The 72,089-nt window shown below is 36.1% G+C and overlaps 2 protein-coding genes and 2 pseudogenes across 3 annotated transcripts in view; 3 read left to right on the top strand and 1 right to left on the bottom strand.

Moving 5' to 3' along the window:
- Positions 1-16,114: 16,114 nt before the first annotated feature.
- LOC114620455 (exocrine gland-secreted peptide 1-like) lies at positions 16,115-19,630 on the top strand. Its single transcript, XM_028766518.1, has 2 exons — positions 16,115-16,183; positions 19,082-19,630. The coding sequence occupies exons 1-2, from the start codon at positions 16,115-16,117 to the stop codon at positions 19,556-19,558; spliced, it is 546 nt and encodes a 181-aa protein (XP_028622351.1). The 3' UTR covers positions 19,559-19,630.
- Positions 19,631-30,473: 10,843 nt separating this feature from the next.
- LOC114620454 lies at positions 30,474-41,150 on the top strand (annotated as a pseudogene).
- A 9,430-nt stretch (positions 41,151-50,580) lies between these two features.
- LOC114620586 lies at positions 50,581-53,068 on the top strand (annotated as a pseudogene).
- A 9,185-nt stretch (positions 53,069-62,253) lies between these two features.
- Positions 62,254-72,089, bottom strand: part of Crisp2 (cysteine rich secretory protein 2) — a 16,826-nt gene continuing 6,990 nt past the window's right edge. Inside the window, exons 5-10 of one of the 2 annotated variants that reach the window (XM_028766727.1) lie at positions 71,507-71,623; positions 70,374-70,461; positions 66,729-66,871; positions 66,204-66,301; positions 64,776-64,864; positions 62,254-62,859 (exon numbers count right to left, since the gene is read on the bottom strand). In XM_028766727.1, the coding sequence (XP_028622560.1) occupies positions 62,732-62,859; positions 64,776-64,864; positions 66,204-66,301; positions 66,729-66,871; positions 70,374-70,461; positions 71,507-71,623 (663 nt within the window). In that variant the 3' untranslated portion in view covers positions 62,254-62,731. The remainder of the gene's footprint in view (positions 62,860-64,775; positions 64,865-66,203; positions 66,302-66,728; positions 66,872-70,373; positions 70,462-71,506; positions 71,624-72,089) is intronic. The other variant, XM_028766726.1, reaches the window with a different exon arrangement.

The following is a 72,089-nucleotide window of genomic DNA, read 5'->3' as shown; positions in this document are numbered from 1 at the left end:
TAGTGAATGTTTTATATCCAGTATTTTGAATGTGTTTTTCTTCCTTACTTAAGAATTTATGTTTTAAAATATTTTTTAAAAGAAATAATCAGAAAACCATATGAAATTCAATGACACATGATGCTGCAGTCTCTTTTGTCAAGAAAGCTTGCACTGCTGTAGTAACAACTCCAGACTCGTCATTGATAAAGAGAAACTGTGTAGGCTTCTGCAAGAACTTCTTCCTCCCACCCCCAGAAAAGAAAGAGTCTCACAGGAAGCCATTGAAGCCATAGATTGTATGATAGCAGGAGTGAGCTGTAATAGCATAAGGACTTCAGATGACAGTGAGTAAATATAGGCTCATTGTTTACTCCAATTTTAGAGTTAGGAAAAGGATATTGATGATGAAGTGGGATCATGTTTCAGTGAGCAGGATTATATGGGAATGATTCTATCATGAGTTTTCATATGCACATAAAATACTCTAATAATAAAATATATTAGAATAGTATTAAGGAAAGACACACGTGGAAATGTGAGGAGAGGCACTCAAAGGTTGTCTTCTGATTTCTATATGCCTGCTATGGGACATAGTTTGGCTCCCAAACACAGGAACATGCATACATACATACATACATGCATGCATACATACAGAGAGAAAGAGAGAGAGAGAGAGAGAGAGAGAGAGAGAGAGAGAGAGAGAGAGAGAGAGAGAAACTCTGTGACCTGTGATAAATATAGCTCTGGACAAATATTTGAAACTATGAAAAATTAAAAACCAAATAAAATTGTTTGTCATTTAAATGTGCCACAATAGGAATACTGATGTCAAAAATTTAAAAGCCCTTTGAATTTTTATTCAAATTTAATAAGGAATTACAGGAACCAGGTACAACCTTACCTAAAGACTACAGAAAAGATGGCTGAAGCTTGTGGATTGTTATCAGAAAGAGATGAAATAAAAATGAAACCAAACTTGCCCTTTTGGCTTCCCAGAGAAAAATTTCCACTTCATGTGGAAGAAAGGACAAACTCAAAGGACCTGCTGGGCTCCTAGGAGAGGGCATGCCAACCCAAATATTTTCTGCTTATATCAAAGTAACAAGTTGTTCAATTTGTCATCTTCTAAGCCCTCAGCTTTCACTCTTTAGCATAGGCTTCATGATCCTGAATTCCTAGTCTTATATTGAACACACACTGGTTTTAAGATTTCTATCTGAACCACCAAGTTGTCTGGAATATTCCTTACATTCCAGGAAAATAAATTACACAAAAGTTAAGTTAACGGAAATACAGAGACTGCATTTTTTCATCCATCTTCATTTGAAAACACTGCACAAATAGTTATTTTAATATATAATTTGTTTTAAGTGTGTAAAAATAAATGAATAGTCATATTCAAAGGGATGTAAATCTGAGTTAATTGCAAGCAGGGCAAAAACACTCCACACTGAAAGTAATGTTTCCATCTTGTGGCTACATGTTAATTGAAATTTTAAAATCCTTTTCTTTAACTTATTAAAAAAACAACTAAACATTTTAAATGTGTATAATTATAACCTGTAATTTAAAACTTAGCACTATTATGCACACCATCATTTATAAATTTTGTACATAATCATATCAAATAATATTAATATACTCACAAATATTTTTCTAAAAATATATTGAATTCTAGTTTGTTTAATACTTTTTAATTAAGTGGGTTTTTTTAACATATTTATGATTCAGGCTACTGTTTGTGTTCTGTTTGTTTGTTTGTTTGTTTGTTTGTTTGTTTTAGATGGAGTCCTTTTATGTCGTTCAGGGTGATCTTGAGCTCCTATTTCAGCTTACTGAGTGATAGGACTAAAGGTGTATGCTATATTCCCTGGCTCAAAGTTCTCATTATTCTAGAGAATTGTTGATTATTTTAATTACACCTTCTTACTATATTTAATATTTTAATAGAAACCCTTACATTGTTTCTTCCATGTTTTTGTCACATTATTTTAGAGATTACATTGTTGTCACCTTTCTTAATTTCAGGTTCTTATATACCGACATCTACTGTGATGCTTACTTGTTTTGTATACTTTTTCCTGTGACATTGTAAATCCTAGGCAGAGAAGTGTGTTTTCCATGTACCTTCAAGTTTATGCAATTTTTAAAGATTCTTAGTTTACAAACATTCTAGTTGTGATCATTCTCTTGGCAACTGTATTACTTAGGCCTATGATTTCCATCAAAAGAATATAGAACAAACGTACATTCAATCTTAATTGCATGTAATCATATACCTCAACTAATCTGTTGGGCACGTCAGTAAACATTATGTGTATGCCTATCTATTATTTTTCTCAAGGAACAATTATCTAGACTGTTCCTCACTACCCACTTGGCTTTAATATGCCCAAACTTGATACATATCTGCTTTCTAGCAATGGACACCCAATGCAGATGATGGCTTGGCAGGATCTTCACATGATCCTAGAATGTGGCTATGCTCAAACATTACAGAAGAAATAAAAATGATCTATTTTCTGAGAAATCAAATTTCAACCATATTTATAACTATAGTTGAGTCAAGATCAAACTTCTACCTAATTTAGTTTGGTAATTACTTATTCCTAGGGGCTGTATTGTGTTATAGGGTTCTAAGTACTATCCTTACCTACTGATGCCGCATGTCTGTACCAAAACACTGAGTGAGATGACTAAAATCTTAATGAACACTCATGAGGGAGGGGTTAATATCTTGATGGTTCTCCCTGCTTGAGAACCATTAGTTCATGTAACAGTGTTGTGGCAATCATCGTATACAGTATGCATGAGTGAGATTGAAAAGAAGAAATGGAAGGTCAAATAATATCTAAAAATGTAAAATGTGCTAGATTTTTGCTGATTATGGTTCTCCATTGTCTGGCAGCCATTGTCATAGAATATTATAAGATATCTAACTATGAGACATTTAATATTTGAGTGAGTTCCAATAGAATAGATATGCATTTCATTAATTGTTTCTTATTTTCTTGTTGACAATTAAAAGGAAAATGATCTAATATAACTTGCAATTGCTCTTCAGGAAATGACACTTCTAAGGTGTTTCAACACACTTCTAAGGTGTTTCTGTAAAATCATAATTCTATCACCCTGTCACATGTTCAGTAGAGAACAAAGCTATAAATATTGAAGGGCAAAATAAGCTATGGTGCACAGGAAGAAAATGAAAGGGAATCTTTTTTTCCCATTTGACTTTCCAGACAGAGGAGTTGACCTATGTATAAAGAAGCTATGAATCCTCTAATCTTTGTAGGTACAAATCAAGAGAACCCAATGAGAATGCTGTATCCTGCCATACCATCAAGATCTGTACACATCAGTCAAGCCTTTTGGTTATGTATCCTGCCAATTAGAGACATGGTTGACACAATAAAACTACAGGAATCCCCATACTGCAACTCTTCACTTAATTTGTAATGAATTTGTCAGCCAGAGTTGCTTTGATTTATATACTCTTAATGAGTTGCTTACCTCTGTGGCCCATGCACTTGAACCAAGAACATTTCTCTGTTTACTTTCAGCCAAGGTTTCCTTACCAGTGATGCCAGTTCTCATAAATCTGCTACTGTCATCCACACTCACTGAAAGATGGGTAAGTGTTATGTGAATAAATATGTCAAATATACCTGATAACTTTTTACAGTAGTACACTAAATAAGAATACAGATATCTTTATAGTGTGATAGGTTACAGCATTCTCATTGGGGTCTTAGAACATAACATAATAGGGAAATATAGAATAAGGTTCCACTCTCCACCACTGGCAGTTATAATACCAATTAGTGACATGTGGAAAATAGACACTTTAAGAGGAAGACGTACAACAAATATATGGCATTTAACAGACAAGAAAGGTGCACATTAAAGGCTTAACATGCAATTCAATGAGTAGAATTTTAAATATTGAGTTCAGATATAAAGCCTGTCTTCCATTCCAATTATACCATTGGGAAATGTGAGGTAGAGGATGAAGAATATATCAATGAACAAAAGACCTTATCTCAAATATATCTGAATATGAGGAGCAACGGAAAAGCTTATCTGTTAACCTCTACAGCATGTGATGTCTGCCTTAGTCTGACATAATTCCACATTTCTCTGAAGCATGAATAGGGTTCCTAATCAAGTTTGATGGCCATACTGTTCATTCATAGTGAATTATTTTTATGATCTTTCAGTTTTTATTTATTGATTCTCACCTAATATCCACATATCACACTCACATTCCAGTCCCATGTATACCCTACTTGTCCCCACTTGTCCCTAATATGTCCCCCAAAATAGAAAAATTGGCCATTTTGATACAGAGAAAGAGAGAGAGAGAGAGAGAGAGAGAGAGAGAGAGAGAGAGAGAAAGAGAGAGAGATTATTCACTGGAGCATAGTTAAATTCATAGTGGACCTCCCACTACTGTTTTTTACTACCAATATCCAAGTCAGAAATTGTCAGGTAACATGAGTAGAGTCAGCTCTTCCTTGTCAATCCTCTGCTTGTACCTTAGAGTTCTTGGCTACTTATAGCTATGGCCAAATCTCCTACAGACATTAACAGGGCTTCAATCAGCAATCTTGACCATGAGCACCTATATGGCCTTTGATGGTAACACAAGACATCAACATCAACATCATCTCTAGCACTTGGCCAGATCAGAACCACTGACTCAAACCTGTCACTCAGCAATTGCAGACCATGAATCTCAACATGCAGGTCATTTCACATGCCATTAACATCAGCATATTTCTCAAGGCAACTAAGCCTGAGACATTACTGATGCATCAGGCAGCAGCACAGATGGCAAACATCCACATAAATATCAGGCTTCGTTGAGGTCTAGGGAAGAAGCATGGACCACTGATGACATAGACTCCTGTAGCATTTTGGATGACAATGGTCCTTTGAGGTGGTCCAATACAAGAAGGGAGCTTTCCTATTTGTGCAAATCTACAAGGACTCCCTAGCACAGTGCAGGTTCTGGAGCTGAATCTGTGTCTCCATAAGCTCAAGGTTCATCTATATCATCTTGCCCACTTATTGTGACAAACCCTCTGACCAAGGAGAGCATGTAGACCTCAGTCTTTCTATCAACTTTTTCCACAACTCCAGGTCCACCTCTTTCCCTAGCTCACTTCCTACTTTGTTTTCCTATCCTCCCTACATCTCCATTACTTGTTTGTTTACTTGTAGTGACCCTTGGAGTACTTACAACCTTCCCTCAAAAGGAACTCTTATGTTGCTTTATGTTATATATTATTTTCAATATTTATGAAAAATAACCAAAATATTCTCCCTCCTAATAAAAGCTCCACTGGAACTCAATTGAAAACACATTTCTTCAAAAAGAAGTTTTATACACAAAATAAAAAGGAATATAAGTAAAAAATTATGATTACCTTCTCTAGGAAAACTCATTTTTGAACTTTGAACTGTATTATCTGTCTATTTAGTTTGAATTTAATTGTATATGGGAAATTGAAGGTATATAGCAACCTTGTCTTAGATAAAATGTGTAGCATGTGAATTCTTTCTACCAGGTATTCCTAACTTTCTCAGATCTATTTATTCAAACACATAATAATGGTTCTTGTTTGTGAAATGTAAAACAGAAGATAGGCACAGCCATAGACAGAAAACTGCCATACATTAGTGTGGTGGTCTATAAGCGTAGAACTGAAAAATGAAATTAAATAAATCCTTGAATAGGCCTTATGTTCTTACTCTAAACTTGGTATAAAAATTTCCTCTACTTCAGATTCTGACACAGACTCGAAAAGATCCCACCACATCTGCTGATTACAAGACAAACCACAAGGCTCACTCAGACAAGACTGACTATCAAATTGAGTGTACCCTCTTACAGGCCTTGGAGTGGATGCTCTGTTCCTTGCATCAAGACCAAACATTGTTTGAAGACCTGGCTGATGCTAAGAAACACAAGTCAAAATTGCCTACATCTTGACCTCCCTAAACAAAAGTGGTTCTCAAAAGCAACAAGGGGATGGACTAATTGTCAGCGGACATTCTGGCAGGCATGTAGGGAGCAAATGCACGCCTAACAAGACATTTTATGAAGAAAGTCCACTACTCTGTGGTGGAATACTTAAACTTAACAACAAATGAGTTGATTTTCAAATATAACTAACTAAGATGCTCCTGGTATCACCTGCTGTGCCTCTTACTAGTCATGCTTTCAAGTCCTATACCCTATTTGGTTAATCACCCAACTATAAGGCTAATGTAATGTGTAAAAAACTACAATAAATGTGTCTCTCCTTCCTCCAGTTAAATACTAAAAATGGCCTTAGGCAGCAAAATATGATTTTTGTCCCAGCTGTGCAAACAGTAGCCAGCTATAATTAACATCTTTTTAGAACAATTGACCTAACCTTCCTTTATTTAAATGCACATGTTATTTTAAGGCAATATTCCCAGTAAATTTTTCTTGGGCCCCTCAGTCTTCCTCACTATAGTCTGATAAAATGTGAATGGAAATGTTTTATTCTTTGAATTAGAAAGCTTTGTAGTTACAAAAATATTGAATAACATTGTTATTTCCCTTTAATTTCTGTTTTAGAATTTCATAGAAGTATATGATACATTTTGATCTCACTAACTACCCACAATCTGTTAATTCCCTATATATCACTAAACTATAATTCCTTTTCAAAACAGTCACTCTCCTGCTTCATGTCTTTCTGGTTTGTTGTTTAGAAGCTCACTGGGTTTAACCATGGATACACACATGTGTATGTGAATACATCACCTCACATGAGGAAGTGATCAATGGATCAAAGCCAAATCACCAATAGCCAAATTATTGAAGATAATCACTTCCCCTGCTCCTGTAGCTCTCCACTGCCAATGCCTCACTAGAGATAGACAGCCTTTGTCTTATAATACCCTCCTTCATCTATGACTGAATTGTGAAAAGCTCCATTGCTTGCAGTCCCTCTTCATGCAAATCTAAGTCCATTTCTCCGTATAAAAAAGAAGAGTAGAGCAGATCTGAGTGTTCATATTCAGTCAGTCATTTAAGCTTTTACAAACCTCACATAAGGGATGGGAAAGCACTTGTTCTTGGAGACAGGCCTTTGTAAATAGAACAGACTTTACATTTAGATTTTAAATAGCTGCTCCTCTGCCAACAACAACCACTTCTGAAGTCCTGGTACAATTATAATCCCCCTAAAACTTCACTGGGCATGCTTTTCACACCACTTGAATGTTAGCATTAAAAGTGTACAGGTCTCCTGAGAGAAAGGGTTTACTTGTTACTATTACCACCAAAAGTTCACAAGGCAAATGTAGGATTCAGATTCTAGTACTACTTCTCGTAGAATTTTTGATGTTGAAGCCATTCTATTTATAATTTGTTATTCTCGATATCTTGTGCCCAATTTGTAGAAAAAAAAAGGCCATGATGTTTTGACTTTTTAATGTAGTTAAGACTTTTGTACTTGGCTGACCTGACTATTATCTAACAAGTTTGATTATACAGAAGACTGTGAACTCTGATTTAATTGTCTACCTTAAATTGTACCTTCATGTTCATTTTTAAATTTTTAACATAGATATTCAAATATTATGTTATGACAGGAAATAAATTAGGAAAATAAAAGTTAAATATTTTAAGTTTTTTACCACTATATTTTTCAAATAAATATGAAGCAAGATATGTTTTATCAGTAAGATTATATTACATAGAAGATACTTCTCATTCTAAAACATACCTCACATACTGTTCAGAATACAAAATTACTTGGCTTTTATATAAATACAACTAAGCCTCATAACCTGCTAGGGAAATAACAGCAGGCTAATCTGTAGCACCATTTTTATTAAAACTCTATATTATTTTTCTGTCTTCTCTCAAAGCAGGCATCATGTCAACTTTCACACATGAAAAGATTATCTCTTCCAGTATAGATTCTCTGTTGCTTAAATTAAAGTCCATTTTATTTTGCTAAAATTATGCACCAGTGGAATTGTTTGTGATTGGTGGGCTATTTGGTTTTCATGTTTAATTCTTTTTGACTCCTAATAGACTATCTGTCATATTTTTTTCTCACATAACAAATGCCCTAAAGCAGTTTAGAAGAAATAAACTCATCTTTCTTTATCTCAGTGTTTCAGAACCTTCAGACTCGTTCTGTGCTTCTAGCCCACATTAGTCCCTACTGCTGACATGACCTAGGAGAGCTGTCAGTCATGCATTAGATGAAAATTGAAAAGGTGACCAGTGGCTGCTGAGGACGACTTAGAGTTCTATAATGCAGAGATTGTGCTGAGATTATCCATATTCATGTGTTCAGTAGTGGACCTGTGTTCATAGAATCAAGGCTAAACAAACTCAATAAGTTGGATATTTATTGATAAATGAAGAGGTTATGAATATGCGAGGGAGAGCAGGGACACCAGGTAATCTGAAGGGTTGGGAGCAATGTAGGTGCAGTGCTCATGTGTATAGCTATCAAAATATCAAAATATTTTAAAGCAACAACAAGAACACAGCAAAGTTTCCTGACAAATAAAATTATTTTCCTGAACAAAATACTTGGAAACCAAATTCAAGAACACATTTTAAAAATTATACACCATAATTCAGTAGGTTTCCTTCCAAAGAAGCAAGAACATTTAAACATGTCAGAAATACTGGATATAACAAAGCTGGCACCATCAGTGTTAAATTTCTACTTAAAACTCCGGCACACTGGTTGTGCTTGTGTAGGATTATTTTAACTATACTAATGTTGGAAAACTCATTAGATTATGGGCAGGACTATCCATGAACATGGGATCCTGGACTGTATTAAATGGAGAAGGCAAGCTCGTCAGAATCCTGCATTTGTACTTGCCCCTTTCCTCTTAGTGAGTGTGATGTAGTCTATGTTTTAAATATTTTGTTCTACTTAAAGAAACATGTTTTTTTTTAAACGTTTAAAAAATAGAGCTTGGCACATGAAGAGTTTTAAAGAGTTAATTCTACCTGATTAAATGAAATATCCAGGTTCACACATTTGTTGATCTCTACATTTGGGTATGCAAATACAAGACATCAAAAGATACAGATATGTTTGTACCAAGACATTTAAGTATAGGCACACACAGACACACAGACACACACACACACAGAGAGAGAGAGAGACACACACACACACACATACACACACAGAGAGAGAGAGAGAGAGAGAGAGAGAGAGAGAGAGAAAATCACACACATAATTTCCCAAAATACGTACACAGAGACACATAAACACACATTTTCACAAACACAAAACATTATAATAAGACATTCAAGAACAGTACAGCATATTCCCTAGCAATGATCTATAAACTTTAGTTCTTTTACCTACAAATAAGAGTAGTCTTCACTCTCTATTAAGGACGCATCTCTGCATCGAATCCACTATAGAAAACAACAGACAATTAAAATGTACAGTGATGGAGCCCAGTCCCACATCTAAGGATCAGAGAATATTACTCAGAGAAAATGGCATGGGAAATGAAAACTAAAAGAATGAAATGAAACAGTATGCATTCTTGGATGCATGAAATCTAAATACTTCTCTCCTAAATGCAGTAAAGATTGTAGTACAATGGGATGTTAATTCATTTATGATGATATTGCAAAACATAAAGTCATTCATGAATACACTTGTCAGTCTCTAAGAAAAACTACCAATGCTGCCTTAACATATGATATAGAAAGCACTCTTCTTGGAGGGCACCCAAGGAATTTTGATATCATTTCCACTCTAAAACCAGTAAATGGATACTTCTAATATCTTCACTCACAACTGACAAAACTTAAAAGCAGTCTGGTGTAGGAAAATAGACCTCAGTGGAGTCTCAGAGACTTTCCACATGGCGGGTCCCACAAACAGGAGAAAGTCTAAGGTTCCAGAGGCTGGAGACTTTGTGGTGACGACAGGCCCCAAAGACACGATAATGTCCATAGTTCCAAAAAGGATTTGTTTTCATGGTGGATAGTAGATAGATCTAGATTTACCCCCACCCACCCACCCATCCCCCTCCGTGAAACTCAGGGAAGACATGAGTTAAATAGGGAGGGAGAAAAGGGGAGGGTCTGGGGAAGAATGCATAATTGGCTCCAACTTCTGGCCTTCATTAGTATGTAAATCTCCCTAGAGTCTGAGGCCTGTAGTCACAGCCCCTACCTGTGCACTTTGGGAGGGGCTGTAATGGCCTACGTGACTGAACAATGTAGGTCTGTGGAGACTAGACTGAGTGTCAGGACCCCTAGGTTCTGGGGACATGGCTAAACACCTGCTATTTCTCCCTTGGACTCTCAGGGTTCCAGGCCTATGCCCAACCAAGAACCAAGATACCCTTACAAAGTTCCACAGTCTGGTTATCTTTCAAAAGGCAAATGGTTTAACAAGCTCTGGATAACCTATACAATTAACTGTTATTCAAGGCTATACCAAATATAGTCCTCATGCTTTCAAAATACAGAATATTACATGGATATTATTAAATGAAAGATTCCAGTCTGCAGAAGTGATGTACTACATTTCATTATGCATCGGGAAAAAACTGTGGAAATGTAAAAGGATTTGAGGCAGTGAGATGGGGAAAAGAAAACAAAAGGAGAATTTATGGAACTTTAAAGGCAATGAAAATATACTTCCTCATACTTGGCCTGTAGATAAAATTAATACACATTTCAAAAACCATAGAAAGCATTGCACTGGAAGTGAATTCTAATACAAACAATAAGGACTTTAAACAACAGTAGATGAAAACAAATTCATTGATTACACCAACTTTACAACTTTATGAAGAATACTGATGAAGATTTAGGACCATTTATTGGTGGAAATGAGCAAATAGGAATGACAATATTATGAAATTTTGTCTTCACCTAAATACCCAAATTAAAATCTATTTAATCATAGTTTTAAGAAAAAGTAGACAGGTGGAAGTTCTTGAATGGATACACAAAGATTTTTTTCTGACTTCCATACATATTCTAGGGAGCACAGCACTGCACCCAGATCACCTAGATAAAGAGACATGCACACACACAAACACACATACACACACACATACACACACACACACACACACATATACACACACACAAAGAGACATTCATACACAACACATGCATACACATTATACCACACAGTCTATATACACACATATAAACACATACACACACACACAGAGAAACACAGAAACACCACATACATATGTGTATATATTCATACACATACAGATAGAGAGACTCATTAAATATTATGGTTCTGCATGAGTATTTGCATGACAAATTAAAATCCAAATTAAAATGTTAAGTCATTTTATTGTGCCACAGAAAGAATACTGATCTCAAAATTTAAAATCCTTTTGTATTTTCACTTGAGATTAACAAGGAATTGCAGGGACTAGATCAAATCTTTCTTAAAAACAATGGAAAGATGTCTGAAGCCTGTGAATCATTATCAGACAAAGAGAAAATAAGGATGGGACTACATTTGACCTTTCATAATCCTAGAGAATTCTAGTTCATGGGGAAGAAAGGGAAACATTATTGGAATTCCTGGGCTCCTAGGAGAGGACATGCCAATCCAAATGTTTTCTGTACATATTAAACTAATGAGTCCTCCCAATTTGTCATCTTTTAACATTTGCCTTTCAAATGTTTTCATATATCTCTGTGTTCCTTCATCCTTGTTTTCAACGTGACCTCTTATTGGTTTGAAGGTTTCCAGCTGGACCACCATGATTTCTAGAATGCTTTTATGAATATAGGAAAACACTCAAGTGTAAAATTAATAGAAGGATAAGGCCTGATATCTTTTAAATTTCATCTACCTTCATTTTCTAATGTTGCACAAATAATTATAAAATGTGGATAATTTGCCTCAAATGTGTAGACAATATTAACAATCATACTCAAAATAAATAAAAACTGTGTTAATAGGTAACAGGACAAAATCATTCCTCAAAGCAAAAATCATTATTTCAAGACTTTAATAGTACTGCCTTGAGACAATATACAAAGTTTTCACACTAGGTTTCCATACTTCCCCTGTGTTTGGGGAAGTATTAAAAAGAGCAGCTAGTTCCTGAACTACTGCAGCCAACTTTCTCAGCCCCTGTGTGGTCTTGCCAGGCTACTCTCTAGCTAGCTTCTGCAGGGCCTGATCACTATGTTTCCAGCTGTGGTTCACTCTGGCACTAAGCTCAGCACCAGCTGGTCACATGGACCCAACTAGGTGTTCCCATCTTGCAGACTCTCTGGCCTGGGGTCCCTGAGACATTGGCATGGTTGCTGCCTTCATGGCTCTAGGAGTAGCCTGTAGGCCAACTCCAATTCCTCCACTACCCTAGGTCTAGCCCCATACAAAATAGCAAACCTCATGGTTAGATATCACAATACCCAATAACCTGGTAATATCAAAACTCTTAAGCTTATAGTTAACCAGTCAAATTCATATCAATATATTATCAGTACACAAGATTCCCACACAATTGAGACAAATTATCCCAATTATTCTAAGCCTTTAAGACATTCATAGCAACCTGTGGCTACCTAAAGCCACATCATTTCTGAATCATCCTGTATGTCTTCCATCTTGATTCTTTCTCCCTCTCTCTATGCTTCCCTCTCTCTGCAACTCTTAGATCTACCTCTCCTTTGCCTGTCCAACCACAGGTCTTCTGCTGCACTAATATTTAAATACATTGGACAGGGAAAATCGGGCCACACCTCTCAAATGCCTTTCAAGTCTAGTGGTCTCTCCCCTCCTCCATTAACTCTCCAGTCTTATTTTTCTTCTTTGTTACTATTGATCCACTTACTCTTGGTTACCCTTCATAGTTCCTAGGCCACAAATCTTAGCAACATAAATATTGGGTACTAACCATGGAGCTACAAAATGAAAGATTTTATATCCAGACTTTGGTGTTTATTTAGTCTGGTTCCTTCTTCCTATTTTATTATTTCTTCTTTTTGAAACAGGTGTACTTTGTACTTGGTGCGTTATTGAGTACATATGTTATGTTACAATGAACTTTTTTGTTGTTGTTGTTGTTTTGTTTTTTGTTTTTTTTTTTCCGAGACAGGGTTTCTCTGTGTAGCCATGGCTGTCTTGGAACTCACTCTGTAGACCAGGTTGGCCTCGAACTCAGAAATCCATCTGCCTCTGCCTCCCAAGTGCTGGGATTAAAGGCGTGTGCCATCACCACCTGGTGATGAACTTTACAAGGGTATAAAACTGCAAAACCTTCTTGTGTCCTAAAAGAGACTTGGATTTTTGAATGATGTTGGAACTGTTGATATCTTGATGATTCATGGATATAGATAAACGCATATTTTTCACCAATGTGAAATGCATATGAGCTTTGATTGTCCAAGCACAGAATGGCATAAACAGAAAGATGTTAAGATGATTATAAAGTTCTGTGATTTCATAATCTGTGTATGCTCCATGATCAACAATGTGGACAGTGAAAATGTCAGAAAGATATGGCTTTAATCCCAGAAAATGCTAAAATAATGATGATATTTTCAAATGAAACAATAATATTAGTAGTTTTTCTTAGTTCGATAGGGACATTTTACTGATTTTTGATGTAATATTTTGAATTATTTATCAGAGTTTTAAAAAAGATCCAACTTCCTCAACTGAAATGCTGTTTTATACTCTTTTATTTTCTCACGAACATTCTATATTATGACAATGACCACGGAAATATGAATCAAATGTCTATGAAGTATGCAGATTTACTAGTAATGTCAGGAATTACTAATGATTTATTTCAAGAATAATTTGTTGACAAAGATGATAGAATTGAGTTGAGCAATACTCTACTAAATCATCATAAATCAGGAAAAAAAAGAAACAAAAAATCCATATAATGAAAGACATTAGAAGCATTGAAAAGCAAGGGGACACTGCAGTAAAAAGCAGAATAAGAAAAACTAGGTTAATACACAAGTATTGCTTAATACAGCTACAATGGGAAAAGCAAACTGTGACCAAAAGTGCTAGACCAAAGGGGGAAAAAATGGGGAATTCTCTCCACAGATCTTGCTTTAAAGGGGGCAAAAGAAATTCCACTGGAGAAAAATACAGGAAAATTAAATAGTGGATAACTGACCCACCAAGCAGATGCTGAAAAATTACTCAAGGGTGCTATCCCATGTGACTCTGTTAAATATTCTGATGAAAGAGAAGCACAACACAAAAGAAACTCTGCACTCAAAACTCTGCTAGGAACAATAGCCAATAAAGAAGTACCACATCTGTCCTCAAACATTACAAGCCCTGCCCACTAACCAATAAAGCAGAAAACTCGCAGAAGCACAGAGAAGAGCACAGGAGCCTGCAACAGGAGCAACCTAATATCAAAGCTTATCGAAAAGGTAAGTATTGCCTGTACTGTATATGTGTTCTACTAGCTGGACTGCCTTGTCTAACCTCATTGGGAAAGAAAATGCTTAGCCTCTCAGAGACTTGATGGGCCATGGTCAGGAAGGGAGATAACAAGTGAGGTCCCTACCAGCCCAGAGAAGAAGGGGAGGGGGAAGTAGGGAAGGACTTTGGGAGGCAATGACAGGACGGTGACTTGAGCCAGATGTATAGTGAATAAGTTAAAAAAAAAGATATTTAAGCTAAAACAGTTGATTGTGAGAGCAAGTTCCATGGTAAAATGACAGTACTTACAGCGATAAGATTACAGTCACTAGGGACACATCTGAGAAATTGAAGGACTCAAAGGGAAAATTGAAAAAAAAATTAGCCAAGTGAAGTTATATAGAGCAACACAGGAGCCTGATGACTGGAAAACTCAAATCAAATTCGTTTCTTCACCTACCTATGATTAAAATAGTGAGGCCACATTTTACCTGAATTTAGACTCTAGGTGTCATGTGGATAAAAAGCGTTATTTAAAATTCCCACTTTAGTGTCCCACCATGAACAAGAATAAAGAGCATCACTCAGATAGTCATTGGCAGTAAATGCAGGACAATCCAGGTGGACGTGGTTGTTTTGTAGATCCCAGACACTGACTGGTGACTATGAGGGAAGAAAACAAATAAGACATTAAAATTCCCGTTGGGAATGTTTTATCTCAAATTTTGGTCATAAATGGCAATGAAAAACCAGGCAGTAACTTGAAAGAGAGGATTACAGTGTAAGTGGGAGGACTTGAAGGGATGAAAGGGAAGGGAATGATATAAAATATGTAAAGTATAGTAGGTCGATGTTGATAATGGCTCTCCATTGTCATTCGCTAAAATTTTGAAGATTATTTAATATTTAAAATTTTTTGGGAGACTTTCTAATTTATACAGAGTCTACAAAATAAGATAACATACCTTCAGTATACAAAGTAAGTCAGTTATGTGTTCAAAAGATAAGAGAATGTATCCTTAAGTGGCCTTTATTAGCATCTAAATAATGGAGGTGACTAATTGAGAAGGGACATTTTGTACAATAAGCAGTGGGTGTGTAAACTGAAATGAAAAAGGAAACAACACACCTAACAAAAGATGGAGTTTAAATAGACGAGATACACAATTCACTGTATTTGTATTTTCTTACTGAAGGGAAAAAGTGAAAATAAACTCAATTGTAAGGTAAAATATTGGTAAATATTGCAATTACTCTTCACAAAAATGCCACTTGTAAGGCTTGTTGTATAATTATATCTACATAATCAAAACACTGGCACCCTGATTTGCACCTGGTACAGATATAAACTGTGAACAGGCAATAGCAAAAAAAGAGATGGTACACAGAAAATAATAAAAACTCAATCTTTTTTTCTGCCACATTTCTTTCTGAGGACAGGGGAATGGACTTGTACAGAAAGAAACTAGGAATTCTCATTCTTTCGTAGGTAATTCAGTGATATTGACATGTCCTTTAACTTATTAATTAGAGGCAAGGTGGGCACAATGAAATTATATCAACCTCACGTGTCAACACCACTTATTTTGTCAAAGAATTTAACAACCAGAGTTGTGTTGGCATATATTCTATCAATGCCTTGGTTACCTCTGAGTTCCATATATGGCTTAATTTAATCAAGACTTTTTCTTTCCTTAGTGTCAGCCATGGCTCCTTTACCAGTGATGTTATTTCTCATAACTCTGCTGCTACCATCAATGCACACTGAAGGAATGGTGAGTGTTACATGGATATTTACCTCAAATCTACTTGACAGTTTTGGGAAATAGTACATTACAGAGACTACAGAAATCCATATAGTATAGTGGGTTACAGTATTCTCATTTGGCCTTGGAGCATATAACAGAGCTACAAAGATAAAGATTGAGGTTTCACTCTCTAGCATTCATAAGAATAACACCCACAAATGGCATAAAAGAACTGGACATTTGAAGAGGCAGATGTGCTACAAATATATAATACTCACTAGGCATCAAATTTGCACATAACGGGGCTTGAGAGACATGTCAGTGTGTAAAGAAGTAAGAGGTAAGGTCATCTATTGAGCTTATCTTCAGTTGAAATTATTCCATTGTGAATTGTAAGGCAGGAGTAGAAAAATCCAGCAACCCTTGAAGGTCCTTCCTAAAATAAAGTTGAATATAAGGATCAACAGCCCAAATGCTCTGCTATTCACTATAGCATGTGAAATGTGCCTAAATCTCAAGAGATAAATAACCATTTCTTCTTCTGTACCATGTTCCTGGTTCTTCTTCAATTGTGATGACATATTGTTCACTCGTATTGAACTCTTTTCCATGATCCTTTTAGCTTCTAGTTATTGGTTTGATCATTTATTTATTTTTGCTTTTCGTTGATTGTTTGGGAATGTCATATCATGACCCACATCATGCTCACCTCCCAGTATTCCCATGGATGCACACTATTCCCATGATCTCCCCATCTCTGCTCCCCCCAAGGGAAAAAAATTCCATTTTATACTGTTCATATATTCACTCGAGCATGGTCAAACTCCTAGTCACCCATCACTAAAGGAAGGATGAGTCTCTTCCTCCATCTAAGCTAGAAGCCATCAGCTAAGGAGAGCTGTGAGGTAGCCTAGGGGCATGGAGCCAGCAGTCTGTCTCCTGTGCAACAGCCTATATTTCAGTGCTGTGGGCTGCTACATGGTGAGCCAGCTCTCCCATAAACATTATGGCTTCAGACAACACTCCTAATAATGGCTATCCACATGGACTTTGGTGGAAACATAGGCTGCAGACATCAATAGTAGTTGCTCAATTCCTCAGGGCTATTTGTTTCAGCTGGTCTTCTGCATAAGCTGCAACCTGAAGAAGTAGGTTCCAACAGATGCTCATAAGTAAGTGCAAGCCTGAAGCCTAGGGTGAGTCTTCCTTCTTCCAATGTCCTTCTGTAGTCCTCCAGAATGAAGGTTTGGCCCAGATTAAAGGTATGTACTTAAAGGATTAAAGAGTTTGGAACTAGATTAACCTTGAATTTAGAGATCTACCTGCTTCAAATACTATCTTGCCTGTGCATAAGATATCCATGGCCATTATTCCTCAAGATCTCCATGTCAAAATCCAGGTCAGAAAACTGTGTCTTCCATTCTCACTATCTGAATGAGAGGCATGCCCTCCATTTCTGGATTTTAGTTCATTACAGATGTAGTTAAGCTGACAACTAGGTAGAGCAATCAAAAGGGGCATCATGGCCTACACTGGTTTTTCGAGGTTGTCCAATTTAGAAAGTGAACCTTTTCTCATATTATACAGCCAGGAGTAATCCTGCAGCTGACCAGCAGGTTCTGGAGCTGAGTCTTTGTCTGCATGTGCTCCAGACTGTTGTACTCCATTTTGCCAATCCTACCAGGCAATGACAGCATGGACATCACAGTCTTCTCTCTCTCTCTTCTAAACATCATCATGTTTCTAGTTCCATCTTTCTCCAAAGCTCACACACTGTTCTTTTTCTATCTTTCTCATGTCTTCATTATAAGTTTCTTTTTTACACTGGAGCTGTGCTGGCCTCCAGCCCACACTCAACAGGAACCATTAACATAATATCTTTTATGTATTATAATTAATATTTTTAAATGTCTGCCCTCCTAATAAAAGATCCACTAATTCCCCTTATAGACAATATCTCTTCAGAAGAATTTTTAATACAAATTAAGATATCAAATGAATAAAAATGTACTATTACAATTTCTATCAGAAAATCACTTTTGGAGGCTTGAAATAATTGTCTTTATATTTCATATGAGTTAAAATGTATATGAGAAATTAAGTGTGTATGATAATATTGGCTTAGAAAAATCACAGTGGTTCTGCATTACAAATGTCTAGCATGTGCATTCTTTCTATAAGGTCTAGTTGTTCAAGCACACACAAATAGTCCTTCTTCCTGGGAACATAACAGAAAAAAGACATAGACATATTTCGTTATAGAATAGTGAGATCTCTGAGTACAGAAATAAACATAATTAAAAAAACTTAATCCTAAAACATGAGAGAGGGAATAAAAATAAATCATCTTGAAATATCAGAGAAAATACTGTGATTGTTTACATGGGCTTAAAGTATTACTCTTGGAAATTCAAACTTCCTTAGATGTTGTTCAAACATTTCACAAGCATACTTCTATCCTGCACTTGGTCTCCACATACACAAATCTACAAGGTAAAGCATCAACTTGAAATAGCTCATCAGTTGAACTTCAACTGTTAACTGAACGAATGAGAAAGTTACATTTGGATAAGAGAAGGGGGAGTCATTTTCTTCAGTCATTTATTACAAGATTACATCTATGTAATCTCCCCAAATAAGAATATATTTTTCTGCTAAGATCAGAAAGTTGTGTGTTAAATAGCCCTGGAGGATTTGTTTTAAATATGGAAATCAGTACATATAATGTATTGAGTAGGTGTATAGCTCTTGCATTAGCCTAACCCACACTAACTTCAATGACATGCAGGCAAGTACTCACTGTAAAGTCTAGAGTAAATATTAGCTCACAGCCTCTGCTCATCTTACTGCATCTTGTGTAAGTCCAAATTGATAGGTCTTAGGTTTCTTACTGAAAACTTGTTATAAATAATTCCCCTCTTTCAGGTACTGACAGAGACTCAAAAAGACTTCACCACACCTTCTAATCGTAAGACAAATCACAAGGCGGTCTTGGACAAGACTGACCACAAAGATGAGGGAAATATACAGGCCCCCAAGAAGGAATTCTCTGCCTCCAATCAAGATGGGACATTATTTGAAGACTTAGCCAATGCTAACCAACATGAGTTAAACCTGTCAAAAAAAGTGATGGCCCAGAGCAACTGTTGTACTCAGAAGCATCAAGTGGACCCAGTAAAGTTCAGTCACATGGACAATAGGCTTCAAGGGACCAGAGTTAGGCACCAAAGAGACAATCTTAAACAAAATGTCATCAATGATCTAGATCAATTTTTTGATAAAGAAGGAAAGATATTGGTTTCCCGTAAAAGTTTCCTGGTGTCCTACTTGCAGTGGCTCTTAGAAGAATCTCTTTTTATGTCCTATGACCTCTTTGTTAACCAAGCAAACAAAAAAGATTAGAGACTGTAAATAAACACAATAAATTCTCTCCTCCCTCCTGTTAAATATGAAAATTAGACAGAGACAGCAAAAAAAAAGGGGGGGGGTCTGAACTAGCTGGGGAAAGAGCAAAAAGATAGGAATTAGCATCACTTAAGAACTAAGAGCCTAACTTTCCTTTCTTTAAATGTACTGGTTATTTCATGGGGAGTTTCCCAGTAGAGTCAAGATGGGCCCCTCATTCTTTCTCACTGTAAGGTGATCTTATTGGTATGAAAATGTCATATGATTTGAAGTTTTAAAGTATTAAGTATATTGATTTTTCCCATTGTTTCAGTCACATTTCACTCTGTTCATTACCTCTCTCTCACATGAACTATAAGTTATCATCTCAATAAGTCTCTCTCCTGCCTTTATTGTTTTGTTTCCTTGTTTGTTTGGTTGTTTGTATTTTTGCTTTGATGTTCAGAAGAAAACTGGGTAGAACATATGGTCATATATATGAAGAGATCTCAGGAACAAAGCAAATCAAAAGAAGCTAAATGGCTGAAGAAAATGACTTCCTGTGATGCTATCCAATGCCCGTGACTTCCTAGTGATAAGTTTTTTCTTACAAGACACTCTGTCATCTATGACTGCATGTTGATATGACCAGTCTTGTTCAGGCTATTGTTCATGCAAACTTAGGTCTATTTCTCCACATGGAAAGAAGAGAAAGGCCTAGCTGGGTGTTCACATTCATTCAAGTCAGTTAAGTTCTTACAAACCTCAGATAAGGGACGGCTAAAGCACTTCTTCTTGAAGACAGGCCTTTGTAAATAGAACAGCCTTCACATTTAGATTTCGAATGGCTGCTCCTTCACCAACAACAACTACTTCTGGAAACCTTGTAAACTAATACTGCTCCTAAACCTCAACTAGGCTTATCTGTTAGAGCACTTGAATATCAGCTTTGAAAGTGTGAGGGTCTCCTCAGAGACTGAATCTCCATGATATTTTTATACTGGAAAGTCTTCAAATCAAATGTAGAATTGATAGTTCAGTACTGCTTCGCTTAGAGCTTTTAATGGTGAAGTCTTATTATTTGAATTTGTTATTCTTTGTATCATGTGTCCCATTCATAGACAAAAACTGGCCATGATGTTTTAACTTTTCAAATTGACTGAGATTTTTATACTTGGCCGAACTGAGTATTACCTACCAAATTTCAATATACAGAAGAAGATTGTGAACTCTCATTTAATGTCTACTTTAAATTGTAGCTTCATGTGTACTTGTAAATTCTTAATGTAGATATTCATATGTTATGACAGGAAATAAATTGAGAAAATAAACATTAAACATTTCAAATCTGCTAACAGTAGCTTTCTTCAAATAAGTATGAAGCAATGTGTACTTTATCAGTAAGACTATCTTCCATATAAAATACTTCTCATTCTAAAACATAGCTCACATTTTTTCAAAATGTATATTATTATAACCAGTAGTTTAAATATCAGCATGACTATGTAAACCATTATATATATAAATCTACCCATAATTATACCAGACAATCAATATTCATAAATGCTTTTCTTTAAAAAATTGAATTCTGGATTGTTTGATGTGTTTTAACCTCTGCGAGAAATTTTGGAGAATCATAATTCAGGCTACTAGCTTTGTTTTATTGGTTTTGTTTAGTTTTGTTTTGTTTTAGATGGAGTCTTTTTATGTAGCCCAGGGTAACTTTGAACTCCTGTTTCAGGTTACTGAATGATAAGACTAAATGTGTATACCATCATTCCTCAGACATTTATTTCTCATAAAACACATTTTGGTAATAGGTCTGGTTTTATTGTGAATAAATTTTCTAGTGAGAAAAAAATGTTTTCAAGCATCCCATGTTAAAAAAAGACTATTGTCTTGTCTGATAACCACTAAAATAAATAAAAACAATTATACAACTGTTGCTGTCCAGAGGAAATTGTATCTCTTGCCTCCTGCCTAAGGTTGATAATCCTTTAGCAAAACATGAAAGCTGCCTCCTTGGTCTTTACCAGCTAAAAACTGTACAATGTCAATCTGCCACCCATGATGTCCCCACTTGGGAACTAAATTATGATAGTTATGGGTTTCTGGTGTTCCCACTTGGCTACTAAATTATGATAGTTATGGTGTTTATGGAGAACAGGAAATCAGGAGAAGAACTTCAAACACTATTTCCTGGTGGTGCACAGTCATTACAATTGTGACCCAAAGCCAAAGAGGTTACTTTCAGTGTGCTTGTACAAGAATATGGGTCATTAGTCAATCATGTATCAAAGATGGGTCCTAGTACCCTCTGTTATTTCTCAGCTTGATAGACTCTAGAATCATCGAAGTGATAGGCCTCTAGCAAGATGATTTTAAGTTCAATAGTTGATGTGGGTAATCCATTTCAATGATGAATAGACAGGACTGTTGAATAGGAATGGTATATTGGTCAGAATAAAATGGAGAAAACAAGCTGAAGAGAAGGATGCATTTTGTACATCTATTTCCATTTAGGGGATGTATTATATCCAGTATTTTGTGTCGCGTCCACCCTCGACCAGCAAGGAAGACGCAACGCACGAGCTCTTCTCCAAGCAGTTTATTCAGGACCTTTGAACAATCTTCTAACTGAAGACCCCCGGGGAAAGCTCTCCCAGGCTTAAGTACTCTAGGACTAGCCAACCCCCATCTGCCACGTGGCAACAGGAGATAGGTACACACACACACACACACACACACACACACACACACACACACACACACACACGGAGACAAGCCAGATCAACTGCCACTGCCATATAAGGAGTTGTTTACTCCTAAGAGTCCTCGCCAGCAGGTGGCGGAAGGCAGAGACCAGTGCCATCTTAAAGGCGTAGCACTATGCGGCTCTCCACAGTTTTGAACTTTTTTTTTTTACTTAAGAAGTTATGTCATTTAAAAGAATTTTTTTAATATTGAACCAGGAAACCATATGCAATTCAATGACTCACATTTCTATATAGGTTGCTATGGGCAACGAAGCCTCTACTGAGGTGACATCGATGACTCCAGAATGAGAAACATTGATGGCGTCTACAGCAACCTTTTCCCCTCACCCCAAGAAACAGTCTAAAGAAGAAGCCATTGAGGAGAGCCCTTAAGGATGGCCATAAAGATGCTGAAGTGTAGCTTTCACAGTTAAAGGCTTTTAGTAGGGAATTTAAAATGTCTCAGTTAACTTTTAGAGACTGGCCATGAGGATTATGACTGTGACCTAATAAGGATACATATGGCCAAAAATAGGGTGGGGGAGGAAAGCACAAGAGTGAGAGTCAGGACTTGCAGTGAAAGAAAGTGAGTTCTACAACGGTACATTGAATAACGATCCCAAATAAACAATATAAATATCACATTGGAAAACAGAACTGAGAATTTTAGAGGTTCCAAAGAATTAATCTCCTCCGATAAAAAGAAATACACAATTTCACTATCTTTTAGTTCTCTACATTGGGAAAGAAGAACTAAAACACATGATAAGACTTTATCAATCTCTAATAAAACTTAGCAATGTGGTATTAACACGTGATCCAGTAAGTTTGAATATACACAAAGAATTTTAAAATCATCTCACCAAAGCTTCTATACGGACATTTCCAATATATTGGCTCATAACTGAAAAAAAGCTAATTTAAATGTGTCACAACAGGAGTATTAAGCCCAAAAGATTGAAAGCCCTTGGTATTAATAAGAAACTGCAGGTACTAAGTAGAAACTTTTCTTAAAACCATGAAAAGATAGCTGAAATGTATGAAATGTTATCAGTGAAAACATAATGATGAGATTACACTTGAGATTTTGAATTCCTGGATAAAGATTTCCAATTCATGGAGAATAATTGGCTACCTCAACTGAACTTCCTGAGCTCCTAGGAGAAGACATGCCAAACCAAATGTTTTCTGCTCATATCAAAGTAACAAGTCTTTCAGTTTTGTCATCTCTCCAGTACTCAACTTTTACTCTTTATGTTGTACATTCATGTTCCTGCTTCCATAGTTTCAACATGAGCTCATATTAGAGTATTTCCACCTGGACTACCACATTATCTGATATATTCTTTACAAAAGTAGGAAAATACTCTAAAGTAAAGTTAGTGGAAAGACAGATCATGTATTTATTATTTTCACCCATCTTCATTGTATAATATCACACCAGTTATTATATATACATATATATATTGTTTTATTTTATATGCATAGGAAATAGTCATATTCAAAGAGAAGCAAAAATTGTGTCAATTGCTAACAGGACAAAACATACTGTAAGTAAGGTTGTCATATTGTGGCCTCAGGATAATTGCAATGTTTAAATGCTTTTCTCTAAATGAATTTTTTTTAAAAGTAAATATTTTAAATGTATATGATTATAGCCTATAGTTTAAAAAATTAATATATCTATGAAAGCCATTAAAAATAAATCTACCTGTAATTTTATTAGACAATATTACTGTACTCACAAATATCTTCCTTAAGCATCGAATTCTGGTTTAGTATGTTTTTAACTCTATGTGTATGGGGGAGGTTGTATAAATATGAAAATTCAGACTACTAATTTTGTAATTTTTGTTTCTTTTCTGTTTGTATACTTTTAAATGGTGTTTTGATATATAGATCAGGGTGACTCCTATTACAGCTTATGGAATGATAAGACTAAAGGTGTATTCTATCATCCCTCAGACTTTTATTTCTCATAAAACACATTTTAGTAATAGAATCTCTTTATTTTGATGGTGACCAAGTTACCTAGCTTGAGAAAATATGGGTTTAAGCATCTCATGTTAAAGAGGGACTATCACCCTACTGATAACCACTAAAATAGATAAAAATAATTGTACAACTGTTGCTGTCCAGATGAAATTGTGTTTCTCTCACCTCCTGCCTAAGGTTAACAGCCCTTTAGCAAAACATGAGAGTTGCTTCCTTAGTCTTCACCAGCTTTAAAGTGTACAGTGCCAATCTAACAGCCAAGATGGAGCCACTTGGGTACTAATAGTATGATAGTTATGGATGTGCTAAGTGTTCTCTGATGATATTCGAACCCCATGCCTTGGGACATCATTCGTTCTTCTTACTCTAAAATCAGTCAAAAACTTATGCTTGGCGAGGTCTTAAACACTAGCAGGGAGCATGGTGTTGTAGTACAAGAAAGATGACTTGGTCTCAATGCCTTCTAAGTACTTACATTCTTGCCATAGTCAAATGTGTGAGCGCATGCTCTTTCTATCACAGAACCTTACCTTTGTAATAATACCAGAAGAGAATTATACTTTTTTATTGATGAAATAAAGGATGACTGAATGAATTAGTCAGAGAAAATGACCTAACTAGTTAGACACTGCCCTAAACAAGTCATCTATACCATCTCCTCAGGATTCACATAGTATTATGGAAAAGCAGGAAAAACAAAAACAAAGACATTGTAAGAACCAGTAATCAGGAGTAAAACTTCAAAGACTATCTTCTGATCATATACAGTCATTGCAATTGTGACTCAGAGAAGTTGAGGTTAGTTTCAGTGAGCCTGCATAAGAATGGGTGGATCAGAGGTAAGTCATGTATCAAAGATGGGTCCTAATAATCTCTGTGCAATCTTGCTAAACTATTTCCTACTAGTGTATTCTGTGGAAGGAGTAGTCATTGTGTTTAGTAGATGACATATACATGAACCAAACAGGCTATAATGAATAGTTCCAAACAATCACTCTCATAGATGCACTAGTTAAACCCAGTGTGTGATAAAAGATAAGGATATAAATGTAAGAAAGGTGGTTATAGGGAAAGTGGGATCTGGCTCAAGCTTAAGGTGCAAATAGATGGGGGTATTAGGTGTGAGACTAAGTAGAGTGCACTATATATATGTACGAGCTGTCAAAAACAAATGCAAGAAAAATAAAACTAAAGAAACAGAAACAATGGAAACTTGCAATTTCAGAAATTAAGCAAAACATAAAATGCATTAAAATACAGGTAAGATATAGCAGATAATAGTTCTTAGTCTCTTAATTTTTAACAAAATATAATATAAAATGTTAACCATAATGAAAACCATCTTAATGAAGTTAGATAAGGCAAGCCACGCAAAAAATAAAAGAGCCCCCAAAGATGCAAAGCATCATATTAAACATTCAGGAGTCTTGTAAGAGTACTTTCTTGAAAGCTTTACTATATTTGCAGACAGAGGTCTTGGTTCAGTAGAATGCAGAGAACATTTTCATGTCATAGACAATGGAATATAAGGATGAAGAGTCCATATTGGCATCAGCTTGGCCTCTTTGTGTTCAATGAGTTGTATTGGTGTTGTCTTCCAAAAAGGGCCTTGCTCTTAGTGTGTGGAGGGCAACACATTGTCTTGGCAACACATTGTCTTGTCAGGATTTCCACGGAATACTTTAGCATACAACTCAATTGAATAAAACCCAGCCATAGCACTAGAAGTTTCTTTAGAGAAAAGATGGCCACTCAGTATTAGATCTACCATACTCATAGGAGACATCATGATTACATGCATATATTATGGAAAATTTCCACTATACTAGGTTTCTATTCAATCCCTCAAATGTCTTTCAATTCTAGCAATCTCTCCCTTCATTGCCTCCCTCAATTCCATCTCTCCTCTATCTTTGCACTTGATCCTCTCATTCTTAGCAACTTATGCTTTGGATGCTAATCAAGGAGTTACAATATAGAGAGCTTTTTATCCGGGTTTGGTCTTCTTTGATGTAATTCCTTCATGCTATTTTGCTATTTCTCCTTTTTCAAAAAGGGGTGCTTGGAAATGCCATTTTATTAAAGAAATGTGACCAACTTATTATAATTTATCAAGGGTTCACAACTGTGAATTATGCTTATGTCTTAAAAGAGACTTCGACCTTTGAAAAAATGTTCAAAATCCTGATGATTCCTGGATATAAAATTTTCTTTTTCTTGTAAAAGAATTGGATATGAGCTTTGGTTGGCCAAGAACAGAATGACACAAAAAGAGAGATGCCAAAGTGAACTGGAAATTTACACTCTGCTTATGTTCCAGTCCACAGCTATCTGGACAGTGAAAAAGTCAGAATGATCTTGCTAAGTAAGGTGCTTAATGTGTATGGGTATCAATGCTCAAACATCAGCATTCTATGTACAAAGCCTGTGTGTTCACGTGTACTGTAACTTGCAGAATGTGTGGCATTTGAGAAGCTGAGGTGTGTAGAAAATAGGGAAATCCTTTGATGTATCTATTAAATGAATAGTAGAACTCTATCCCTATCCTGTGTCCTTGTTCCCTGACCACTGTGAGAGAATTGATTTGCTGTACAATATCTCCCCCAAAAATTTTTGCACCATCATTCATTTTGTTGTTATACATATACTATATGTATATGTCATTTTGTCGGTAAGGGTTTGAGGCATCTGGTTTATACATCCCTTACACTTGGCCAAGTTTTCAAATATTTCATTCTAATCTATTCTTCCAATGTGTTTTCTCTAGCTTCTTTATACTGAGGCACTTGGATTCGGTCACATCACCTCATTATATGTTTGTATCTACAATACATAAGCTATTTTAACCAATGATTTGAAGCCCATAAAAAAGATAGTAAAATCTTTTGTAAATTTACTCAGCCAACAATTCAAGGTACTTCAGAGACAGAGGAAATGTGAATCTAATAATGAGCAAATGAGCAAAGATATATATATATACATATGTGTATATATATATATATATATATATTCCTAAAATGATGGGATTTTCCTTTAAAATGCAAATGAAGTGCATGGGTTCTGGAAAAAATACTAACTCATGAAAAATAAAGATACTGAGAAACAATTTCAAGCAACTAGAGATTAAGATGTGACAATAGAATATAACACAGTATCTTGAATCAGATTACGGAAAGAAAAAAATGAGTTGCAGAAATTGATGAAATGCAAACAAAATGGAAAATGTTTTGAGTTCTAATGTCAAATCCTTAATGACAATGAACAAGCCAGCTATAGTGAGATCATATAATATGCTACTTGTGAATGAGAAGTGTTTAGAATTTTGATGTAATGTTTAGCAAATCTCATTTAAATCCCAGAAAAAAATATTAATGGTATGTTCAAATGAAACAATAATATTAGTTTTTTTCTTAGTTAAATGAGAACATTCTTCTAATTTTTTGCATAATTTCTTAAATTATTTATCAGAGTTTTCTAAAACCTTGAACTTCCTCAACTGAAATGCTCTTTTATTCTCTTTTATTTTCTCTTGGACCATTTATATTATGACAATGACCTGTCAAATATCAATCAAGTGTCTGTGAAGTATCCAGATTTACTAACATGTCAGGAATTAGTAATGCTTTTTCAAAAATCATTTCTTTGTGAGATGGTAAAATAGAGGCAAGCAATAATCTATCTACTAAATTATCACAAATCAGAAAAGAATAAAAGGAAATGAAAAAATCCATATGATGAAAAACATTATAAGCATTGAAAAGCAAGGGGACATGGCAGTAAAAAGCAGAATAAGAAAAACTAGGTAAATACACAAGTATTGCTTAATACACATACAATGGGAAAAGCAAATTGTGACCAGATATGCTGGACCAAAGGGTGGACAAGAGGGGAATTCACATCACAGATCTTGCTAAAAAAGGGACAAAGGAAAATCCTCTCGAGAAAAATAAAGCAAAATTAAATAGTGGAATGCTGACCCACAAAACAGATGCTGAGGTATTACTCAAGGATTCTATTCCATCTCAGTCTGTTAAATATTCTGATAAGAAAGAAGCAGAACACAAAAGAAACTCTGCACTCAAAAACTCTGCTGGGAACACCAGCCAATGAAGCAGTACCACTTCTGGCCTCAAAAGATTACAAGCCCCGCCCTCTAACCAATGAAAGCAGAAGACTTTGAGAAGCACAGGGAAAGGCACAGGAGCCTGCGACAAAAGTGACCCTGTATGGAAAACTATGGAAAAATGTAGGTGTTGCCTGTATTTGGGATATGTTCTACTAACCATACCTAGTCTGACTTCAGTGGGAGAGGAAATGACTAGCCTCCCAGAGACTAGATGTGACATGATGGGGACAGGAGGATATTCAAAGGGGCCTTTTCCTGCCCAAAGAAGTCGGGGAGGGGGAGGAAGGAAGGACCTTGGGAGGAGGTGACCAGGAAGGAGGACAGTGAACCAGATAGAGTAAGTTTAAAAAAAAAAGGTATTAGACCCCAAACTGTGGACTGTTCGAGCAAGTTCCTTGATAATATGATAAGTTTACAATGCTAAGATTACAGTGGGTAGTGACACATCACAGACTTAGTACTTGAAATACACAGGAAAATTGAAGGACTCACAAGTAAAATTGAAAAAAATGAAACTTGTCAGGTGAAGTTCTATAGAGCAAACACACCAGGAAAACTCAAATCCTACACAATTCATCATCTGCCTATGATTACAACAGTGAGGCCACATTCTGCCTAACCTTTATACTCTAGGAGTCATGTGGATAAAAGTCATTATTTACAATTCCCACTTTACTGGCTCGCCATGAACAAGAATAAACACTGTCACTCAGAAAGTTATTGGCAGTGAATGCAGGAGGATCTGGGTGGACCTGGGTGTTTTCTAGATCCAGGACATTGATTGGTGACTAGGATGAAGACCAACAAATAAGACAATACAGTTCCCTGTGGGGAAGTTGTAACTCAAATTTTGGTCATAAATAGCAATAAAAAAGAAGGCAGTAAACTTAAAGAGAGCGTTACAGGGTGCATGGGAGGACTTGAAGGCAGGAAAAGGAAGGGAATGATGTGAAAACTGTAAAATGTAGACGATCAATGCTGATAATGGTTCTCCATTGTCATTGTTAACATTTTGAAGCAAATTTTATATTTAGAAGTTTTATTGAGAATTTCTTTTTTTTATTGTTTTAAATTTATTTATTTAATGTATGAGTGCTCTGCTGCATAGATATCCGTCTGCCTGAAGAGGGCATTGGATGCCCCTATAGATGGTTGTGAGCCACCATGTGGTTGCTAGGAATTGAACTCATGACCTCTGGAAGAGCAACCAGTGCTCTTAGCCGCTGAGCCATCTCACTAGCCCCTTATTGAGAATTTCTAATGTACAAACAGTCTACAAATTGAGACATCATGTCCTTAATACACAAAGTAAGTCATTTATGTGTTCCAAAAGAAAGAAGAATGTACTTTTAAATGGTTTAGCAGCATCTAAAGGATGGAGGAATTAGTTACTAATTGAGAAGAGATATTATGTGCAATAATCAGTGACTATTTAAATCATAATGAAAATAGGAAACATTGCATCTAACAAAAGATGGAGTTTAAATAGATGACATATGCAATTCACTGTGTTTGTATTTTCTTATTGAAAGAAAAAAGTGAAAACCATTCAAGTATAAAGGAAAATAGTAGTAAATCTTGCAATTTATCTTCAAAAAAAAAGCCATACTTCTAACGCTTTTTGTGTAATTATAACTGTACAATCACAACACTGGCACCCTTGTTGACATCCAGCACAGATGTAAGCTATAAAAAGGCAGTAGCAAAATGAGAGATGATACACAGCGAAAAAATAGAAACTGAATCTTCTTTTCCCCCACGTTGCCTTCTGAGAACAGGGGAACATACTTGTGCACAAAGAAACTAGGAATTCTCTATCTCTCGCAGGTATGTCAGAGATATTAGTCAACTCGTTTAGCTTATTATTCTACAAATTAGAGACAAGGTAGGCACAATGAAATTACAGAAACGTCACATGTCAATTATTCATCTTTGCTCTTAATGAATCTGTCTACCAGAGTTGTTTTGGCATATATTATACCAGTGTGTTGGTTATCTCTTTGTGCCTTAGACGGCTAAATTCAACCAGGATTTTCTTCCTTGCTTAGTGTCAGCCATGGCTCCTTTACCAGTCATGTTATTTCTCATAACTCTGCTGCTACCATCAATGCACACTGAAGGAAGAGTGAGTGTTACATGGATATTTATCTCAAATCTACCTGACAATGTTGGAAAATAGTACATTACATAAGAATACTGGGTGGGGGGGGGGATATGGGGAAAGGGGAATCACATCTGAAACGTAAATAAAATATCCAATAAAAAATAAATGAAAAAAAAAAGGATACTGTAATCCTGACAGTATAGTGGGTTACAGTATTCTCATTTGGGCCTTAGAGCACATAACAGTTCTAAAGAGATATAGAGTAAGGTTTCACTCTCTAGCATTTATAGAGAGTAATAGAGTTTGGTAATTACAGCATCACAGGCTTTAGTAAGTCCAAAGTACAGAAGATGTGGGAACTCACAACACATCCCAACAGATCCCACGAGCCTGTGCGCCCACGCGTGGGCCTGCTTTCCTCTCAGCATATAGCTGGGGCAGAGATCCTCCACTCAACCACAGTACTCTCCAGCTAGAAGACAAAAGACAAAATAGAATTAATGGAAAAAACCCACCATTCAACAAAGATAAACTCAGAAGTCAGCATGTATGCCTATAATTACCACAAACTTAGAAGCCTAGATGCCAGTGTAAGAGCACAATCAACAACAGCCAGGACTATCAGAGCATAGCCATACTACTACACTAAGCTTTAAATATTCCAACACCAGTAAAACACAAGAAAATGACCTTAAATCTAACTTTATAAAGACAATAGAAATCTTTAAACAGGAAATGTATGAATTCTTCAAAGAAATAAAGGAAAAGAAAAAAATTAGAGGAAATTAAAAATCCCTTAAAGAATCCAAGAAAGCCAAGAGAAAACAAACACTTGAAGGAAATAAATAAAACTTTTAAAGACACAAAATGAAATTAAAAGCAATAAAGAGAACAGAAGCTGCGAGAATCCTGGAAGTAGAAATATCTAGGTAAGTGAGTAGGAACTACAGACTCAAATGTCACCCACAAAGTACAAGAAATGGAAAAGTATATCTCAGGCATTAACGATACCATAAAGGAAATAAATACAACTGACAAAGATAATGTTAATTCTAAAAAATCCTTGACACCAAACTTATAGGAAATCTGGAATAGCATGAAAAGGCTAAAACCCAAGATTTTAGGAATACAAGAAAAGAATCCCAACTCAAACACTCAGAAATATTTTTAACAAAATCATAGAAAAAAAAAGTTCCTAAACCAATGAAGGACATATCTATCAAAGTATCAGGAGGTAAAAACACTAAATTGATTAAGCCAGAGAAGAAAGTCACCTTGTCACATAGCAATCATAGCACTATACACAGAGAACAAAGAAAAATATTAAATCTACAAATGAAGAAGACCAAGTAGCGTATAACGGTAGACCTATAAGAATTAGACTTGACTTCTCAATGGAAAGTCTATAAAGCAGAAGGATCTGGACAAATGTATTGAAAACCATATGTGATCACAGATGTCAGTACAAACTCCTATACCCCCAAAACCTTTCAATTATCATAAATAAGAAAGACAATATATTTCATGATACAGCCAAATTTAAACACCTCCTACGGAAAGTACAAGATGGAAAATTCTAACCCAAGCAGATTAACTAAACCTATCAACATATAAGCAAGTAACCTCACATTACCAAAACCCTGAAAAAGGAAACAAAAATCTCTCAATCTCTCCCTCTCTCTCTCTCTCTCTCTCTCTCTCTCTCTCTCTCTCTCTCTCTCTTTCTCTCTCTTACTAAATGGATTGAAGCAATAAGGCACTTGCTTAAAATAAAAACAGAATTTCAACACTATTTAATACTGACAATTAATTTTCAAAAACTAAGTTGAGAACAGACTGAAAACTCTAAAGAAGCAAGAACATTCTAACATGTGAGAACTGATTTATGTAATAAAGCTGGGGCAGTCACTGTTAATTGTCTACTTAACACTTTGGTGCCTTTGGGCATGCTTGTATGGGATTATTTTAACTATATTAATGTTGGAAGACTCGTTTTGATTATGGGAAGGACTATCCATCGACACGGAATCCAGAGCTTCATAAAATGGAGAAGGCAAACTATACAGAAGCCTGCCATTGTACTTGCCTCTTTCCATTTAGTGGGTGTGTAGTGTACTATGTTTTAAATATTTTGTTCTACTTAAAAACACATGCTTTTAAAAAGAATTTTAAAAATAGAGCTTGGCACATTAAGGGTTTTAAAGAGTTATTTCTACTTGATTAAAAGAAAAATCCAGGTTCATACCATTCTTGATCTCTACATTTGGGTAAAAAAAACACAACACACCAAAAGTTACATAGATGTTTGTACCAAGACATACAAGTACACACATACATACACACATACACGCAGAATCTCACACACAATTTCTCAAAATACATGCACAGACATATAGAAACACACATATTTTCACAAGACACAAAGCATTATAAAGAGGCGTTCAAGAACAGTACAACATGTTCCCTAGTAATGATCTATAAACTTTAGTTCTTTTACCTACAAATAAGAGTAATCTTCACTCTCCATTAAGGTCACATAGTGTGTGTGTGTTTGTGTGTGTGTGTCTGTGTGTGTGTGTGTGTGTGTATAGCGAGAGAGAGAGAGAGAGAGAGAGGGAGAGAGAGAGAGAGAGAGAGAGAGAGAGAGAGAGAGAGAGAGACCCTCATACACAACACATGCACACACATTACACCACACACTCCACATACACACCTACAAACACATACACGCATACACACATAAACACACACACAAACACCACATACATACAGGAATACATAAATACACATAAAGATAGACAAACTCATTACATACTATGGTTCTGCAAGAATATTTGAAGGCCTGACAAATTGAAATCCAAATTAAAATATCTAGTCATTTTAATGTGCCACAGAAAGAGTAATAATCTCAAAATCTTAAGTCTCTTTGTATTTTCACTTGAGATTAGCAAGGAATTGCAGGGACTAAGTCAAATTTGTCCTAAAAGCAATGGAAAGTTGGCTGAAGCTTGTGACTCATTATCAGACTGAAAGAAAATAAAGATGGGACTATATTTGACCTTTCATAATCCTACAGAATTCTAGTGCATGGGAAAGAAACGGAAGCATCATTGAACTTCCTGGGCTCCTAGGAGAGGACATGCCAATCCAAATATTTTCTGCTCATTTCAAAGTAGTGAGTCCTTCCAGCTTGTCATCTTTTAACGTTCATCTTTCAAATGTTGTCATATATCTTTATGTTCCTGCATCCTTGTTTTTAACATGAGCTCTTACTGGTTTGAAGGTTTCCAGGTGGGCCACCAAAGTATCTATAATATTTTTATGAATATAGGAAAATACTCAAAGGTAAAATTTATAAAAAAAAATAGGGCCTGATTTTTTAAAAATTTCATCTACTTTTGTCTTCTAATGTTGCACTAATAGCTATATAACATAGATAACGTGCTTCAAATGTGTAGACAAAATTAACAAGTATACTCAAAAATTAAAAACTATATTAATAGGTAACCTGACAAAACCATTTCACATAGTGAAAATCATTATTTGAAGACTTTAATAGGACTGACTTCAGATAATATACGAAGTTTTCACACTAGGTTTCCATACATTCCCTCTGTTGGGGAAGTATTAACATTGAGCAGCTAGGTCCTGTACTACTACAGCCAACTCTCTCAGCCCCTGGGTGGTCCTTCAAGGCTACTCTCTAGCTAGCCACTGCAACACCTGGTCACTATGTTCACAGTTCTGGGTCTCTCTGGCACTAAACCCAACACCAGCGGGTCACATGGTCCCAACCAGGTGTTCCCATTATGCAGATCCTCTGGCCTTAGGCCCCTAGACATTGATTTGGTTGCTGTCTCCCTGGCTCTAGGACTAGCTTGTAGGACAACTTCAATTCCTCCACTGCTCTAGGCCTAGCCCAACCTTACAGTTACTGGAAACCTCATGGTTAGATATCACAATACCCCAGTAACCTAGTAAAATCAAAACTCTTTAGCTTATAGTTAGTCAGATACACACACACACACACACACACACACACACATATACATATATATATATATTATGTATTATATATGATATATATTATATATACATATATGTGTGTATGTGTACGTGTATGTATATTTGTATATATATATATGTATCGTATATATATATATATATATATATATATATATTCACTTAAATTCTCAATACACAAGATTCCCACACATTTTAGACAAGTTATCCCAATTATCCTAACCCTATAAGATATTCATAATGACCTGTAGCTACTTAAAGCTACGCTGGTTCTGAATCATCCTGTATGTCTTTCATCTTAATTCTTTCTCGCTCTCTCTCTGCCTCCCTCCTTTTGCAACTCTTAGCTTTGCCTCTGTCCAAACACAGGCCTTCTGCTGCACTAATATTTAGATACATTGGACAGGGAAAATCGTGCCACACCTCTCAAATGCCTTTCAAGTCCAGCTGTCTCTCTCCTCCCCCGTTACCTCAATCTTATTTTTCTTTTTTCTTACTATTGGCCCTCTTATTTTGGTTCCCTTTCATAGTTCCTAGGCCACAAATATTAGCCACATAAATATTGGGTACTAACCATGGAACTACGAAATGTAAGATTTTATATTCAGACTTTGGTTTGTATTTAGTGTGGGTCATTCTTCCTATTTTACTATTTCTTCTTTTTGAAACAGGTGTACTTTGTACTTGGTATATTATTGAATAAATATGTTATATTTACAGAAAACTTTTCAAGGGTTTTAAACTGTAAATTTTTCCTGTGTCTTAAAAGAGATTTAGACCTTTGAATGATGTTGGAACTGTTGATATCTTAATGATTCATGGATATAGATAAAGGGATTTTTTTCAGCAATGTGAAATGCACATGAGCTTTGGTTGTCCAAGCACAGAATGGCATAAACAGAAAGATGTTAAGATGATCATAACGTACTGGGATTTCATAATCTGCGTATGTTCCATGTACAACTGTGTGGACAGTGAAAAAGTCAGAAAGATCTTTCAAAGTAAACTGGTTAAAATGAATGCTATCAATTTTGGAGTCTCAACAGTCAATAGGCAAAACTTTTATGCACACCTATGGCATAAGAGGAAGAGGTTGTGGCATTTAAGATGTTGAGATAAATTCATGGTGTCCTTGTTTTGATATATGAATAATAATCTATTGGATAGAGGTACCACATTTTCTTTATCCACTCTTCAGTTGAGGAACATCTAGTTTTTGTCCAGTTTCTGGCTATTATGAATAAAGCTGCTATGAACATAATTGAGCAAGTATTCTTCTGGGATAGTGGAGTATATTTTGGGTACATGCCCAGGAGTGGTATAGTTGGATTTTGATTTACAACTGTTCTCTTTTTGTGAATAAACCACAATATTGATTTCCAGAGTGGTTGTACAAGTTTGCACTCACACCAGCAATGGAAGAGTATTCTCCTTGCTCCACATCCTCGATAGCATATGCTGTCACTTGAGGCTTTCATTTTTTTTTTAAATATGAGCCTTCTGACCTATGTAAGATGGAATCTGAGAGTTGCTTTAATTTGCATTTCCTTAATGACTAAGGACTTTGAACATTTTTTGTGTGTGTGCTTCTTGCCCATTTGAGTTTCATCGGTTCAGAATTCTGTATTTAGCTCTGTACCCCATTTTTAACTGGATTATTTGGATTGTAGGTGACTACCTTCTTGAGTCCTTTATACATTTTGGATACTAGCCTCTGTCAGATGTAGGGTTGATGAAGATCCTGTCCCAATCTGTAGACTCGTATTCTGTTTTATAGACAGTCTCCTTACCTTACAGAATTTTACAGTTTCCTGAGGTCTCATTTATCAACTGATGATCTGGGAGCCTGAGCAATTTGTGGCCTCTTCAGGAAACTGTCTCCTGTACTAATGCATTCGAGTCTATTTCCCACTTTCTCTTCTATGAGATTTAGTGTGTCTGTTTTTATGTTGAGCTCCTGGATCCACGTGAACTTTAGTTTTGTGTAGGGTGTTAATTAGGAATCTATTTGCATTCTTCTACATGTAGATATCCAGTTAGACCAACACCATTTGTTGAAGATGATTCCTTTTTTCCACTGTATGATTTTGGCTTCTTTATCAAAAATCACATGCCCGTTGGAATACAAGCTTATTTTGGGGTCTTAGATTTGATTCCACAGATCAACTTATCTGTTTCTGTATCAATGCCATGCTGGGTTTTTTTTTTTTGCTTTTTTTTTTTAATCACTGTTTCTCTATAAAACAGCTTGAGATTAAGGATGCTGATTCCTCTTGAAGTTCTTGTATTGTTCAAAATAATTTGGCTATTCTGGTATTTTGTTTGTTTGTTTGTTGTTTGTTTGCTTGTTTCTTTTTTCATATGAAGTTTATAATTGCTCTTTCAATGGTTATTAAAAAATGTGTTGAGATTTTGAAGGGATTTTTTTAAATCTGTAGATTGCTATTGGTAAGATGGCCATTTTTAATATATTAATTCTACCTATCCTTGAAAATGGAGAACTTTCCATCTTCTGATGTCACCTTCAATTTCTTTCTTCGGGGACTTGAAGTTCATCTCATACAGATTTTTCACTTGCTTGGTTAGAGTTGCACCAAGATATTTTGTAATATATGTGGCTATTGAAAAGGGCATTGAGCAAGTAGGCTTCAGACATGAAAATGACTTTGGGCTAGGACAAGGAAGTAGGCTCATATATTTTGGTCATCCTGATAAGCCCATAGAAACAGTGATCACAGGAGTGTTCATGGAACTTTGTTTATTGCCTTGCTTGTTCTTTGACTAATTGTGTTTATTGTCTTGCTTGTTCCTTGACTATTTGCATCTATTGTATTCCTAGTTCTTCAACCTAGAATTGACCTTAATACTTGCATGTAATTAAAATGATATAAAAGCAAAAAGGAGGAGGGGGATGGGATAGGGGGTTTCTAGGAAGGGGAAATGGGGAAAGAGAATAATATCTGAAATCTAAATAAATAAAACATCCAATAAAAAGGCAAAAAACTTAAAATATGTGTGTTTTAATGTTGATTTAGTTCATGTCAACTTTCTGAAATATAAAAAAAAGAAAAGAAAAGAGAGAAAAGAAAAGAATAGAAAATAAAGGGATGTTGTTGCCCAATTTCTTTCTCAATTTATTTTTCATTTGTATAAAACAGAAGTACTGATTTCTTTGAGTTAATTTTGTATCTAGCCACTTTGCAGAGGTGTTTATCAGGAATTCTTTGATAGAAATTTTGGGGTTGCTTATGTAGACTATCATATCATCCACAAAGATTGATACTTTGACTTCTTCCTTTTCAAGTTGTATCACTTTGAACTACTGTATTTGTCTTATTGCTCTGGCTAGAACCTCATATAACTATGTTTAATAGATAGAGAGAGAGTAGGCAGCCTTGTCTTCAGCCAAAAGGACATGCTAATTACATACTTACCTATAATTGGAGATTAGCCATAAAATAGAAGATACTCATGCTACACTCCACAGATAAAGAATCTAAACAAGATGAAAGGCACAAGAGTGGATAGTTAATTCTGACTTAGGAGGGGTAAACAAGCTAGTCCTAAGAGGCAGATAAAAGGACGAAAATAGGTGTTAGAGGGAATTGTAAAGGGAAAGGGGGTGTTCAGGGTCAGGTATGGGGAGGGAAAGAAGGGATAGTGAGATTACCATGAGAAAGGATGGAAATTTGCAACTGATGAGGGAGAGGGGGTAAGAGTATCTCCAGAAAGAGACAGAGACCTGGGATATAGGACATAGAAGGCACCCAAGAGTCAATGGTGGTGAGTTTAGCTGTGATTCACAGCATTTTGGATATGTTACCTGAAAACGCCACCTCCTCCTTTCAAACAGGAACCCCAGTGGAGTGATAGAGACACCCAAAAACATTTGACTTAAAATTTAGCCTGTCTAAAAGAAATGAAGGAACAGTAGATAGAGACTGAAGGAAACACCAACCAATAATTGGCCCAGTTTGAGATCCATCCAATGGGCAAGAACCAATCCCTGACACTATTAATGATACTATGTTATGCTTGCAACAGGAGTCTATCATGGCTGTTGTCTAAGAAGATTCACCCACCAGCTGACTCAGGCAGACTCAGATACCCACAGGCAAACAGTTCATGGAGCTTGGGAACACTTATAGAAGAACAAGAGGGAGGATTGTGATCTCTCAGGGAACAGGAAGAACAATAGAATCAAACAGCCTGTACCCTTGGACTTTCAGTTCTGGACCACCAACCAAAGACCATATAAGGATTGGACATAGACTTCTCAGCACATATATAGCAGATATGCTGTTTAATCATCATGTGGGTCAAAATCAACTGGAGTAGAGGTCATCCCAAAATCTACTGCCTGTCTGTAGGATATATTCTAGATGGAAAACTTTGTTTGAACTCAGTGGGAGACAATGTGCCTAGCCTCACAGTGACTTGATGTGCCAGGATGGAGAAGTACCCAGAGGGGGCCCCATCTGCTCCAAGGACAAGGAGTGGAGTGATCAGGAAAGCACTGTAGGAAGAGGTCACCTGAAGAGTCCAGTGAGTGGGATAAAAGTGAATAAGCAAAAAGAAATTGAAAAGAATAATAAATAAATAAATAAATAAATAAATAAATAAATAAAGGCACAGGGCAGGATCAATAGAACAAAATGTGCTAAGCTAAAATGTGAATATATAATAGAATAAGCTATCAAAAATGAGGAGTATTTGGATTTTGATGTAATGTCTTCAAATATCCTTTATATCTAGAAAAGTTCTAAACTACTATTTTGAAAAGGACTAACAGTAATAATAGTTTTGCTTTGCTCAGTCAATACATTTTACTTATTTACTGCAAAATATTTTTAATTATCTATCAGAATTTTCCATGAGTTCTAACTTTCCTGCTTAATTACTGTTTTATTCTATTTTCCTCATACACCTTTCCTATTATGACAATGAATTGTCAAATCTGAATAATGTGTCTATGAAATTTCCAGATTACCTAATAATACCAAAATAAATAGTCGTCCTTTCAAGAAATGTTTGTTGATAAAAATGGGAGAATAGGAGCAACCAATACTTTACTAAACCATCAAAAATCTGAAAAAATTTAATCTTATATTGGAGCTAGTCTGGCTTTCATTCTGCCCTCAAAATGAACACTTAAGATGCTGTCTTTATATATTATTATTATTGTTTTAAATGTCTACCCTCCTAATAAAAGTTTCACTAATTCCTCACATAAAAATCATCCCTTCAGAAGAATTTTTAATACAAATCAAGATAGTGTATGAATCAAAAATTACTACTACCATTTATATCAGAAAGTCACATTTGTAGCTTAGAAATAAATTGTATTTCATTTGAGTTAGATTGTAAATGGGGAATTAAATGTGTATGATAACATTGACTTAGACAAATCACAGCAGTTCTGTATTACAAATGTCTAGCATGTGCATTCTTTCTATACGGAATTGATAAGTGTCTTGGGTCTACTTGTCCAAGCACACACAAATGGTCCTTGTTCTTGGGAACATATCAGAAGGTTGACACAGACATATTTCAATATAGTATGGCGAGGTCTCTGAGCACAGAACTAAAAACTATTTTTTTAAAAAAAACTTAATCATAAAACATAATGGGGGGAATAACAATAAATCATCTTGAAATATCAGAGAAAATATATATTGATATTGTGACCGTTTACATGAGCCTAAAGTATTACACTTTCCGATAAAGCACCACACTACTATGAAAATTCAAACTTCCTTAGATATTGTTCAAACATTCACAAGCATTGCCCTATCCTGTAGTTTGTCTCCATATACACATATCTACAAGGTGAAGCATCAACTAGAAATAGCTCATCAGTTGAACTTCAACCACCAGCCTGAACAAATGAGAAAGAGTTACATTACTAGATCTATGTAACCTCTCCAAATAATAATATATTTTTCTGCTAAGATCTGAAAGTTGTGTGTAAAATAGCCCTGGAGAAGTTGTTCTAAAATTGAAAATTAGTACTTGTGGAGAATTGAGTTGGATTCTGGCTCTTGCATTAGCCTAAAGCACACTAACTTCACTGATGTGCAGGCAAGTACTCACTGTAAAGTCTAGAGTAAATTATGAGCTCACGGCCTCTTCTCATCTTACTGCATCTTGTGAAAATAAAAATGAATAGGTCTTAGGTTTCTTATTGAAAACTTGTTATAATCAATTCCCTCTTTTTCAGGTACTTACACAGACTCAAAAAGAATCTTCCACATCTTCTAATCATAAGACAAATCACAAGGCTGATTTAGACAAGACTTACTGCCTCCAAGGTGAGAGAAATATACAGGCCCCGGAGAAGAAATTCTCTGCCTCCAATCAAGATGAAACATTTTTTGAAGACTTGGCCATTGCTAATCAACACGAGTTAAACCTGTCTAAAAATGTAATGGCCCAGAGCAACTGTTTACTCAAAAGCATCAAGTGGACCCAGTAAACTTCAATCACACGGCCAATAGGCTTCAAGGGATCAGAGTTAGGCACCAAGGAAACAATTTTAAACACAAAGTCATCCTTGGTATAGATGAATTTTTGGATGCAACAGGAAAGACATTGGTTTCCCATTAAAGTTCCGTGGTGCCCTACTTGCTCTTAGAAGACTCTTGTTTTAAATCCTGTGACCTCTTTGTTAACCAAACAAACAAAGGAGATAAGATACTGTAAATAAACACAATAACCTCTCCTCCCTCCTGTTAAATACTAAAATTGGCCAGAGACAGAAAAAAAAGGGGGCGGGGTTCTGAACTAGCTGTAGAAGGAGCTTTTATTGTTTTGTTTCCTTCTTTGTTTGATTGTTTGCTTTTTTGTTTTGCTTTTGGGAAGCTCATTGGACAGAACACATGGTCATATATATGTAGTGATCCCAGAACAAGGAAAAATTACCAAAAGGACCAAAGTATACACACTTTGGTCTTCCTTCTTCTTGAGCTTCATGTAGTCTGTGAATTGTATCTTGGGTATTCCAAGTTTTGGGGGTGATATCCACTTATCAGTGAGTGCACACTATGTGTGTTCTTTTGTGACTGGGTTACCTCACTCAGGATGATATTTTCTAGTTCCATCCATTTGCCTAAGAATTTCATGATTTCATAGTTTTTAATAGCAGAGAAGTACTCTACTGTCTAAATGTTCCGCTTTTTCTGTATCCATTTCTCTGTTGAAGGACACATGGGTTCTTTCCAGCTTCTGGCTATTATAAAGAAGAATGTTATGAACATAGTGGGGCATGTGTCCTTGTTATGTGTTGGAGAATCTTTTTGGTATATGACCAGGAGTAGTATAGCTGAGTCTTCAGATAATACTGTGTCCAATTTTATGAGGAAAATCTGGACTGACTTCCAACGTGATTGTACCAGCTTGGAATCCCACCAACAATGGAAGAGTGTTCTTCTTTCTCCACATCCTTGCTAGCATTTGCTTTCACCTGAGTACTTGACTTTTGCCATTCTGACTAAGGTGGAATCTAGTGGTTGTTTTGCTTTGCATTTCCCTGATGATAAAGGATGTTGAGCGTTTCTTTAGTTGCTTCTTGGCCATTCAAGTTTGGTCAGTTGAGAATTCTTTGTTTAGATTTGTACCCCCTTTCTTAATATGGTTATTTGATTCTCTGGAGTCTAACTTCTTGAGTTATTTGTTTATATTGGCGATTAGTCCTCTATCAGATATAGGACCGGGGTAAAGATCTTTTCCCAAGCTGTTGGTTGCTGTTTTGTACTATTGACAGTGTCCTTTGTCTTACAAAAGCTTTGAAATTTTATGTGGTCCCATTTGTCTTTCTTATGGCATAAGCCATTGGTGTCCTGTTGAGGAACTTTTGCCCTGTGCCCATATATTCAAGGATCTTCCCCCACTTTCTCTTTTATTAGTTTCAGTGTACCTGGTTTTATGTTGAGGTCCTTCATCCACTTGGACTTGAGCTTTGTACAAGGAGATAAGAATGAATGGATCTGCATTCTTCTACATGCTCACCTCCAGATGAACAATCACCATTTGTTGACTATGCTGTCTTTTTCCCACTGGAAGGTTTTTGCTCCTTTGTCAAATATCAAATGACCATAGTTGTGTGGATTCATATCTGGGTCTTCAATTCTGTTGCACTGATCTACCTGCCTGTCTCTGTACCAATACCATGCAGTTTTGGTTTTGTTTTTGGGGATTTTTTTTATCACTATTGCTCTGTAATACAGCTTGAGGTCAGGGATAGTGATTCCCCAAGAATTTCTTTTATTATTGAGAACAGTTTTCATTATCCTCAGTTTTTTTGTTTTTCCAAGAGAATTTGCAGATAGCTTTTTCTATCTCTCTAAAGAATTGAATTGGAATTTTGATGAGAATTGCATAGAGTTCATATATTGATTTTGGTAAGATGGACACTTTTAATATATGCCAATCCACGAGCATGGGAGATCTTTTCATCTTCTGAGATCGTCTATAATTTCTTTCTTCAGAGACTTGAAGTTCTTACCATACAGATCTTTCACTTGCTTGGTTTGAGTCACATCAAGGTATTTTATGTTATTTGTGACTATTGTGAGGGGTATTGTTTGCCTAATTTCTTTCTCAGCCTGTTTATCCTTTGAGTAGAGGCAAGCTAGTGATTGGTTTAAATTAATTTTATATCCATCCACTTTGCTGAAGTTGTTTATCAGGTTTAGTCGTTCTCTGGTGGAGTTTTTGGAGTCACTTAAATATATTATTATATCATCTGCAAATAGGGATAGTTTGATGTTTGGCTATATTTTTTAAAAAGTGGCACCATCCTGTGCTATATACCGCTACTCTCTTCCCCAGTTGCTTATAGATCAGGCCAATGCTGATCAACACCATTTAAACTGGTCTAAATTCTTTTCTGTCCTGAGTAAATGTAGTGGTTAGAAGTATCAAGTGGACACAGTAAATTTAAGAATTATAATCCATATTCACCTCTTGTGTTCACCCAAATAAAAGGAGAATGTAGATTGTAAATAAACACAATAAAGTAGTCTCTCCTCCCTCTAGTTAAATACTAAAAGTAGCCAGAGGCAGCAAAGTATGGGTTTTGGACCAGCTATGAAAGGAGCAGCTAGTAGCCTAACCTTCCTTTCTTTAAATGCACATGTTATTTTATGACAACATTCCCAGTAAATTCATATGAGTCCCTCCATCTTCCTCACTGTAGTCTGATGAAATGTGAATGGACATGTTTTATACTTCAAACTATTTAGCTTTGTAGGTATAAAATATTAAGTATCATGTTTTTTCTCTTTAACTTATTTTGGATAATTTCATACAAGAATATGATACATTTTGATCACACTCCCATCTCAGACTCTCTTACTTCCCTCTATCTCCCATAAAATATAAACTCTCTTCTCATTATGTCATCCTCCTGCTTCATGTCTTTTTGTTTCTGGAAGCTCATTATGTTAATCCAGGGATATAACCATGGTCAATTATGAAGTGATGCCCGGAGCCAAGGCAAGTCACCAAGGGCTAAACCACAGAAGATAATGACTCCACATGCTCCAGCAGCAGTTCCCGGCCAATGCCTCCCTAGAGATATCTTTTGTCTTAGAATATCCTCCCTCATTTGTGACTGAATGTTGATATGACCAATCATGTGCAGGCCATGTTCATGCCAACCTAGTTCCAGTACTCCACATGGAAAACAAGTGTAAGGCTGAACTGAGTGTTCCTATTCATTCAAGTCAGTTGTTAAGCTCTTACAAACTCAGATAAGGGAATACTAAAGCACTTGTTCTTGAAGACAGGCCTTTGTAAATAGAACAGCCGTCACATTAAGATTTCAAATGACTTCTCCTCCACCAACAACTACTCCTGGAGGCCTGATAGGATAATGTTCACAGTAAGTTTTCAATGTGCATACCTATTAAAACAGTTGAAGGTCTGTGAAAGTGTGAAAGTCTCCTCAGAGAATGATTCTCATTGATATTTTTGTCACAGGAAGAACTCAAAACATAAGTAGGATTCTTTGTCTAGAACTGCTTCTCATGGAGCTTTAGATGGTGAAGCCTTGTCATTTGGATTTGTTATTGCCTGTAACTTGTGTCCAGTTCTTGTGGCAGTAATTGGCCATGATGTTTTGATTTTTTTAATTTTATCAAGGTTTTTCTAATTGGCAAAGCAAAATATCAGCTAGTACTCTTTATTATACAGAATAAAAATATGAACTCTGATTTAATTGTTTACTTCATATTGTAACTTCATATGCATTTTTAAAATTCTTAACATAGAAGTTCACATAAAGGAAATAAATTGGGAAATTAAATATCAAAGATTTTGAATATGTCTTCAAAAATATAAGCCAAAACTGTACAAAGTTTTCCATAGGAGTATATTACATATGAGATACATTTCATTCTAAAATGTAACTCACACTCCATTAAAAGTGAAAGATTCTTTCACCATTTACATAAATGCAGCTGAATCTCACAATCCTCCAATTCAGTAACGGCAGGCTAGTCAGTAGCACTGTCTTACTGAAGTTCTATAACTTACCTATCTTCGCTGATGGCCATGAACTCCATCAATTTACTCACATAAAAAAAAAATCATAATCTGTTCCCATATAAATTTCCTGTTATTTAAGTTAAAGCCCATATTTTGGTAAAGTTTTGATCCAGTGGATTTGCCATCATTGTATTTATGGGGGGGGGTTAATTACTTTGTTTGGTAATAAAAGAATATTAGTCATTTTTTTAAGTAGGACAAATGCCCAAAAGTAGTTTAGAATAAATAATATATCTCTTTTTGGGCTCAATGTAGAGAACCTTCAGTCCAGTTGTCCTCTGCTTCCCAAAATTAGTCCACACTGCTGACATGACCTAAAAGATGTGTCAATCATCGACTAGATGAAAAGATACAGGTGGTAGATGCCTGTAGAGGGAGAATCAGTGTCCCCCAAAAAGAAGCTCCTGCTGAGGTTATGCACTTTCATGTGGTCATTCCTGGGCGCATGTTCTTAGAATCAATGCTAAGTGGGCTTAATAAGTTGCACATTTGTTGAAGAAATGAGAGGCTATGACTTTGAAGGGAAATATGAAAAATAGGAGAAGTTGAAGGGATATGAATGATGTAGGGCTCATGTGTGAAGTTATAAAAAAAAATTTAAAGCAACTGCAGAGAAAAAAACACAATGCACTTGACCAATAGTATAATTATTCCAAACAAAATACTTACAAGCCAACTTAAGCAACAGATTTTTTTTAATATTATACATCATTATCCACTTAGTTTCATTCTAACAAAGCAAGAATATTTGAACATGTCAAAACGAATGGACCTAATAAAGCTGTGATCATTAGTATTCAATGTCAACATGACAGGTTCAAGAATCACCAGGTGATATACTTCTAGGCAATACATTTGTGGGATTGGTTTACCTACATTAATTAATGTTGAAAGACTCCTTTTGATTATGGGCAGGACCATTCATGGACATGGGATGATGGGATGATGGGTCTGCATAAAATAAAGAAAGCAAGCTGACCAAAAGCCTGCCTCTGTACTTGTGTTTTTCCTTTTAGTAGATGTGTGGCTTCCTGTGTTTTGAAGTCTTTTTTTGCACATAAGCATGTATTTTTTAAAAGAATGTTTAATTTTTTTCTACATAGGCAAGTGTGGTTTTAAAATGAATTAAAAATAGAATTGTTACACCAACCCCAGTAGGACCTGTGTAACAAGTTCCACATACTGAGGCAAAAACTTTAAAAGAAGGAGGCCTCTTGGGACTGGTTGTGGAACTCTTGCCAGGAACAAAACATTGAGCAGTAGCTCCCATGGTAACTTATCTGTTTTAGTTTCTCTTATTCCTTTTTTATTTACAACATGTTTCTGATAGCCTATGCCAAGATCTTAAGCAAAGAAAATGGGTAAGAAATCATCTCCTGAGATGGGGTCACTAACATGACCTTGTCTCTAGGGAAACTGACACTTTACTTTATAACCATTTACAAAGATATGTAATAAAATTATGATAAATTTTTTCAACAATAAAATTTCATATGGCTACACGTGTGACATCAGAGGAGGGCTTTTGTATATGGTAAAGAAAGCTTTAAATAAAAAGAATTAAAATAGTTTAGCGAAGATATCACCTGTGATTTAAATTGAGACAGCTTGGCACTGTTGCCAATAAAACCAATTTGCCTTGATTAATCCATTATGGTATTGTAGAGAGACAAAAATATATCCATTTCCCCAGGCATAATACATCCATAAAAGTGTTTCTTTCTCACTTAGAGTCCACAAACAAATTACTCCCAGGAAATCCAAAGTAGACACACTCAAAAATATGCTTTACAACTCCACTGGATATGTCTTAATAAAGTCATTGGCACAATTAAGATTATTTATCACATTAAATGTATTTATAAAAATGTATAATTTATACCTAATGCCTAATTGGAAGGAGAAAAAGGAGTAACACACAAGACAGGCTCATTTAAAAGATTACACATAAAAAAGAAACTTTTATTAGTCATTGAAACTATTTTACACTTCTGTGAACTGTTACTCTCAGTTGATTGTTAATGTTTTCTGTGAAATTTCCATACAATTTGGAAGTGGAAATGAAGAAACCATGCATTTGACTCATTTTTTACAAATTTAATTTTAATCTAAACATCTCACTTTACCTCAAACCTTACAGTGTATTTAAGATCCATAGAACATGGCACATTGTAGATAACCATGCAAAGATATTTTATGTATTCCTTTATTTTGGTCTCTCCAGCTCAAAAATAATAGGGATGAGGTGGTAGTTTGGTGTTTCCAATCATGCGGAAGGAAATCAAATTCAAAACTATCAAACTTTGTATTAATGGCAGTCATCATCTTCTTCCTTGTTTATATATCTATACTGTTGTTTTTAACAAGTCAAATGGAATAATTTTCTTCCTAAAGATTAAAACCACTCCTAACTCAAAGTTCCATGTTCTCATTCTTGAAAAACCATTCCATATGAACTTCATTCTGGTTTCAGGGGTTACAATAAGATACGTATTATTATCCTAGTGTGCCAAACACACCAGTCCTGGAAAGTTGTCTAAGTTGCTAGGACCAGGCATGATTTCCCTCCTGTAAGAGAGACTTAAGTTCAAATAGACAACTGTAGGTCACCACCAACATGTGAGTGCCCATTATTGGACTTTTGGACATTTTCCCTGATGATAACTGTTTGTGCTGTTCCAGTCATGGAGCACGGTTGATTGTTTAACCTCTCTTAAGAATTTCTATAGTGTCTTCTGGAACCATGAAAGCTAAACTGTTGGAAGGCTTTCAGGTTTGATCCAACTTGAATTATCTGAATCCTATGTCCTAATTGTGAGACTGTCCCATATTCAACCTCAGAGAAAAAAACCAAGGGGCACAACAACACTCTATATTTCCTTATTTCATATGTTGAGAGTCATCTTTAATAACCAGATGAACAGTGGAATCTAGAGATAAAGAAATCTAAGAAATATTTTCAGGGAAGCAGAGGCTAAGATGAGATACTAGATCTCATTCCAGAAGATAAATGATGACATGTGGAAAAAATGATGAAGTAGAAATTAAATGTAAAATTGTTTGTGCTCTGATACTGAGTCCTTATTCTTAACAGATCTACTAAGCTAAAATGTGATCATAAAACCAAATAAACCCACAGAGCTCTTGGGATTGTTGGCAAATTCCTTATAAATCTAAAACTTGTATAGAATGAAAATGGTATTTTTGAAATAACCCAAAATAAGAATTTTCCTCAAACATTTCATTTTGTGTACAAAATATCTTGTAATTTCAGGACATTTCCCCATATTCTGCAGTGCTTTAGTTGAATTATTGTCTTATTCTGTTGTATGAATTATTGTTTTATTTGGTTATATTTTTAACAGACCTTTCATAATGTGACAATAAATTGTCACATGTGAAACATGTGTATCAAGCATCAAGATTTGCATTAATGTCAAGGATAAACAATTTTTTCTTCAACAGTTATTTGTTGTTATGGAAAAATGGTGCTCAGTCAAGCAATACTGTAGCGAATGATCACAAATCTGGAAAAAATACAAAGCATTTATGTTTATAAATTCCATGTCATCAAAAATGTGAAAGCACAGAAAAGCAAGGTAACATTGCAATTGATAAGAAAGGCTGTATAAAATACAGAAATGTTGAGTGATAAAGCTATAATGGACACAGCGAACCCTGCCCAAAGTGCTAGAAAAAAAATAACAATGGACATGAGTCTCCTCTCCTCATCTCTTGCCTGAAAAACAAAAGCAAAGAAAAATATGTAGGTGCAAAGACAAAATAGTAGATTATTGATCTACCAAGCAGCTGCTGGGAAATTACTCAGGGCGGCTGTGCCATGTCACTCTGTTAACTATTCGGATGACCAAGAATCAGAACCCAAGGGAAACCATGATACATGATCAACCCACACTTCAGGGAACAGCAGCCAGTGAAGCACAAACACCTAAGGTTTCAATACACCAAACACCTGCCCTCTACCCAATGAAAGGAGAACTCACTGAGAACTAGAGAAGCACAGGAGCCTGCAGCAGAAGCTGACCTGAACTGAACATATGTAACAAGCAATTCCTGCTAAGACTTGGGAGTGTGAAAGCAAGTTCCATGGTAAGATAGTTGTATTTACAAGGTTTAGATTACCAAGGCTAGTGACACATTAGAGACTCAGTCTTTGAAATATATAGCAGAGAAATTGAAGGACTACTCAATCTCAAAAAATGAAACTGTTCAGATGAGATGTACTACAAAGTAACTCATCACTCTAAAAAAAAAAAAAAAAACTCAATTCAAATTCATTTTCTCATTTGTCCATCAGTATGAGTCCAAATTTTGTCTAAGCTTTCAGCCCTAAGGCAAGTAAGTATCATAGGCAAAGAAAAATTACTTATTATTTACTCTTCGCAGAATAAGAATACCAGCTGTCACTCTGGAAGTTACGGGCAGGGTGTGAAAATCCATGGTGACCAGGAATGTTTTCTAGATCCTGAACAATGATGATAGCCATGAATGAAGACAAAAAAATTACAGATCTATGCAGGAACATTTTGACTCAATTTTTAGTTATAAATTGCAATGAAAACCAGGCAGTGAATTGACAGAGAACATTACAATATATGAGTGAGCGCTTGAAGAGAGAAAATCAAGGAAAAATGATATTTTAAAGTTTAAAATGCACTAGATCTATGCTAATAATGACTCTCTTGTCACCTAGCCAGTTAAAAATTGAAGCAATTATATCCTTGTAAAAAAGATTTTGAGGATTCTGAATGATTACATGATATAGAAAATAAGACATCACACCTTTAGGTTACAATGTAATCCTTTATGTAAGTCCAGAAAGAAAATGAATGCATACCACACTAGGTGACCACTAGCACCTAAAGAACATAGGGCTTCATAACTCCTGTGACAGGAAATTGTATGCAATGAGCAGAGGTTGATTACAATTTAAGGAAAACATGAAACAGCCCATCTAATAAAAGATGGTTTGAGTGAGCTTAAATAGACTAGATGGGAAATTCATTAATTGTGTTGGTAATTCTTAGTGAAGAAAGAAAGGAAAATTGATTTGCTATAACTTGAAATTGCTCTTCACAACATGCCACTTCTAACATGTTATTCTAAGGGAATAGTAAAATAAAAGGTGGTACACGGCAAAAAAAAAAAATTGGAACTATATTTTTCCCCACATTTGCCTTTGAGGATAGAGGAATAGATCTGTGTAGAAAGAAGCTAGAAATCTTCTAATCTTTGCAGGTACACATCAAGGACGTCAGTTAATGCTTTTGGTTACACATCCTGCCAATTAAAATCGTGGTTGGCACAAAAAAACGACAGGAACTCCTACACTGCAACACTTCCCTTATTGTGTTACTGAATTTGACAGCCAGAGTTTCTTTTCCTTATCTTCTGTGTTGCTTACCTCTCTGTCCCCTGTATTGCTTAATTCAACCAAGAGGTTTTCTTAAGTTTATTAGTTTCAGTCATGACTTCTTTTCCAGTAATGATATTTTTGTAATTCTGCTGTTGCCATCCATGCCCACAGAAGGCAGGGTGAGTGTTTCATGGATAAATATCTCAGATATAACTGATTACTCTTTCAAGTGGTATAATAAATATGAATACAGAAACCTAATGATATATTGGAACACATTCTCATTGTGTTCTTGGAGAATTTAACAGGGATATGAAGATTGAGACTAAGGTTTAACTCTCCACTTCTGGCAGTTGTAGGACCCACTAGTGACATGTGGGAACTGGATTCTTGAACATGGAGATGCGCTACAAATATATGACACTTGCCAGATGTCAAAGATATGCATTAAAGTGATTGAGATACCTGTCAGTGAGTAAAGCATTAAAGGTTTAGTTCAGATATAAAGCTTGCAATTAATACCTCTGTGAAATATGACACAGAGGCAAAAGTGTCCAGCAATGAACAAAGGGCTTTGTCTCAAATACAGTTGAATATGTGGACCAACAGCCAAAGTTATCTGTTAGCCTGTTTGAGATGTAAAGTTGGCCTCAATCTCAAGAGATAACTCCCTTCTTCCTCTGTAGCATGCACATGGTTCCCAATCAAGTTTGATGACATATTATTCATTCATAATGAACTATATTTTATGATCCTTTTGACTTTTAATGATTCATTGATTATTAATTACTTAGAAATCTGACATCATACACCCCCATCGCACTTAAGTATCAGTCTGTCCACATATGAAACTCTTTTCCCATGATCTATACCAGAGAGAGAGAGAGAGAGAGAGAGAGAGAGAGAGAGAGAGAGAGAGAGAGAGAGAGAGGACAAATTTGCAGTGGCCAGCACCTGCACCAGAGGATGAGTTTTTTCTTCCTGTATCCCAGCCAAAAGCTGTCAACTAAGAAGAATTGTGAAGTGGTCTGAGCAGAATGGAGCCAGCTCTATGTCACCTGCATCCCTGCCTGTACCTCAGTGCTCTGGGTTGTTGAGTGGTGGGTCAACTATCTCACAGACATTAAGATACCTCCAAGCAGCATCCTTGACCGTGGGATACACGTTGACTTTGGTGGTAAGATAGATTGAGGATATTAATATGCCCCTTGGCCATATCAGGACCACTGACTCAAACATAGCACACAGAGGCTACATAGATCACTAGCCTCAACAGAGGTTTAAGGTGGTTACATGTGCCACTAAATAACCATGGCTCTGCAAGGCAGCAAAGGCTGAAACATCACTGACTTATATGGCAGCTGCACAGACAGCAAATATCCACATGAATCCCGGGCTTCTTTGAGGTCTCTGGAAGAAGCATGGACCACTAAAAACAATGTGAACTCCACTGACATATTGGACAAAGGTCCAATCCAAAGAGTGAACCTTTGCTCTTTGACGAGATCCGGGGAAATTTCAAAGCTGTTCATGAGGTTATGGGTCTGAGTGTGTGTCTGCATAAGCTCCAAGCCGTTTTATACTGACACATCCTGCTGCCCCATCCTGCTGACCCTACTGACCAATGACAACATGCAAACCGCAGTCTCTCTGTCACCTGTCTCCACATCTTTAGTTCCATCTCTCTCCCTATCTCAGTCCCCACTCCATTTTTCTGTTTTCTACTTCTTCATCACATGTTTGTTCCTTGTAGTAGCCCTTGGGAGGCTTCCACTCTGCCCTCAGAAGGAATAGTATTATAAAAAATATTGATAGTAATTTATAACATATAGCAACTTTCTTAAGAAAGTTTATAAATTATAAATCAATATTTTTTAAAACTACTGCCCTCCTAATAAATTCTCCACTGAACCTCAACCAAGAACACAACTTTTCAGAAGAATTTTTATGTACAAGATTACTATTATCTTCTCTCAGAAAATTCAATTTTAAGCTTTGAAATAAATTTTCTATTTAGTTTGAATTTATATGCATAGAGGAAATTTTAAGTGTATGACAATCTTGGCATAGACAAAATGTCTACCATGTGCAGTCTTCCTACCATGAATTTACAAGGTTCATTAGTCTGTTTTTTCAAACATACAATAGTGGTCCCTATTCATGAAGCATAAAAGAGGAGATAGGCATAAATATAGAGTAGAGAAATGATATACATTATTGTGGGGGGTCTATGAGCACAGAACTAAAAACTAAAATAACATAAAAACATTTCCTGGATAGGTCTTGTATTTCTTGCTAATAAATCTGTTATAAATGACTGTCTCTGCCTCAGATACTGACACAGGCTTGTAAACAACCCACCATATCTGCTGATCACAAGACAAATCACAAGGCTGTGTTGGATAAGATTGAATCTGAAGGAGAACCAAACATCCAAGAGTCCTTTGAAATGATCACCTGTGCCTTTGATCAAGACAAAACCTTGCTTGAAGATCAGGGCAATTCTAGTCAACACAACTGAAACCTGACTAAATTATTGATTGCACTGAGTAAATGTGGTGCTCAGAAACATCAAAGTAGACACAGTAAATTTCTATAGCCTGCCCTACAAGTCTTCAATGGGCCAGAGTTAGCCACAAAGGCAATTATTTAAGGCAAGTCATCCACTCTGTAATAGAACATTTGAACAAATTGACGAATGAGTGGATTTTCTGATATGGTTGATTAGAGGCCCTGGTGTCATACCTGCAATGCCTTTTGCTAGCATCTCTTTCAAGTCCTACATCCTATTCATTTAACCCATCAAATACAAGGACAATGTCTTAGGGTTTTAGTGCTGTGAACACACACCATGACCAAGGGAACTCTTATAAGGACAACACGAAGCAGCTGACTTACAGCTTCAGAGTTTCAGTCTATTATCATCTAGGTGGGAGCATGATAACATCTAGGCACCCATGGTGGAGGCAGGGCTGAGAGTATTACATGTTCATCTGAAGGCTGCTAGTGGAAAACTGACTTTTAAGCAGCTGGGGTGGGGGTGTAAGCTCAGGCCCACAGTGGCACACCTACTCCAACAATGTCACACCTCCTAATAGTGCCATTCCCTGAGCCAAGCATATACACCATCACAAAGAATGTAGTCTATAAATAACTCAATAAACTAATCTCTCTTACCTCCTGTGAAATACTAAAAATGCCCAGAGGCAGCAAAGTAAGGGTTCTGAACCAGCTGGGAAAGGAACAGGCAGCTAGGAATTTACAGTAAACAGAACTAAGGGCTCAACCTTCCTTTCTTTAAATGTACATACTTTCATGGCAACATTTCCAGTAAATTCATTATGGACACCCCACTCTTCCTCACTGAAATCTAATCAAATGAAAATGGAAATGTTCAATGCTTCAAACTATGAAGATTTGTAGTTATAAAATATTAAGTATGTTTTTCTCTTTGTTTTCTTTTGGATAATTTCATATATTTTGATCACACTGCCATCTCAGACTCTTTTCCCTCTATCTTCCATAAACTATAAACTCTCTTCCCAATAAGTCACTCTACTGCTTTGTGTATTTTTGTTTTCTTTTTGGAAACTTACTACATTCAACCGGGCATACACACACGGTCATATGCATGAAGTGAACTATGGAGTCAAAAAATCACCAATGGATAAGACACTGAAGATAATCACTCCCCTGCTCCAGCAGCTCTCCGCTGTCAATAACTCCCTAGTGATAGCCTTTGTCTTAGAAAACCAGCCCTCATCTGTGACTGCATGTTGACATGATCAGTCTCATGCAAGCCATGTTCATGAAAACCTAGGTCCCCATAGAAAAGAAGAGTAAGGCTGAGGTTGTGTTCCTATATAGTCAAGTAAGTTAGGCTCTTACAAAACTCAGAAAAAATAGCTGCTAATACACTTGTTCTTGAAGACAGGACATTGTAAATTGAACAGCCTTCACATTTAGATTTCAAATGGCTGCTTCTCCACCCAACCACTTTTCCTGGAGGCCTGGTAGGGTAATACTTCCTGTAAGTCTCTTAAAGCAGTTGAAGCTCTGTGAAAGTGTGAAAGTCTCCTCAGAGAATGACTCTCACTGATACTTTTTTTTTTCTTTTTATTGGATGATTTATTTACATTTCCTATGTTGTCCCCTTACCCCATCCCCCACCACCCCCTCGGAACCCCCAATCCCCTCGCCCCTCCTCCTTCTTCTCTGTGGATGTAACCTCTATCTACACCCCCCCACTCCCACCTCCCCACCCTCAAAATTCCCACCCCCTGGGGCATCCAGCCTTCATGAGGTCAAGGTTCTCTTCTTCCACCTATGCCCAGCAGGGCCCTCCACTTTTGCACACGAAGAACTCAAGAACTCAAACCAGATGCAGGATTCACAGTTTAGAACTGCTTCCCATGGAGCTTTAGATGATGCAGCCTTGTAAATTGCATTTGTTAGTGTCTGTATCTTGTGTCACATTCTTAGACAGTAATTGGCTACGATGTTTTAAATTTTTTAAGTTGACTGAGGTTTTTCTAATTGACAAAGCACAATATCAGCTACCAAGTTTTACTATACAGGATAAGACCGTGAAGGCTGATTTAATTGTCTATTTTAAATTATAACTCTATATGTGTTCTCAAATTCCTCACATAGAAATATATATATATATTGTGAAAGGAAATTAAAATTTTAAGATTTTGAATTTGTCTTCAAATAAATATGGAGCACTACAAAGTTGGCCAATAGGAATATATTACATAGGAGATATGTCTCATTCTAAAACATAGCTCACAATCCATACATAGCTCACAGAATGAAAAACTCTTTCACCTTTAACCAAAATGCAACTCTGCCTCAAAATCTTCTAATTCAGTAACAGCAGGCAAATCTGTAGCACTCTCTTACTGAAGCTCTGAAATTTCCCTGTTTCTCTGAAGGCATGAACTACATCAATTTTCTCACACGAAAATATACCAGTATCTGTTCGACTATAAACTCCATGTTAGTTAAGTAAAAGCCTATATTTTGGTAAAATTTTTATCCAGTGGATTTGTTTGTCATCGTTGTGGCTTTGGTTTTTATGTGTAATTATTTTGATTTGTAATAAAATAATATTTGTAATATTTTTTCACTAACATAAATGTTCAAAAGTAGTTTACAGGAAATAAAACATCCCTATTTGGGCTGAATGTTTCAGGAGCGTTAGTTCACTGTTTTTTTTCTTGCCCACTTTAGATCCCACTGCTGACATGACCTAATAGAGGTGTCAATCTTCCCATAGATGAAAAGATAAAGGTGGTAAAGCTAGCTAAGGGATTATCATTGTCCTCTAAAGAGGAGCTCCTGCTGAGGTTGTTCTCTTTCATGTGGTCATCGCTGGTCCCATGTTCTTAGAATCAATGCTAAATGGACTTAATAAATTGTACATTCATTGCAGAGATAGGACATAGAAGTCAAACAGACAGGAAGGATGGAGATGCAGTGCACATGTATGAGGTTATGAAAAATATTTTAAGGTAACAATGAAAGAAAGATCCCAATATCCATCACAAATAGTAGAGTTATCCCAAAGAAAACACTTGCAAAGCAAATTCAACAACAGGTACTTTTAAAGTTATACATCATAATCCAATTGACTTCATTCCAACAAAGCAAGGATGTTTCAACAAGCCAAAACTAATAGGTGTAATGAAGCTATGATAGTCTTGTCAACCTGAGAGATTCAAGATCCATAGGTGATAGACCTCTAATCGTGCTTGTGTCAGATTATTTTAACTACATTTATTGATGTTAGAAGACTCATTTTGATTATGAGCAGGACCGTCCATGATCATGAGATCCTGGACTACATAAAATGAGGAAACAAAGATGAGGAGAAGCCTGTCTTTATACTTGGCTTTTTCCTCTTAGTGGATGTGTGATATTCTGTGTTTTTAAAGTTTTTTTTTCTACATAGGCAAGTATAAGAGAATGAGGTGGGAGATTTGTTTGAGGATAGCTCCTGGGACCGGGAGATAGGGAATAGTAATGATTGAAGGCATTTAGAAAGGTAAGGAACTATCTTGGGTATATGATAAACAAAGATTTGGGGTCTTTTTTAAATGCAATGTGGAGATTACGACCCTATGACAGGTAATGTGTACTGAATGTTGATCCTTTGGAATAGCAGTAAATGCTCGTAATTGCTGAGTTTTGATACCTAGATGTCATTTAAATAACGAAGCTGTATTCTTTTCTATGTTACCAAAGCAGATCACAATCTTAAGAAAACCTAATGGACATTCACAGAACTACATTTTACGTATACACCAGTGTGTTGAATTTTGACGTGGAAAATTTAAAAATCCTATAATTATGGCAAACATAGTTATATCCATTTCAACTTTTTCTGCTGTGTTTTAACTTTCATAACCATTGTACAACCTAGTTTAACTTTATAGTTGTAGTTACACCTTTTTATAATCTAGCCTTTTTCATTTCAAAATCTTTTTTAAAAAAAATGTTTGGTTTTATTTTTTTATACTTTTTTTTTCATTTCAAAATCTTTCCTTTCCCTTTAACCATTTTGGCAAAGCTGTGTCTTTGTACCTACATCACTTTAACCATTTTCTCTGTCCAGATTTGTGATCCCTTTTCCTTTTTTTAGTATCATGACCTTTAATAGCATAAGTATAGAACTTTAAAATCAACTAAAAGAGAAAAAATATAACCCAAAGTTCTTTATCTATTGACCAAACAATAACAGTTTTATCTAGAATGGAATCTGTTCTGCTAAGGCATTTAGAGATAGCAAAGTCACCTCTTCATATCATCATAGGCAGAAGTAGACAGATTTACTAGCATGTGCCTCATAGAACTGATGTCAGGAATGGAGGCTGTGCCTCATATTCTCACAGTCAGAATTGTGAAATAAATTAGAAAACAGTACCCACAAGCTGCAATCCAGAAAGACAAAGCCAAACAGATGGGGACCTTGTATCTGAGGCCACTTGAGGTGCAAGACAGGAGAAGCAGCCAGAACAGGTAAATGTATTACACCAGAAACTGTAGGCATAATGTTCCTGTGCATTGTGTAAAGTGTATCTTTGGGTTATTCAAATGCTGAATTTTCTGTCCTCATATGTTATTTCAGTCCAGACACAGCATTGTGAGGCTTTACAGCATTGTAAAGTTAAAGTTAGGCTTACAACTTTGTGTAAACAATTCTTATCATTTATTCTCGGCCTTGTCAATAAATGCTGATAATGACTGGGCAGAAGAGAGAACAGCATGGGGCTCTGCCAGGCAGGGGAAGAAGAGAGAGATGGAGTGTTCAGATCATCATGAGGAGGAACGGGTCCAAGAAGATACCATGAAAAAAAACCTGAAGCCCAGGGAGCCAGATTAATAATAACCTGTTGGGGCTCGGAGGTAGCCAGATTCACATAGGATGTTATTATAAGTCATTTAATTGTCCAGTATGGGGGGCAGCTTAAAATAAATCTTGGTTTCTTTGAGTGGTTATTGGGGACTAGCAAAGGTAAAGAAATAGAGCCACTGGACTAATTCACTGGCTACACTTATACTTAAAATAATTGACTTTACAAGAAACCACATGGCCCACAACCTGGAAAGATAAATCAGACCATGTCAGCATACTAGACCACAGATTGGACAGTCCATCACCTAATTAAGATATAAAGAACAGGAAAGTTGCAGTTTTTTTCTTTTTTATTGGATATTTTATTTACATTTCAGATGTTATCCCCTTTCCCCATTCCCCCCCCAGTCAGAAATTGCCTATGCCATCCCCCCCTCCTCCTGCTTCTATGAGGGTGTACCTACACCCACCCACTCCCACCTCCCCACGTTCAAATTCCCCCCACACTGGGGCATCCAGGCTTCACGAGACCAAGGACCTCCTCTCCCATCTATGCCCAACAAGATCATCCTACCCTACATATACATCTGGAGCCACTGGTCCCTCCCTAAGTGCTCCCGGGCTGATGGTTTAGACCCTGGGAGCTTTGGTTGGTTGGTATTGTTGCTCTTCCCATGGGGTTGCAAACCCTTTCAGCTCCTTCAATCTTCTCTCTATAACTCCTCCATTGGGAATCTCATGATCAGTTCAATGGTTAGCTGTGAGCATCTGTCTCTGTATATGTCAGGCTCTGGCAGACCTCTAAGGAGACAGCTATATCAGGCTCCTGTCAGCATACATTTCCTGGCATCCACATCAGTGTCTACCTTTCGTGACTGCACATGGGATAGATACCCAGGTGGAGCAGTCTCTGGACTATCCCTCCTTCAGTTTCTGTCCCACACTTTGTCTACATATTTACTCCCATGAGTACTTTGTTACTCCTCCTAAGAAGGACCAAAGCACCCATACTTTGGTCTTCCTTCTTCATGAGCTTCATGTGGTCTGTGAGTTGTATCTTGGTTATTGAGAGCTTTTGGGCTAATATCCACTTATCAGTGAGTGCACACCATGTGTGTTCTTTTGTGATTGGGATACCTCACTCAGGATGATATTTTCTAGCTCCAACCATATGCCTAAGAATTTCATGAATTCATTGTTTTTAATATCTGAGTAATACTCCATTGTGTAAATGTACTACATTTTCTGCATCCATTCCTCTGTTGAAGGACATCTGGGTTCTTTCCAGCTTCTGACTATTATAAATAAGGCTTCTATGAACATAGTGGAGCATATGTCCTTGTTACATATTGGAGCATCTTCTGGGTATATGCCCAGGTGTGGGATACCAGGGTCCTCAGGCAATACTATGTCCAATTTTCTGAGGAACTGCTAGACTGATTTCCAGAGTAGTTGTACCAGCTTGCAAGCCCACCAACAATGGAGGAGCATTCCTCTTTCTCCACATCCTTGATAGCATCTGCGATCACCTGAGTATTTGCTCAGGGTTCAAACCAGAGAGCAGAGAGACTCAATTTGTTGGGGGAAATGGGCAGAAAGTGCTGAAACTGGGAAAGCGAAGGTTTCTAGATCAAATTACTAGGCAACACCTGATAAGATTTCTTGCCCTGGAACACAAGGGTATTCCAGTCTTAAGAAGCCTTTAGAATAAAGTATACATGTGGATACATGTGATGACGTAATACAGACTATGAAGTGCCCTCAGGAAAGCATGTAGAGAGAATATGAGAGATGAGGGGCTTCAGGAGATTCCCAGACAACTGATAGTGATGGTTTCTGCTTAACACATATCTATCATACGCTTGGCAACACATTCATCTGTGTCTGTTATATTAAAGGTTTTCACCAAATTAAAAGACAACACATGTTGTCTATATGACTCTCACTGGAAGAAGCATGGAGACATTTGTAAATATCTGTGATAGCTAATCTTGGTTGTCAACTTGACTACATCTGAAATCAGCTAAAACCTAAACAGCTGGGCACATCTGTAAAGGATCTTCTTGATCACTTGAGGTGAGAAGACTCACACTAAATCAGGATTATCTGAGTACAGAAGACCCAACACCCTAAAGCTGGGCTGCACCTGCTGGTGACGCTTCCATAAAAGGACATGGAAGAAGGAACCCTTTGCTTTTTGCCTGCTTGCCTTTACTCTCTTCCTGGCAAGTTCATCTATGAATGGTGCTGAGGCATTCCTTCAATGATATTAGAACCTATGTAGACCGAAAATCAGCTGAAAAACCCAGACTTGTGGACTGAACACTTACCAGATTATTGGCCATGCTTTCAGGAGACAGCCATTGCTAGATTAATTAAACTCAGTCTACAAACCAATTGAATAAACCCCCTTTAAATACATATCACTGAATATATTTAATATATCCATATATTAAATTGTTATGGCACATTGATTTCTCAAAGCTACAACAAAGAAACACTCTTTCTTTAGAAGAAATCAATTTTCACAAGCAGTTGGGATCTTAGGCAAGAGTGAGCTTGCTAGACAACAGCACTGAATCTTCTCCATATACAACAGAAGTTCATTTACTCTAGTAACTTGGTCCAAATTCTAGGCAATGTCCACTTTACTTTTACTACCGGACAATTTGATAAGTTTTTCTACAATTTTTCTATGTGTATGATAGTTATATATCTATTTTTATCACCTTAAATTTGCTTCAATATTAGGATGACTTTATCTCAAAGAACGAATCAGCAAGTATTTCCTCCACTCTCTTTTCTAGAACAGACCGTGTACAGCTATTCTAAATTTTTTATATGTTTGACAGAATTCTGTGGTAAAATTAGGTAGACCTAGAAATTTTCTTTAACATGTTTTAGAATTACGAATACATTTTCTTCGGTGGTGCAGAAAAATTCAGATATCGCTTTCATGCTGTGGACATTGGGAGCTCATGACACATCACTATATGAGCAGATCTACTTTTAAATACTTCTGGTAACCTTTTCAATGTTTAAGATATTTAGCATACCTAGTCTTATGAATAAACAAGCTTATTTACATGTCATTGACAAGCAGTTTTGAATGAAATGAACAGAATTATGAATGCTAACTACTCTAGGACATTTATTCATCGTAACCTTACTGTATCAATTTCCCACTATAGCAGGAATGATATGTCTATAATATCAAATTCTTGATACAGTGAGAATAGCAGACATCCCATTACCAAGAGCTAAAAATAACACCCAATCACTGCTAAATCTTGTGTTAGCATGATGTTAGGTGACTGCAAATGGATGTTTATTGCAAATATCTGTTTTGGTTGTATTTTGATGTGATTGGGGGGAGGGGGAGTTCACCATGAAGCAAGCAAGTAATTAATCCATCACTTCAATGGATAATCTGACAAGGTCAAGTCCCTACTCAGTACAGCAAGTGGCGGATACTTTACAGAATTCTGAGTCTGATGATGGAGAATATTTCAAGGATTAACTTTCTCTTTTTCAGTCAAGTGATGATTACATTGAGGCAGCACTGAGTTAAAGTGGTGATTCTGAAAATGAAAGAGTGTTGCAAGAAGGGGTGTGCCCATACCCCTCAACCAAGTGATTGGTAGGGAGATGCTGATGTGATCGATGAGGGTTTGCCTAGGAACTTTGTGGCACCAAATGTTGATCTAAGCTTCAACGAGGGTGATAAAGGGCCAGTGAACATTCCAGGTCATAGCACTGAAGAAAGCACGAGCATAGATGTTTCCTTGTTTATCAGGGACAATTTCTGGCAGAATATGATAGAAGAAAAACAAATTTATTTGCCCATCAAATGCATGCAGAAAAACCAAAATATTATCCCAAGAACTTCAAGGATGCTTCTATTGTGAAATGAAAGCTTTTATTGGTCTCAGGATATAGATATACATGGAGTACTTGGGTATAAAGCCAAGCTATCAGAATTACTGGTCAAGTGAGGGACTTGATTTTCTTGTGAGTGGTTGATGAGCATGTTGTAAATATTGATAAAGCAGACAAAATCTGAATATTGGTGTTAAAAGCATGGTAGGCCAATTTTATGCAATCTCTCCAAGTTTCATCTAAATCTAACCACTGTTAGGCATGTTATTAACAGTTTTCTAACATTTATACAATTTTTCAAAATTTTGCTCAGGAAGCCAGTCAGGGGTATTCATTATGCTCAGTGGCTCCTTGAGCTACATCCTCTAAATGGTGATTACTTAGACATCATAAAATAAAATCAAGATATAATTGATATATTTTGTTTCAATTTAACTTAAGGTATCCATTTCAAAGACTTTTCTCTGCATAATTATTTGTCTAGGCTTAGTTCTTAGCAGTTGAAACAACATACTATAAAAATATTACATGAAAAATCACATCTATGTGGTAGCTTGAGTCCTTTATTGAAAAAGATGATTATTTGTGTTTAACTAAGAAGACATAACACAAATACAGGTGTCAAGCTTCATCCTGGTCGGCACTATGAAGTAGGTTGATGGTGATGTAACTACAGCCCATTCTTCCATTGCAGGTTGGTTTAGGACACAAATAGTTCTCTCTCTTTTTTTCAAAGTTCTAGAACTGAATGATCTTTTATGGTACAACTTTCAAAATTCTCCACTTGATTCAATTCACTACATTTAAAGCAGCAAAGTTGGTACAAATCTGAAGTTGTCATCCTAAAAGACACTTCTTTTTAATGGCTGTTCAGAATGAGATTTCTGTATAAATCCAGGAAGGAAAGAAGTCTTGTCATTTGGGATGCGACTTGTCACTAATCTTCTATAGGTTTTCCTCATCATGTCTCAACTAAGTCTGTACCCCTTCTCATGTAGTCTGTCATGTTGCACACTGGACATATTAATGAATTTTGTCATCACACAGGCAAGTAGCCTCACACTTTGCCTTGAGTAGCTCATGTTTACAGCCTGCCGAACTCTTCAAGGATTCACAGTTACTGAGTAAATCTTCAAAATCACAGCTATTGGCTGAAATGAAAGCAGATGCAGTTATCTTATTGCAATTTTTTTTAAATAGCAGCAAAAAAAACATTCCACTTATCAAATGTCAAAGGAGAGGTAGGAAGGAGAAATACACTAGCATCATTGCCACTGTGATCAGTCTCAAGTGACAAAAAAGGAAAATATATATCTGAATGTTCAACTCAATGGAATATTTGTAAAATAAATTGTCCCACTTATATCCATTAGCAGCCAAAGGGGGAAAATGATATAAACATTATCTCCATCTGCTAAGTCCAACACAAACCCACTAGGCAAATACAGCTATTTTAATGCATGATAAATTAAATTAGCTTCTTAGCCTGACTAACCCATCGGGCAGGTGTCTATTAGTGGATAAGCTTATAAGGTACATATTATAGGGATTCTTTCTCTTATCCCACATTTTGGAAACACAATTTTATACTTTCAGGAGTCAATACCCTTAGTGAATGAATTCAATCAAGGATAGTGTGCCATATTGCTCTCTGAAGTCCTGAGACCCTCGAAATTGGTTGTTTATGGGCATGATCAAATCACAGCTCTCCTACAAAAGGACATGGAAATCAAACAACTCTGCATTTAAGTCTGGAGCAGGAATCAAAGTGCACTCTGATCCTTCTTCTTCTAATGAGCGTGCACCCAGCACTCAAACACTGGGTGTTCATTCAGATGATGTTGCAATAAAACCCATTGCATTTAGAGTATGTTTCTCCACTGCTTCTGAGCTGGCTACCACTTATAATTCTGTATACTGGTGACAAGAAATTTTTTTTATGAAACATGACTGACACTTCCTTTTGTTGAAAATTCTCTGTTGAATAATCATTGAAATTGGGAAAGATTCCAAATGTTTTAGCAAATAGAATTCAGCAGAGGCATAGTCATTCAACACACTTTCTGATTAGTTTGTAGCTTTGATACTGATATTTAAATTATAGATACACAATTGAGTCAGGAATAATGCTAAATAAAAGTGAACACATTTGAAATGTAAAAATCTCAATGACTGGTTCAAATATATCATTTAGAGTAATTAGAGTAATTTTAACAACAATATTTTAAATGCTGGAACCTAATGGTTATACCTACTGCTATTCCTGAAAACAATAAGATACATGGTATTTATTTTATTCTTTCATTTGCAGCCATGGCTTTTCTATAAGCCAATACTGATGGATTGAATATTGTAGTTAAATGTTTGCAAAAACTATCACCTAATTATAGAAAAAGTGATCACTTAAAAGGTAAACATGATGTTTCTGAGTATACTATAGAAATCAGAAAATCAACAGTGAACTCAATACTATCATTATAAAAGGTAAGATAGGTAGAACATGGTCTCAACTCATGAAGGTACAGATGATTTAATTTTTAAATATTTTTTTAAGTTGTGTTTATGTGTACCTGCATTTCTGTATGTCTAGAAACTGTATTCAAATATCTTTAAAGGGCAGAGAGAACACTGGATTTCCTAAAACTGGAGCCATAGGCAGTTGGGAACCATCAACGGTTAGTTCGTGGAGTGGAACACAGATCCTCTTCAGGATCAGCATGTAATCTTAACCATTGAGTCATCTCTCCTTCCCCATTGCTTTATTTTTAAAATATACTTTGGGCCTATTGATATTAACTTAACAGAATGGTTTATGAACAAAAGGCACAGTGAATAGTCTCCACATGTCAGAGTCACCGAGGGCAAGGTAAATTACCATCATTTAACATATGTAAAATTATTTTCACCACAGATAAAATGTAAGCTACTGACCTGTATAAAATATTTGACATTTTTTGAGGTTTTTCTCCTCTCCCAAGAATAGATCATTTAGTCAATTTTGAAGTTCATAGAATAAACTAAAATGCTACCTCTATGATAAAGTACCAGTGAATCACATCACACTTACTACACAATCCATTTTCACAGTTATTGGGACAACTAGCACAAGCCGTCCCTTGTTGATACGGGGTGCTCTTTTTCAACACGTTGTTACCCCTGAAATTTGAAATATACAATTATGTTTACCTTTGCTGCTTGTTTCATGCACTGAAATATGACTTAACATGTACACATGTTACATATAGTTTTCAGCTTTTGTAAACAAAACTGAAAATTAAGATTTTTCCACGGTGTAACTCAGACAACTAACACTTCACACACGAACGCTTTTTTCTAGTTTGCTGTCTATTGCTGAGAGAAAACATAACCAAAAGCAATTTGGGGAGGAAAGAGTTTATTTTAGCTCACAGGTTACAGTCTATCATAGAAGAAAGCCAAGACAGGAACCTAGAAGCAGGGACTGAATCATGAGACTAGAAAAATGCTGCATACTGGATTCTTGCAGGCTCAAATTCAGCTATTTTTCCTTCATAGTTGAGGTCTACCTGCCTAAAGGTAGCATGGCCAACAATGAGGTAGATCCTCCTACATTAGTTAGCATCAAGAAATGCCTCATAGACATAGACACAACTTTGAGATTCAATTGTACAGCAATAAGAATGGCTAAGAGTGAAACTCAAGTGACAGCCCATGCTGACAAAATTTGGAGAAAGAGAAACACTCCTCCATTGCTGGTGGAATTGCAAACTGGTACAACCACTCTGAAAATCAATCTGGTGCTTCTTGAGAAAACTGGAAACAGTTCTCCTTATAGATACATCTGTATTGCCCCTAAGCATATACCCAAAAGATGCTCCACCACACCACATGCTCCACTATGTTCACAGCAGCCTTATTCATGATAGCTAGAAACCAGAAGCAATGAACCACAACTTGGTGAGCATCTACCCAGAGGTGAAGGGGAGGATGATGGGTGAAGAACTCTGGGAGGGGGTCAACATTTTAGATATAAATAAAAAATTAATTTTAAAAAATAAACTGTCTTGAAACAAAGAAAAATAAAGAAATATTTCAATAGGAAAAAAAGCTCAAATCAAGGTTTGTCATTCCCATATGCAAGCCAACAGCTTAAACCTTTTGGTCCACCATCAAATGTGTACAGTCCTGGAGTGTGATATTATCAAAATAACATGAAATCTTAGAGCAATCCACAGCATAAATGGTCCTTAAATGAACCTGAACATAGGGAAGGAAAATGGAAAGCAAGGACATAATTTCCTAAATATTTAAAGAGAACTTAAATCTTTGCATTCAGAACTGTGGAACTTCTCCTCTGACAAATCAAAGTTGCCTAGATCTTAAAAATGAGAACCTTGACATTTGTCCTTCTCTTAGCGGGGCTACATTTGCGACTCTGGTTTGCTTTATATAAGATATTTCACATATTAGATTGCAGGTAAAATTACACGCATTTCATTCTAAAGTGCATACTTACATAGGACAGTAATGACAAACATAGAAGTATTTCAGATTTTCTTGATTGGGACAGTAAGCAACTCCACATCCAATTTTGAAAGACGAATACCAAACAAGCTACATGTCCATGGGAGATAAATGCATGGACTTTCATTAGAAATTTGGTAAAATACTCAAAAATAATTATTAGCATGTATAGTACATAAATATGTGGATGCTACAGTTTATAACATATGTCTTACAAAATAATTAACATTTGGAATCACAGTAGTAAATTTTCATTTTTAATATCTTTTAAAATGCTAAATATGTAATTATGGGCTCACTTTTATGCATTTTATGCATTCAATGGCAAAATATACTGTATGCTTTCCTATCAGTAATTCTTCAGATCCTACGCATAAAGTAATATGTATCACTCCAATAACAGACCTATATAGTACCTACTCAGCCTGTTCCCTCAAACTGAAATGAGAGATGGGTCATAAGTTGATCATTACTCCAGAATGTTTGTAACTATGACATCTTCATCTGCTTTACTCACTTGAGTGTAATGTCCAACAGCTGAATTGGGTTTAGCTCCTACTCCATAAACAAAATCTTCACTTTCGTCATACCAGCTTTGAATGACGGTGTGCCAGGCGGTAGGATCACTTGACATATACAGATTCTCACCACATTTTATATCTGGGAAGGAATGTATTTATGAGCAAAACTAAAACTTTTAATGGCAAAATAAATTGGTAATCCAAATGCAAAATGCTATACCTCAGGCGTAGGACCTATGGTGGGTGTCTGTTGGTTGAGGTGGGAGCAGGGTGCCTGTTACTTAGATTGATTGATTGATTGTTGATTGATTGATCAGATGAGAAGACAGCCGTCTGACACAATCAACAGGCTTAAACATGCAAATATTTAAATAGATTGTGAAATCCCATTCTTTTTATGTTCTATTTGCATTACCAAAACCACAGTTGTCTAGACACCAAAGTCATGTGTGTATACTTTGCTTGCTCTCATCTTTGTGATGTAGACATAGTAAAGATAGTCGCTAGAACATGAATATTTTCTCTTTTTGTAACATTCACAAATTTTCACCAAAAAAACAAAACCTAAGGAAAATTTCATGTTGTTTTATATGATGAAGATAATGAAGGCATAAAGGCATTTGAGACAGTATTTCAAAGAGACAACTGTAGGCAGGATCCAAGATAGTTTTGCAGACTTAACCTTTTTACTTCGAGAACCAGATATAGCCATGACAAGTGTACTGATAGCTACTTCCTCATTTAATCTGTGTAAGCATATATGGCATGTCTATATTACAGACAATGTACATCAAAGATGCTAACTCTCTCGGTTAGGGTTTCCATTGCTCTGAAGAGACACCATGACCAAGGCAGCTCTTATTAAGAACAGCATTGAACCGCAGTTGGCTTACAGGTATAGATGTCCATTGTCATCATGGTGGGAAGCATGGAAGCAACCAGGCAGACATATTGCTGGAGGAGCCAAGAGTGCTACATCTTAATCTGCAAGCAGCAGAAGAGAACTGCCTCCACACAGGTAGCCAGAAGAGACTGTCTCACACTGGCCAGAGTTGAGCATAATATGGATGAGACCTCAAAACTCCACCTCTATAGAGCCATACTCCCTCGAAACAACGTAGGGATAACTAACCACTTCTACATGCATTATCCTTGTCTACATGCATGATGCTTCATTTATAATAAATAAATATTCTACGTGAGGTCAGGGCATCCATTTCCTCTCTCATGGTTCTGTACTTTTCCATAAAAGATGTCCTGTTGTTCTTTAGATTTTACTACACCAATCTATGCATCTGTCAAATCCACGACATAGAAAACAATATTTGGCACTGCACACCTTTATTCCCAGAGCTGGGAGTCGGAGACAAGAGGATTACAGCAAGGTAACAGCCAGTCTCTTCTACATAGACAGTTCTAACACAGCCAGGGTTACAAAGAGACAACCAGCCTAACCAAAAACAAACCAACAAAAATCGAAAAACAAACAAAATGACAAAGACACAAAAACAAAAAATAAGAAAAAGAAAAATTACATCACTGCTTGACATAGTTTAAAAATAAAAATTCTCAAAATATTCAGTCTACATGGATTTTTATGTGATTTCAAAACATGAAGTACTTTGCATCAAAACTAACCAAGATCTGAACCCAATTCAATATATATCATAAACATAGATATCAAAATTCTGAAAACTACATTGGTTGATTTCAGCCCTAAGTTTGATTATTTCCTAATGTCTACTCCTCTTGGGTGTATTTGCTTATTTTTGTTCTAGAGCTTCCAGGTATGCTGTCAAGTTGTTAATGTATGCTCTCTCCAATTTCTTTTTGTAGACACTTATGGGTTTTCCTCTTAGCACTGCTTTCATGGAGTCCCACAAGTTTTGGTATGATGTTTCCTCATTTTCATTAAATTCTAAAAATTCTTTAATTTCTTTCTTTATTTCTTCCTTGACAAAGTCATCACTGAGTAGAGCATTGTTCAGTTTCCACATGCATGTGGGTTTTCCATTGGTTTTGTCATTATTAAAGACCAGCCTTCTTTTGTTTTAGGATGAAATGTTCTATAGATATGTTAAATCCATTTGGTTCATAGCTTCTGTTCATTTCAATTTGTCTTTGTTTAGTTTCTGTTTTCATGATCTATTAAAATTGCCACTATTATTGTGTGAGGTGCAATGTGTGCTGTGGGCTTTAGTAAAGTTTCTTTTATGTATGTAGGTGCCCTTGCATTTAGAGCATAGATGTTCAGAATTGAGAGTTCATCTTGGTAAATTTTTTCTTTGATGAGTATGAAGTGTCCTTCCTTATCTTTTTTGATTAATTTTGGTTGAAAGTCGATTTTACTTGATATTAGAATGGCTACTCCAGTTTGTTTCTTGGGACCATTTGCTTGGAAAATTGTTTTCCATCCTTTTACTCTGAGGTAGTGTCTGTCTTTGTCACTGAAGTGTGTTTCCTGCATGCAGCAAAATTCTGGGTCCTGTTTATGTATCCAGTCTGATAGCCTATGTCTTTTTATTGGAGAATTGAGTCCATTGATGTTAAGAGATATTAAGGAAAAATGATTGTTGCTTCCTATTATTTTTTTTATTAGAGGTGGAATTGTGTTTGTGTAGCTATCTTCTTTTGGGGTTGTTGGAAGATTACTTCCTTGCTTTTTCTAGGTTGTAGTTTCCTTCCTTGTGTTGGCATTTTCTGTCAATTATTCTTTGAAGTGCTGGGTTTGTGGGAAGATATTGTGCAAATTTGGTTTTGTCATGGAATATATTGGTTTCTCCAGCTATAGGAATTGAGAGTTTTGCTGTGCATAGTAGTCTGGGCTGGCATTTGTGTTCCCTTTGGGTCTGTATGATAACAGCCCAGGCTCTTCTGGCTTTTATAGTCTCTGGTGAGAAGTCTGGTGTAATTCTTATACATCTGTCTTTATATGTTACTTGACCTTTTTCCCTTACTGCTTTTAGAATTTTTACTTTGTTTTGTGCATTTGATGTTTTGATTATTATGTGATAGGAGGTATTTCTTTGCTGGTCTAGTCTGTTTGTCATTCTGTAGGCTTCTTGTATGTTTATGGGTGTCTCGTTCTTTAGGTTAGGGAAGTATGCCACTATAATTTTGTTGAAGATAATTACTGGCTCTTTAAGTTGGGAATCTTCCCTCTCATCTATACCTATTATCCTTAGGTTTGGTCTTCTCATTATGTCCTGGATTTCTGGGATGTTTGGGGTTAGGAGCTTTTTGCATTTTGCATTTTCTTTGACAGTTCTGTCAATGTTTTCCATGGTATGTTCTGCACATGAGATTCTCTCTTCTATCTCTTGTACTGTTTTTTTTTCCTAGTTTGAGAATTTGTTTTAGAAACAGTGAACCATGATCTGCTTTGCTTATGAGCTTGGAGAGAACAAATGATACATTGCATGAAACAAATGATACAAATGTACCAACTGAAACATTTATAAAACATAAATAAACATGAACCATACTGTTATTATAATTATACATAGATATACATATATAAATGGTTTTTAAAGATAGTATGAATAACATTTATCTGCATAGTCTTAATGTAGTATCCCACAAAGGACTGTTAGTGTTGAATATAATATTCATTTATTCAGTAGCCATATGTAAATACATACTGATTTTCCGGTCATCTTTACCACTGTGCTCTAAAGTACACTTATTAGCCCACTTTTGAGCATTTGTTGTTGCTTGTATGTTCCATTCCTAAATATCAAGAGAAAAAGAAAACCATAATGATCTCAATCATAATAAAAGTATATGACTTGGTTAGCAAAACTATCATACTTTAAAAGTAGTTTGTAATTATCATTGATACTATTAATTAATAAAAATCAATTGATTACTTAATGATAAAATTTAAAAGCAAACCTCTTTTGCTTGTTTTAATTGCACTGTGTACCAGTTTCCACATGAAGAGAAATCTAATAGGGATATGTATAAGGGCAAAATATCTAACTGTCAAGCAATATCTAGGATGTGTGTGAATGATGCTAAATGTTGATATGTGTGAAAGATTCTAAGGATATTTTTAATATTATAAGCTTATCTGGGTTATTCCAAAGTCTGGTTATGCCTATTGCTTTCATGTGGGAGATATGTGCTTGAATAAGCTAAAAGGCTATTAACACTACCCTGGGAAATGCCTTATATCAAGAAGGCTATAGGACTGAGAATGAAGAGATAGCTTAGTGGCTAAGAACTTACTACACTTTTACAGAGACCTCATATTCCCAGAACCCTGGTTAATTGACTCACAACGGTCCATAACCAAGTCCTATGGGGAATCTCGGGAATCTGATGCTCCTGGTCTTTTGGTCTCTCCACCTATACACTGTATAAGTGTACAGGTGTGCCTCTCTCTCTCTCTCTCTCTCTCTCTCTCTCTCTCTCTCTCACACACACACACACACACACACACACACACACACACTCACAGAGAAGCTTGACACTTGTTTAGGAAAATCAAAGCATGAAGTGCTTCCTAAAGCACTTTGGATGGCCAAAGACCTGACTTCTAACTCTAACTTATTAGACCCCATATCTGACAAGTAATTTAACCATGTTAAAATAAAAGAAACACAATCTTTCCCAAATAAAAATTTAAATAAAGTAGGAAAAAACCAAACCAGGAACATTTTATACCAGAATGTGAAGCCATTATCAACTGTTCCTCCCTCCATTTCTATTTCCTCTCCCATAGCTGGCTCCTCTCTCTCCACAGCTGACTATCACCATTACAATCTTTTACCATTTTCAGTAGGTTGCTGCCAGGAGGGTTAACTGCTCTCCTCAATTCATTGTGTTTATTTACGATCTCTCTTTGAACTTGTAGTTGGTTGGTTAGCAAAGAAGCAAAGTCTGGATCCTGAAAGAAAATGACTTTTAACATTTATTTTTAAATATTTCAAACAGCTAAGAAATTACATCAACAAAAACCACTTTAAAACTGTTTTTCAAATAATAGCACATGGATAGAAAAGGAATTAGTTGCTTGCCAATGCCAATGATTCTAAGTCAATACTTAATTTTAATAGGAATCAGTAGACAGAAGAGTTGGAAATGATAAGTAATTCAATGCAAAATAAAAATTCCTCTGAGACCACAAATGCCTGATTTTCATTTTAATTCAACTTTCATTATTTTTTTTATTAAATCCTATGTGAGGTGGTGTTAGGAGGTATGCTGCACATGACCCAAGAAGAAAGGTAGTACCAGACAGATGTAAACCTTTAGACTTACAACAGTGATCTGCAAAACACAACACACTGGTGCAATATGGCATCAATTTTATGGAAGTAACAAACCATTTTTAATTGTATTAAAGCCCTACT

The sequence above is a fragment of the Grammomys surdaster genome, unplaced genomic scaffold (genome assembly GCF_004785775.1).
Source record: "Grammomys surdaster isolate TR1022 unplaced genomic scaffold, NIH_TR_1.0 169, whole genome shotgun sequence".
NCBI lineage: Eukaryota > Metazoa > Chordata > Mammalia > Rodentia > Muridae > Grammomys > Grammomys surdaster.
The sequence above is the reverse complement of the archived record's forward strand: the minus strand, read 5'-3'. Positions and strand labels throughout refer to the sequence as shown.

Excerpts from the sequence above, each read along its gene's own strand:
- LOC114620455 (XM_028766518.1), top strand. The coding sequence starts at position 16,115 with ATGGCTCCTTTACCAGTGATGTTATTTCTCATAACTCTGCTGCTACCA. Across the intron at positions 16,184-19,081 it reads CAATGCACACTGAAGGAATG|GTACTGACAGAGACTCAAAA; the intron begins GTGAGTGTTACA and ends CCCCTCTTTCAG.